Source organism: Hippichthys cyanospilos, chromosome 2 (assembly GCF_059441005.1).
Source record: "Hippichthys cyanospilos isolate Australia breed blue-spotted pipefish chromosome 2, RoL_Hcya_1.0, whole genome shotgun sequence".
Classification (NCBI taxonomy): Eukaryota; Metazoa; Chordata; class Actinopteri; order Syngnathiformes; family Syngnathidae; genus Hippichthys; species Hippichthys cyanospilos.
The window spans coordinates 28,817,532-28,878,479 of record NC_142370.1 but is presented as its reverse complement, the minus strand read 5'-3'; the positions used below and the strand labels follow the sequence as shown (position 1 = coordinate 28,878,479).

General features: G+C 40.9%; 2 protein-coding genes across 2 annotated transcripts; one reads left to right on the top strand and one right to left on the bottom strand.

Moving 5' to 3' along the window:
* Positions 1 to 1,717: 1,717 nt before the first annotated feature.
* On the top strand, positions 1,718 to 21,808 carry mical1 (microtubule associated monooxygenase, calponin and LIM domain containing 1). The gene is made up of 24 exons (XM_088408395.1): positions 1,718 to 1,884; positions 7,549 to 7,812; positions 8,980 to 9,187; positions 9,826 to 9,933; positions 10,003 to 10,098; positions 10,204 to 10,359; positions 11,431 to 11,531; positions 11,603 to 11,860; positions 12,469 to 12,584; positions 12,684 to 12,810; positions 13,474 to 13,552; positions 13,626 to 13,773; positions 13,853 to 14,043; positions 15,215 to 15,327; positions 15,563 to 15,628; positions 15,785 to 16,013; positions 16,880 to 16,941; positions 17,519 to 18,227; positions 18,447 to 18,535; positions 18,603 to 18,716; positions 19,412 to 19,505; positions 20,257 to 20,350; positions 20,640 to 20,713; positions 20,802 to 21,808. The coding sequence occupies exons 2-24, from the start codon at positions 7,555 to 7,557 to the stop codon at positions 20,993 to 20,995; spliced, it is 3,684 nt and encodes a 1,227-aa protein (XP_088264521.1). The 5' UTR covers positions 1,718 to 1,884; positions 7,549 to 7,554; the 3' UTR covers positions 20,996 to 21,808.
* Positions 21,809 to 23,410: 1,602 nt separating this feature from the next.
* On the bottom strand, positions 23,411 to 54,946 carry filip1l (filamin A interacting protein 1-like). The gene is made up of 6 exons (XM_088408923.1): positions 54,674 to 54,946; positions 43,946 to 44,201; positions 43,699 to 43,872; positions 42,189 to 42,367; positions 26,940 to 29,628; positions 23,411 to 23,991 (listed from the first exon to the last, which is right to left on the bottom strand). The coding sequence occupies exons 2-6, from the start codon at positions 44,195 to 44,197 to the stop codon at positions 23,776 to 23,778; spliced, it is 3,510 nt and encodes a 1,169-aa protein (XP_088265049.1). The 5' UTR covers positions 44,198 to 44,201; positions 54,674 to 54,946; the 3' UTR covers positions 23,411 to 23,775.
* Between the last annotated feature and the right edge of the window lie 6,002 nt (positions 54,947 to 60,948).

Genomic DNA, 60,948 nt, shown 5'->3' with positions numbered 1-60,948 from the left:
CTGGCACATTGCAGGTGATTACAATTATTATCATTTTAGGCAAAGCTCACATTTCAGAGTCAATATTTGTCTTTTTGGTCAGATAAGAAAAAGCAGGACAAGGTCGATACCCGTGCTTTTTGCTTTGTTCAAATGGAACAAGACTGAAGTGTAGAGATGTTTGCACTTAAACATGCTGACAGAAAGCTGCCACCATTCACCCATAACTAATCGATGATCAAATTTTCCTACAAGATGTTAAAAAAACAAGATTGTTCCTGTACTATTAGGGTAAATTGTTTGTTCTACAGTACTTGTGAATTTATTTTTTATCTCGAAAAATGACAAAAATATTCTTGTAATACGACTTGCTTTTTACTTAAAATATACTACAATTTTCTTCGTATGATTTTTCAATTTACAGAGAATAAAATAGCATTCTGATCACATTGTTGTTTTTCATCAAACAATATGAATTGATTCTCAAAGTTTTTCTTTTCATTAATGTACAACTTTTGTTCTTGTAGTATTTATTCTTTTAAATAGTTGTGAATTTTGCTAACTCTCAAGTAAAGTTTATAAAGTACAGTATATCGACAAAGTATTTTTGTATTTGTTCATTGACAAAACATATAATCAATTGCAGTAATAAAAAATGCCCACCAGATAGCACTGTTCCCTTGCTTTTGCATCCTCTTCGCGTTCATGATCAAAGATACATGACCAAAGAAACAAATTCCGTCATCTGTCTTGACCATTTAAATGGTACTATGTTATTGATCCAAATAATTTAGTCAGTTTCTTAGGAGTTTCATTTTATTTTTCTGACAACTTTCTACCTTCTTACATTTGAAAGCAGATATCTGAACTTTGTAGTGTTGGGCGCGCTTCTTGATCACCTGGTATCACAAGGTCGAAAACCCACAGCAACATGGACGAAAATCAGCCACGGAGTTTTAATTTAGACAAGCACGTTGTCCTTGTCTTTTTTATGCTGTTTCACAGAGGTATGGGAGCGTTTTTTTCAATACAATGCATTTATTAGTTGATTTTAAAAATATTTAGAGTGCGTGAAAAGTTTTCCCCATCCTAATTAATTCGTTATTGTACTTAACCGACAAATATTTTTTAAGTTACTGTACTTTACACGTTTTTTTTTTTACGTCGGTTGAGCTGCATTCGCAATGACATCACTTTCGTTAGACAGCAGAGGACGCTATTGTCCAAAATGAGGCTGAAATGAATTTGCTTCCTTATTCGGAACGCAAGCCGAATTTAGACTCGAAGGTGCACGTCATACACTATTGCAATTGACAGCTTTGCATTTCGTTGCCCTTTAACTTATTAAAGGTCAGCTAAATTTGATTTTTATTTCCCTTAAAAATGTTTTAACCATTACGAATCCTAGTAGCTGATTTTAAGTATACAGCGATATTTTTTGCCACCACCAAAGAGACTCCTAAAAAATATAACCAAGACTTTTAAAATCATAAAAAAAAATGGAGGGTGTCCGGGGAGTGTTTTGGTTGCGCTTCAGCATTTTAGAGGGCAAGTAGCATTGTGGGGAATATGTTTATTTATTTATCTGAGACCAAGCTATATCGTCATGATTGCCTATGAGTCGTCTACTGCTTTGTGACTTTGAGCGCAGCCCACGGCCGCGCGTTTCCCCTCAAATCCCGGAAGTGATCGGCGGCGCGCACAGGGCGCGTGGTCGCTCGAGCGAACGACGCAGGTGAGCTCGCGCATTTTCGTCACCTGTCAGCAAAGAGAAAGCAGCACAAAAAAACACCGAACAAGCAAAGCATGTCGTTGACAAGCAGGATGTAGTTGGACGCACACAGAAGCTTCTTTTTTCATCTTTCTTCCGCCCTTGCTTTCCGTAAGCGTCCACGCGAAAAGGAAGTAAGTTGACGCGCGTTTTACGAGGGTTTCGGTCTCTTCTGGATGTTCTTGTGCGTGAGCTTTTGTGTGTGTGTGGCCTAATTATGAGTGCCTTGTGGGCTCCGGCAGGGTTTCATCTCGTTTGAATGACTTCTTGTTGAGTTGTCGCTTTTAACGAGGTGATGTGCTGCTCATCGAATTCAGTCGTTGGTTCGTTTTATTATTGTTGTCAATGTTTTAGCTTGGATGTCCCATAGAGCCAGGACCTCATTTTATTTATTTTTATGTAGCCCAAGTAAAGCTATTTTGAAGCAGGAAATTGGGTTGTAACTGCTATGAATCTGTGACTGTTCTTGCTTTTAGTTGGCTTTCTTGATCTATGACACCCTTGGCACATAAATTAGTTGAATTCACTTGAAATCGTGGTATCATGGATTGTTGTTGCATGGGCCCAGAAAATGTAAAAACAGGAATGACGGGGAATGGGATTTGATCTTCGTTGACGTCTGCTAGAAAACGTTTCTAAAGCTGTGCCTCCATCTTTCTGACATCCATTTAATAGTTCAATTGAGAATGTAATGGTAAATATTATGGATGTAGTGCATTAAATATACAATTATGAATGGAAATCCTCTGAAATTTGCAAGACATGTTCATATAATTCAAATAATAATGACACACCTATGGTTCTTTATCAAAGTCGTTGGATCAACATTTCTATAGCCGTAACATCGCTGCACTTCTATGATACTAACAAAGCTAAGCATTTGCCTTTGCAACTATGGTTTTCTTTAAAACAATTACGACCATAAGAGCTTAACAACCACTGAGATGAGTCATTCAGCAAAGATAAACATCCAAAAAACTTGAATGTCATTTCATTAACTAAACACTACTGCACACCTTATTAAAGTAATACTCAATTTCTAATTTAATGATTCACTGTCATTGGTTGTTTAAATAAAACATGGCAACCTGATTGGTGTGCACTTGTGGCACAAGATTAATGAACTCAGCTTGTTTTGAGTCATGCAGGCATGTGCCATATATTGCTTTCCAAAATGTTGCCATTCATTCCTCCTGAAAGACCGTCTATCACAAATTCTTGTAGGCATCTTAAAGAAGGTCTTTTCCACAAGGGCATAGCCAGGGTAACGCAACACCTAAGTCAGGTTCTCATGAAGTGGAATAAGTAAATATATGAAATGTAAACAAATAACTTCTATGTCTAAGAATATTATATGCATGTAAAAATGACAGAAAAATTAAAAAATGTTCCACTTGTGGAAGGCTGTAGACAGACAAGGCCCGACCTCCATAGAGCCCCGCCCCTGCTCCCATGCTGCCTATTAGTCGACTGTTGGACACCATTTTTTATGCCTGTTAAGATAAACAATGGAAGTGAGTGAGTTGCAAACTTTGTATTCATTGTTAGCTTCGTTGTGGGACGTTAGCGCACGCATATGCAAGCATGTGTGCCTGTGGTCGCCAGATAACGGAAAAAGGCTCCTTGTGGGGCCACCTTACCAACAAGTTATTTTGCTATCTGCTTTGCATTTATTTCAAAAGGACAGACATTTGTTCAACGGACATGATTTAGTGGTTTTCAGCAGTAAAATGATAATACTTTGAAGGTAATTTGATAGCTGAGTTATTTTTTTTAAGTACTATTAATACATTTGAACACAGATTCTGCCTCATGCTGTGGACTGAAAATGACAATGTTCTCAGGGCCTGGATAAGAAACAGTCATAGCTCAGCTTTTGAACGTCAGTCACATGACCAAACCCAAAATACAGGTGAGCCGCGATTGTTGTTACCTAAGCCTTGAGCAGATGTGTTTGTTTTTAGTGTCACTGGCATCTCAAGTGTCAAAATCTATTTTTAAAGATATCAATTGTACGCAAATTGTAAAAATAATGTTTCTTAGCAAATTAATTGTCTCTAGTTCATTTTCTATAAAACACATTCATTCACATGTGTACCTAACACGTTCTCGTCAACCAGTGAATTTTTTTAGCTAGATAGGAGATAAATGCCCCACCTTTTTGGCGCCACTGTCTGTACTGTCTGACTTGATGGCCTCCTAACTGACTGTCGCCAGTGACAAAGTTGCTCTCAATAATTTTTGAGACTAATCGCTATGTGCTGCTCTGCCATGCTGCTGTTCATCATGTAAAGCTATATTTAGAAACATCACGTTGTGATCCTTGTATTTTTAGCACGGAAGTCAAAAAAGGATGTTTAGATATTCTTGGAGCGTTAGATTAACAAAAAAAAAAAAAAAAAAACGGTAGTGATGATTTAGAAGTATTTTTAGCATGCCTGGAAAAACCAGCCAGTGTTATAAGTCTACTTGCCTCTCTGCCTGGATATACAAACTTTTTCTCACAAGGCCATTTAGAAAAAATAATAGATCCAAGGGGCACTTAGATTTTTTTTTTTAAGCACACCCAAATCAATCATGCACTTACATATTGTTTCTGTTTCAGTGCTTTTTTTTCCAGGGATTTTCAACACATTGTTTTTGTGATAAAAACCTTGTAGCCCTCCATAAACTATCTGCCACTTTAATGAACAGCAGCTGGATTTCATTACTTCAAGTTGACTCTTTTTTTTTTTTTTTTGAAAAGGCCATATCATAAAATTTTCAACTTTCCACCTTTAAATATATGTACATATATGGTGAAATCTTATCTTTTGCATATTGGTATTTTTTTATTTCTTATTTACTAGGATATAAATGTACTTGAAACATCACAATATTAATATAAAAATAGAAGAAAAAAATCGATATGCTTTGTTTTTTTTTTTTTTTCCTGTCCACTTTCATACTATGTCGGGGGTGTGCTGTGCAATGACACCACTATGCAGCCGGTTCTAGAAAGTCAATGCTGCTTGTACAACGCACAAACACAAACTATGGAGGGCAGATACCTTCTCCCGTCCAGGTCCGTGTGACTCGATCACGTTTGCTTTTTCTGGGCTTTTTCTGAACATAACACACAATCTAATTGGAGACCAAATAGTCAATCAGTGTACTTCTGCTAGCTCTGGTTGACTAGCTTTGTGCCACATTCGTAACATATGGCAAGCTGAGCACGCAGAAGGGACAAAACTGGGCGTGCAGAGCGGCAAGTTGGGTTAGGGTTAATCTTTATCAACCCTTTATTAACATTTATTAACCGTGCATATAGATAAAATCTTTATTAGCTCGTAATAGTGGCACAAATATAATTCTATACGACACCATGACTATCCTTGCTCTCTGCGCATGTGAATTAAATAACCTAAATAAGAACAAATATTCATTCGCAACAGAAAGCAAATAGCCCGTAATCAACACAACACAAATCTTCACCAAATAAAATAAAACAAAACCAGATGACGTACAAAGCAATGTATGCAAACTACAAAATAATTCATACACACACGTTCCTCAAATACATCGTAAATGAATGAAAATACTGTCTATAATGTACCAAATAATAGTTACGATTTTGATATATATATATATATATATATATATATATATATAATATATATATATATATATATATATATATATATATATATATACACACACACACACACACCGTATAGGTTAATCGTCTGTTTCACAGAAACCGCGCCTCTCACCGGATGGCCACCTGATGACATTGTTCAAAAGCCGACTAAAGGGGAAAGCCCAAGAACCAATAAAAGTAAATAAATAGCTCCTGTAATATAACCTTGGGGTATGTAAACTAATGGCCGCAAATGTGATTTTACACCGTCACGAAACTCAAATGTAGATATAAACAGTTCTTTGTGCATTGAGAAACAAAGGTGCAGTAATGGCCTCTCTATCGGGTGCCATTTTTATTATTTGCCTAAATTGATGGTAGAACCACTTTCAGTATTCAAATGCCATGTTTGGGCTGACATGCTGCCTCAGGTAGTGCAAAGTGCATTGTGACGTGCATGTTCAATGTGCATTGTGCGATGAATCACTGGAGGCATGTGCAAAAACGGCATCAAGAACAGAAAGGGATGCAAACATTCACGCTCCAACACACACATTGTCAAATCGAAAGTAAGAAATAAACAATCGCAATAAATCACAACGGCGCCAAAGTCCTGTTCTATGATATTGTTGGATTAGGTATGCCGGATAGACTTTATGGCTATCCAAAGTCAACACGGATTCGGTTACAGTGGATTGCAACACTGCATTTTGATTGGGCAAGATTTACACCTTGTTCCCATTGGATCAAAATAAGACATAGTTGTACAGAATTCTTAATGTTGGCGTAGTTGCAAGATAGATAGATTAAAAAAAAGAAATCCATACATCAATTTTATGTGTAGCACCAGTCTTTTTGTGTACTTTTTGTTTCCAAATGCTTTTTCCCCCCCAACTAAATTGAAAAGCGGTTGACTTACCTTGGGTTACCTGACTTGTGATTTGAAAACGTTTTTCTGAAAACCGTGTAGACGTTTTTCGTCTAACGTTATTTCACGTTATTGCGATTGTAGTGCAGGTGGAGGCCAGCCTACGGTTTCTTGCCTAGCTGTTGCCTTAGTTACTTGGCAGAAATGGCACTTCCAGCAAATAACACGTACAGCAGGTTCAGAACAGACATGTCTCATTGTTTGACTCGATTATTGACTCAAAAGATTAGTTGTGATTAGTATGTGCACCTCAACTCAACCGTTGGAAAACATTCTTCAAGATCGCAATTTTTTTCATTACAACTTTTTATTCTGAAACGTGCTGCTTTTTCTTTCTTAGTGTGGCACAAATACCCATTTGCAGCATTGCAGCACTTTCTTTCTTTTGGCTTGTTTTTATGAGCAACCTTTTTCCCCTGTGCTCTTATTTTTTGTAATAAGACAAAACACTTGAGCTGTCAATGGCGCTAGTTATTGCAGGGCGAGGGCTGCATTTTACAATTATTTTAGTTTATTTTGTTTCTATTAATCAGTGAATCCGATTTTTTTTTAAACTTTTTTTTAAATTCAAAAGCAGGAAGGACTATTTAAAAAAAAATAAAAATAAAATGTTCACATTTTTGCCCAGTTTCTGGCTGACCCACAAATTAGTCGAAAATTAGTTTTCCAATGTCAAAAGACAAATTGGCAAATGTTTTAAGAAGATAAATACTCTGCTTAGAAAATTTTATTTCTTGAGGAGGATTTTGTCATTTAATTTGAATAAGCCCTCTAAATAATCCTATGATTCGAAAAAAGCCTAAAATATCCATGAAATCAGTTGATTTTTGCAGAACATTTAAACTATCCTGCTCAGTGGTTAGATTTGGAATGATTTGCAATGGCTTGCTTGTTGTATTCATTTACGAGGAAATGCCAATTGATAAACATGAAGTATGTTACGTTGACACCGAAAGCATAAAGGAGTTTATCACCTGAGGCATGACACTTAAAGATGAATGTGAAGTTCCCAAAACAACGACAAGGAGGAAGTATTTAATGCGTCAGCCAACGTACGTAATGCTTACTCACCCGGCCTATCATTACGAGCGCCTTGTGGGGGACTTCCCATCACGCAGGAGGTTGAAGACCAGATGTCGTCTACCTATAAAAGCCAAGCCAACAGAAAGCAGTTCTTTTAATCATCAAGGTCTGCAGGCAGGAAGTGGTCTACCCTAAACTCCAGCATTGTTTTTGTGCACGGCGGCCCAGGTGCCCATGGCCAACCAGGAGCCTGTCAACCCTTCGCACGCGGCCTTCGACCGCTTCGTCCAAGCGCAGGACTGCAAGGATGTCCAGCGGCACTTTGAGCAGCTCTGCCAGCTGCTGGACGTCAATCGCAAGGATTTCCGCAGCTTCTATGGCAAGCTGAAGGAGAGGCTCAACTACTGGCGGGCCAAAGCTTTGTGGACAAAGCTGGACAAGAGGGCGGCTCACCCGGACTACCAGCAGAGGAAAGCATGCACCAAAAACAAGGTATTGCTCAGAATATACAATTCAGCTTTACAAAGCATGTGTCAGAAAGGCACAATGTCAGCTTTATCCTCTCACAAACAGCGTTGCAAAAGTCCACCAGTGTTCAAAGTTCCAAACTTGGATTTATCCAAGTAAGGCAATTTAGATTGAGAGCATAACAAAAACCTGACAATGCCAGACAAAATTTTGAATTGGGGGCTGACTCTTGCAAGTCCGAATGGTGCGTTTGCAAAAAGCTTTGTAGTGATGTTTTGGGCATGAAAAGATTGCGTAAAAGAATTCATTCCTGGAATCAATCAAGTATTGATAGCAGGTAAATGTTCACATTTAAAAAAACATAATTTGGGGCTGTTTTTCATTTTAAGCAGTAGCTACGAGAGCACACACTTTGTGGTGTTTCAGAGAGACGGCACTCGGCAAGCCTACGATCACTACACTATGTTTGCAAAGTTCTCCTCTTTAGGTATCCGTAGCACAAAGATGGTGTCAAATATGTTAGCCTCCTGTTAGGTGCAATAATCTGTGTAATAGTTATCAACTACTACGAGGCCTACAGTTATTTAAAAAAAATGTACTGCGTGTTGATGTGATAGAACATATTTACATACTGTATTATATAATTTATTTTTTAATGAATTATTTTATTTTAACACCACATGTCACTAAATTTTATACCAGTCTCCCTTTAATTTCCAAATAAATCAACTCATCTTCAATTCATTTGTCATTAATTAACAAAAGTGCAATAATAAGAATTACAATTGAGTGCAAAGTGCAAAATAATACAGGTACAGTTTATTAGTAAATAAGTACTCCTTATGCATCAAAAAGCATCATGGAGAAAATCAGTATTCTAACCAAATGGAGTTAGCAAATCAACGTGTACGCTTAAGTCGCAAAACACAAGTAATGCTCTGCAAGCATGAATATAACAACTTTGAAAGAATTAGACCTTTATTAGGTGTACACCATGTCTATAGATGTATTTATATAGATATTAAATGATCTTCCCAGCCCTACATTTTATTGTTCTTTTGAATGTGTTTAGATATTCCTCAAATTTTGATAAATCTCACAGAATTTGGAAAGTTTAATCTGGAGCTCAAAATGCATTTGGATTGGCCATTGGCTTAATTGTGGGGTCTTTGCATATGTTGTTGAATGCAGTGTCTGATCCTCGGCGCCGGGCCATGCGGGCTGAGGACGGCCATCGAACTGTCGCTGCTTGGGGCTCAGGTGGTGGTGCTGGAGAAACGAGACTCCTTCTCCAGGAACAACGTTCTCCATCTGTGGCCCTTCACCATCTGTGACCTCCGTGCCCTCGGCGCCAAGATGTTCTATGGGAAATTCTGCAGCGGATCACTGGATCATATCAGTGAGTGACAGCTGACATAAGATAGCCTGGGGTTAGATTGCAGAAACTATCTTGGACAAAATGCAAGAGGAAATGAACAGCAATAATGGCCATACCTGTCAAGCTGGTACACAGGGACACCTTTTGTTACATGTTATTCTTAGAAATCTCATGAACCACAGCGATCTTGTTAAAATGTTCTGAGCTTTCTATATCTTGGGTGATTGTATTCATGTTACATTTTACACTGAGGTGTGTTCCAACCGTCCAGGACCACAACTACTTTTTCCATAAATTCCCGACTACAAAATGAACCTGATTAAAAGCCGCAATAGCTAAATTGAGCCATAAAAACTTATTTGGAAATATTTTGTTCACGCCTGATGAATAACTGTCTCTCCCCATGAGCAAAATCCCCTATAGACAACAGACAATAACTTTAAATGTCATTTTTGTTTGTTTGTTTATTTTGCTTAATTTGAATGTTATTCGACTTAAGTTCAGATAAGAGCTTGAATGAGAAAAAAATTGGGGGATGTTGAAATTAGGGGAAAAAAAAAAGTGTGAGTTGATGATGGCCTCCCGTTCTTGTCCTAAAAAAAATGGATAGCAGGCTGTCATTTGCACACCAGAGTTGAATTGTCCTTTTGACTTTCAAGGCATTCGTCAGCTGCAGTTAATTCTTCTTAAAGTGTCGCTTCTCCTTGGGGTGGAGGTTCATACCGGCGTGGAGTTCCAAGGTCTGCTTGAGCCTTCAGGAGACAAAGGTATTCCTCAGCCATCCTGTGCTAGTGTGTTCTACTGTGCGGCTCTGTAATCCCCCCCCCATTCGACAGGTTGGACGGCCAAGGTGCTACCTTATACGCATCCCGCTTCCGCCTTCCAGTTTGATGTTTTCATTTCTGCCGGCGGAGGCAGGTTCGTCCCCGAGGGTGAGACATAAGAACACGAAGGGTGCCAAGCCTGTCCGCGGTCTGACGTTCTGCCCTCATCACGATTCCCATAATGCCCCACGTTGAACCCCGCCTTCTGGCTAGGTTTCAAGCACAAGGAGCTGAGAGGCAAGCTGGCCATCGGCATCACGGCCAACTTCGTCAACAGGAACACGGCGGCCGAGGCCCAAGTGGCGGAGATCAGCGGTGTGGCCCGCATCTACAACCAGAAGTTCTTCCAGGACCTGCTGACAAAGACGGGTACGAGTCCATTTGTGAGCCGATTGCACGAGGGCTGGGTGATTTTTGGAGCAAAAAACTTGCATCAAGTTTTTAATTGATATTCAAAACATGAATAATAAACTTGATAATTAGAGTTTCCTTAACTACCAAAAATCAACTGTGAATACACTCTAATGTCCTGAAAATACATTAATTAGTAACAAGTGAAATAATAAAAGAAATACATTTAAAAAAAACACACACAATTCCTTTTGTGCAGGCCTTGGCCTCTTAGGGGTAATGTGCAGGGAGATTGGCATTGTAAGTTTAATGAAAACTTGCACTATTTGGTCCACCTTAAACTTTTACTAGCAAAGCCTAATCTCCTAACCTTTTTACCACCTTTCCTTCAAGGAGAGATGAAAAGTTGCTTCCTTCCAACAGGAAAGGACAGCACATTTTCAAAGGAAATTGGCAATTCAGATGTAAGTCTTGTCTTCTGCACTTTACCTTCAAAATAAGTTGGTGATTAACAGGACATAAGTGTCCAAAACAAATATCACGGGTTGACGCATGTTACTAGAAGGATTAAAAAGAGATATTACTTGTTGTTTTTGTAAAAGATCCCCTGAACATATTCACATGATGGTGAAAAATATTATTTTTGTTTGCTACAGTTTGCTAAGACTATATGATTGATGCGCTTTTGTTGTAGTTTTAAATGAAAAATATGTATGATTTTAATTATTTTGAAGGTCTTGGCGTGGAGCTCAAGTTTCTTATTCATCTACAATGTTTTTGTCCTGTTGCTTTAGATATTTGCTGTGAATAACTGTGGCTAATCATCCAGCATTTGTAGAATTCGGATGATACTATCAGTACTTTCAGTTCATCTTTCTGAATAGGATAGGCCATTGCCAAAGCAAAAAAACCGAATCCCGAGAGGCCCCTGGTTTCCAAAGATGTTCAAAACATTTCTGCTGGATTCTAGTCTTGGATCTCACTTCATTCACTAGGCAGTTTTAAAAAATCATGATGCCTTGTAACCTCCCGTCCATTAGATAGGCTTCACTCTTGTTTTCTTCATCGCACTCCTGTTTTCCCGTCCAGGTATCGATTTGGAGAACATCGTCTATTACAAAGACGACACCCACTACTTTGTCATGACTGCAAAAAAAAAGAGCTTGCTGAAGAAGGGCGTCATCAAGCAGGTCCGAACAGAACATAGATCACAATGAGGCAGCGAAATCGATCAACCGCGTTCTCCCAACTTGTCGTACAGGACTTGAATGAAGTGACGGATTTGCTGGCGCCAGCCAACATTGATCATGAAGCGCTGCGCCGCTACGCCCGTGACGCCGCCCGCTTCTCCACGGGGGGCCAACTGCCCGAGCTGGAGTTCGCTCAGAACCACGCCCGCCAGCCAGACGTGGCCGTCTTCGACTTCACCTGCATGCAGCGGGCAGAGAATGCCTCGCTGGTCAGGGAGCGCAGGGGCCGCAAACTGCTAATGGCTCTCGTTGGAGATTGCCTGGTGGAGGTGGGTGAGGATGCCGGCCTCTTTTCAAGCTTTCATTTCCACGATAGGCATGGGCCGATAACACGGTTGATGGTTTACTGTGATGTTAAAAACTTTCAATAATTGCGAATGCCGCTTATCACTGGTAATGAGCACTTTTTTTTTTTTTTTGTATTTTTGCTTAATCCAGCCCTTCTCAAATTGTGGGGCAGGGTGCGCAATTCTTTGGAGGCGTAGGGAAAATAGCTTTGCTTTTGCACTGTGAGTTGTAATTGCAAATCTATCGCACTAGATGGTGATGTGGTTCCCATTGTCAAACTATGCTGGGGTTAGAAACTTTATACTGCTGTCAACATTTTTACAAATCACATTGATAAAGGCGATTTCGAAAAATAATCAGTTTTTATACCTTTTTATTCAGGTTAAAATGTTAAAGATATTGGTGTTAATTTTCCAGATCAATTTACATTTATTACTGGACTGCAACTGCTTTTGTACATGAATGGCTATCTGTGTCAGTCTTTTCTTTGCCAGGAGATCATTGCAGAGTGTCAACCAAAATCAGATGTGGCAGCCCATGAAAATGCCAATCTAAGTTAGTTGCCGCTAATATTCGTTGTCCTCTGCAGCCGTTCTGGCCTCTCGGGACGGGCATCGCTCGAGGATTTCTGGCAGCTTTTGACACTGCGTGGATGGTGAGGAGTTGGGGTGCCGGGACGCCTCTTCTCAAGGTCCTCGCTGAGCGGTGAGTCCAAAGTCAAACTTGATTGCGCTTGACAGAAACAGCCTCTCACAAAGTGTCACCTCATCTGCGTTGATGTCCTTGTTTGTGTGAAATATGTAGTGAAAGTATTTACCAGGTCCTGTCCCAGACCACCCCCGACAACACATGCAAAAACTACGCCGCTTACAGCATCGACCCCAAAACGCGCTACGTCCGGGTCAACACCGCCTCCCTCCCCACCGCCCAGGTCAGACGACACATTGCATTCAGCTCATGTGTGATTTATTTATTTTGCGTCATTGGAAATGTTGCCAATACGCTCATTAAGATTATTTTAATATTTTAGCAATCTCCTGGGAAAATTCATTCCTGGATTGAAATACAACAACAGTTTAACTTTTTATTTTCAATCTAGTTACAAATTTTAGTTGTTTCAAATGTGATACATTTTAAATAGATCATAAATAAATGTTTTTGTTTTCTGAATTTGATCTATGGTGTTAGTTGAAGAACCTTTTGAGGGCTTGCTTGATGAGGGGTTTGAGCGCCAATTGGCGCATTGGGTTCCAAATTTGATATTGATGTCAGTAATTTGTACAATAAAACAACACAAGCATCCACCTATCTATCTATAAATTTGTACGATAAAACAACACAAACGTCCACCTAGCTACGTGTAAATAAAAGACTTTTAATTAAAAAAATACCAAAAGAGAAAAGAGAGCGTGTGCAGAGGTTCTTCAGAACTTGACTTCTTCCTACTTTTCAACATGTAAACCATGCACAATGATGATTTTTATTGGTGCTTTCTTTCTATCGCATTTAGTTTTTCAACTTTCAATGTCAAACTAAAAGCAGTCAAAATTAGCTGTGCCTATCTTGAATGATTACTTGTGTAATTCTTTTTCAGGTGGAGCACCTCTACATCATTGATAAGTCCAACTCAATAAATAGGAAACAGAATAACAGACAGTCTTACACACGTCAAGGTAGGCGAGCGTCGGCCGCCTACTCTCTTGGACTTGAAATCAAACACGTTCTGCAGGAGTGATTGTCTTTTAGATTCTTTCAGTGGATATGAGGAGTTGTTGAAATGGTGTCAGAAACACACGGCGGGTTACAGCCACGTGGATGTGAAAGATTTCAGCACTTCGTGGAGGTCCGGCCTGGCCCTGTGCGCTTTGATCCACCACTTCCGCCCTCAGCTCATGTGAGCCACTCGCTGCAAAGTCGAACGGGCACTGACGGAGCGGAGTGGATGGTGAGCGTTTTCTTGTCTGCTTCCGCAGTGACATGAGCTCCTTGAAAGCGTCGGCTTGTGTGCACAATCACCAAGTGGCCTTCGGCATTTTGGAGAAGGAATTTGGCATCCCGCCGGTCATGTCGGCCACTGACTTTGCCAATGGCAGCCAGATCGACCGATTGTCCTTGGTCCTCTACCTCACGCAGATCAAAAACGCCTTCACTGTGCTCACGCCAGGTAAATTATTATGGCTATGCATTTGCTTCAAAAAAACACACACACAAAATCGGTCTCAGTCTCTGTCTGGGTTTTTGAGCCTTCTACCCCTGACCAGAGGCTCTTTGTCCAGCACGTGACAATTCGAAGGATAAGCAGTTGAGAGAATGGATGGATAGAAATGGTTGGTTTATGATGTCATTTATGTAGATTTCTCTTGTGGTTAAGCCTCATTTTGTCTTGAAAAAACACTAAAAAATGCAGAGAGTGACTGTTTCCAGTAAATAAGTCATGTGAAAGCTGCTGCTTGAGCTGGGCAACATTTGTCAAGACGGCGCTTGGTGACAGCAGCAGCTCCAGCTCTTCTGTTTCTCTTATGTAAGTGGCTGGCTCACACACTTGTCCAAGGCTGAGGCGCTTGCGTCCTCCCACTGAAATGTGCGTAGTCGCTTTAAGAGTTGATTACCCACAATTCACTGAGCACAAGTGCCGTGTTCAGCTGCTGCTGCTCTTGCCAGCCCAGCATTTGCAGTGCAGCGCTTCTTCTTTGATGGGATAAGCGTCTGCACTGAACCAGGATTTTTTTTTTCCCCCTGCTACCCTGAGGATTAATTTTCACAACGCGGAGAGTGCGCATATGAATTAGTCCAGCTGCAACTGTGCCCTCCCTTGGTGGTGCTTCGCTCGGCGTGGGCCAGCCGTCGTTTGCCGGTAATTCGTCTGTGTGTGATGTGAAGCAAGAGCGCTGGGAGACCACTGTCAAGCCATGTTTGGGACAGCATGACAAGAATGGTTACAAAAGCTTTAGTGCCTTTCTTGTGTGTGGAACCGCTCATATTAGTGCTGTACTGATGAGCTTAGTGTGCAGTGCATCAAGTCAGCCAACATTTGCACATGTGTTATTGCTTTCAATGCAAATAGAATATTTTAAATTGTAGTAATGATAAAAACCTTTGCAATTTGGTGCTGTTTGTTGAAATGCAATGGTCAGGCAATCTAAAAACAGACAATCTAGCAGTACTCATAATCATATTCATTATCCTCTGTGTGAAACAGCAGATTGTGTCATCCTCCTCTGATGCTAAGAGTGTAGTGCTGCAAGCAGGCCAAATTTTGAAAGTCTTGTGAAACGGTCAAGTCACCACCACAGCACTTGCCTAACTTCTTCCTCTTCTTCTTCTTACAATTTCAGCTCCGGAGCCCAAAGGTTTCCTGACTTCACCCAAGCCTCTGACGCTCTCCCAGGCTCACTCTGCCATCTTTTTCCTCACCAAACTGAAGCATAACTCTCTGCAAAGACGCAAGGTACGCACGCCCGCCCGGTATCAGCATGAAAGTGGAAACTCAAACATGGCAGTCGGCGGCTCGCCCGTCTCCAGCCTCGACCTTCCGTCAGTTCGACGGGTTGAGCTGTGTGTGACTCATGTCTGCTCTGCAGTGAAAGCTTTCAGGGGAATGCATTTTCAGTCTTTAAAATTGTGCCATCCTGAAAGTGCGCGTGTGTTTTCATTCATCACATGACACTGCGTTTCATCCGCAGGAGAAACTGGCAGCTGAGAAGGAGCAAACAAGAGAAAACCAGAAAAGGATGGGAGAACAGGACTGTGTACGTTTTTACTCGTCATTAAGGAAACTGAAAGACAAACGGCTCTTGTCACTTCTGGACAAATGAATTGTGTTACTGTTTCCATGAGCTGAGATTTTTCTTCTCTGTTGCTGCTTAACATCCGTCTGCCTTGTGCTTACCATGTCTACCACTTAGGCTACGCCGCTGACCCCCCCTGACATCAATCCGCCTCCTGCTCTCGCTGAGCCCGAGCCGGCCTGTGCGTCGCAGGCCACCAGTGAGGCGTGCTACTTCTGCGGCGGCCGGGTCTATGTGCTGGAGCGCATCAGTGCCGAGGGCAAGTTTTTCCATCGTGGCTGCTTCACCTGCCACCGCTGCGGCGTCACGCTGCGACTCGGCGACTACACCTTCCACCAGGACACAGGTGACTTGTCCGAATACTTCATGGATCAAGTACAGATTTTGTTTGTCTCATAGTTAAAAGATACACATTTGTGGGCAAGGGTGGAGCTACATGTTGGTCAGGGGTCACACCTTCGTCACCCTTTGGCCCACCTTTTAGTTGAAGCCTGTGGTGTTACATATCAGTGTCAGAAGGGAGCAAATATATAACTCTTGTTAGCCCAAACATTGGCTGTGAGCGCCAGCAAGCAGTCAGATGGCTGAAACCCCCAAATAATCCCAGGGGATCTCATTCCTGCCACACCCGTATGGGATGTACTGTTTTTTTTGTTTGTTTTTTTAATTATAATGGGTACCATGTTTCAAACATGAAAAAAAGCTGTCCTCCACACACTTAAAATGCAGTGTAATGAATGAAAACATGCATTGTAAATATATCTGAGCACCCCAAAATCGCAAATGTTCCATAATCTGAAATTTGAAGACAGACGACTTTTTTTGCGAAATGACATCTGACCAATGTGCCAGTGCACACTAACATCCGTGATAGTATCTGGCTTGCACAATTAGATTTTATTCTTCTGTTAGCTATTGTTCATTGCTCAGTGCCCCTGCTGTTTAGTGTGGTGACTTTGGAAAAAAGCAGCTCCTTGAAAATGTGAATTCAAAAGAAATAAGTTATCTTCTTTTTTTCTATGTCTAAAGAATTTTTTAAAGTTTTGGAGGAAGTTGTCAATTTATGTATGACGGTCCTTTTGTAGTGCTCACTTGTAAAACTGCAATAACAGGCTTAGAAGTTTTCATTCAGAATTGTTTTGTTTCAGCTGCTGCCCACTGTTTCTCAGTTTCTCAAAAACAAATGTATGTGATTTTACTTTCCCCTCTTAGGAAAATTTTACTGTGAGCTTCATGGTGAGGAGCTGGAAGACATCGGAATATCGTCCTGTCAGGTGGGTGACGCTACGCTACAGATGCAAGCCTCATGATGCCTCCCTGCTACATCCGTCCTTTTCTTGTCTGCTTTTCTTCTGAGCCAATCACTTGACAGGAGTCATTCTGTTGTGCTTTTGCTTAAAGGCAAAAGTAGACCTGACATACCACAATGTTGTTCCTTTCAATCAAGCACAAATTCGTGACACATACTGGCATCAAATTCACACTCATATTTAGGTAATAATATCAGAAGGTCAAATAGATGTCATTATGATGCAGTCCAACCATAAACCTCTGAAATCAATTTTGTTTTTTGTTTTGTTTTGATCACTCACTTCCGACATGAGCACGGTATGGTGGCAGTCAACTCAAAATGATTGACAATAATCAGCAGTTGAGGTGATAGCGAGCCATTCAATTGTCACCCCAGTTGAGGTTTACTCAGAAGAACAAACCATCAAGCCCCCCAAAAAAATCCACAAGGTTCTGAAGCAGTGCTTCTCAACCTTTTTTCAATCATTTACCCTCTGTATAATCTTATCTTGGACTTGTGTGCAATGGGCCAAATCTTTTAAATGGCTTTCATCCTTGTAGGACATGAAAGGAAATGTGGAGAACGGCTTTACCAGCGAGGGTTACACACCATCCCCGTCTGATGACGAGGACGAGCACCCGCTTGACTGTCCTCCGCCAAGATCGTTGTCTTCCGTCGGACCAGCCAGCCCGAAACAAGAAGAGCCTCACAACGAAGCCAATGAGACGGACAGACAGCCCCCTACTCCAAAGCCCCGCCTCACTCGTCAGAGCGTCCCTGACCCCCCGCCCACTCCTCCACCGGTGAAGCCTCGCACGATGCACCTTTTGATCCCCTCAAGTCCGAAAACCAAGCCCCCTGAGGAAGCCGTGCTGGAGACAGCCGAGGCCACCACCGACTCACGACCCAAGCCGTCGCTGCGCAAACTGCAGTTGAGCGAGCAGGAGAAGTGCCAGCTGGTGGACCTCCTGTCTTTCGCCGCCGATTCGGACTCTGAGACTCCCGGCGGCTCCTCGTCCTGTTCCTCGTCGTCGGTGACGGTGCGGGGCGTCAGTCCTCCCAAGGCGGAGGAGGGGCCAGAGGAAGAGGGCTACTGGAGCGGCAGTACGGCCGGTCACGTTCGCCAAAAAAGGAACAGACGCTGCTTCCGCAGGAAAGAGATGCCTGCCGGGCAGCCCAGAGTGCGCTCCAAGTTTTCCCCCTGGAACCTTTCCTCACCTAGGATTGGCAGAGACGCTCGACTCAGCGTGCATCAGCCCGGGCAAGTGGGTGAGTGAAGCTAATCAGAGAGACTTTTCATATTGATGATTAGGGCTGCAGCTGTTGAGAATATTCTGCATCTGGATTATTGGTAGAGTGATCCGTTGTAAAAATGCTCTTCTGGTGTGAAGCCAAACGGGCCTAGTGAGCACTGCTGCTGTGTAAAAGATGCATTTGAAGCAGTGGACAGTCAAGCTAACTTGTTTTTGCATCTTATTCCCCCTCAAGAAACAACTTTCAGACATGTTCACAGTGCCTCAGAAGATGAGGACGAGGAGATGTTGGACCAGGATGACATGCAGTTGTCAGACGAGAAGGTAGGGAGGACACTGGAGTTGTGACACTTGGAGGTAGCGAGACACACTGACGGTGATGACGTTGCAGTTTCAGATGTTGGCGACCGACCCGGCGGTGGCTGAGAAGTTGGAATTGATGAAGATGAGGACGCTGGAGCGACGAGCTAAGATGAGCGAGTTGCAACGTCTTCGACAAGCGCAGGTGAGTGCTTGTCTTCAAACTCGACATAATTTTGATTAATAACTAATTATACTGTATTTTATGGACTATAAGTCGCTCCGGAGTATAAACTAATCCAATCAAAAAATGTGTCCTATATCCTGCGATGTGAAGCGCTTGTGATATTCTTACACCAGCAAATGGTGCTCTTGGTTTTAAAGATAAAGGCTACTACAATGTCCCCTGCTTCAAACCATGAGTGCCACCTAGTGGAGTTAAAATATATCACAAGTGGTTGCTGAGTCTTCTATTTTCCCCTCACTTGATGAAAGCTTTCTCTATATAATGGTTTAAAATGGCTTACCTTAACTAGAGTCCTGCGTCGCATTTTGAAGATTCAAACAATGGAGCTTGTGATGGAGCAGTGACTTGAAATGCAAACAATGACGTTTGTTCTGTAAGAATCTCCCATTAACTCACACCCAGTGGATATGGCCACTGGCGAACTTTCACTCTACTTCCGTTTTGGCAGAAATATTTGGTGCATTGGCGCCACCTGGTGGCCATCAGAAATCATGCTGTTCAAGACAAACTGTTCCCACTGTGATGGTGACTCTAAATAAGTTTAGAATCAGCTATAAACACAGGAAATGTGGATTTACAGTTTTGTTTTCATGTACCTTCTGCCATCTGGTGGAAGAGCTTTGATTTTAATAAATTTGTTTTGTTTTGTTCAGTCAATCCAGAGAAGACTGGAAGAGATCGAGGTGACCTTCCGGGATTTGGAGCAGAAAGGCATGGAGCTTGAGCAAAGTCTCAGAGGAGAAGCTCGTAAGAACCTGGCTGACGCCACCGTTTTTATTCAATTTAGCCATTATTGTTACATATTTTTCTATACACTTCTTGCAATTCTTGCATTTTTGGGATTTCAAACTAGTTCACAATGTGTTTATGAAATACTTTTAATTGATGTAGATGTTTTAAAGCTTTTAAGAGGCTTGAGCCATTTTTAAAAGCTGAGTTCCTGTTGCTGGTGAACGTAAAAGAAAAAAATAGTCAAAAAGAGGCACCATTTTTAACATGTTTTTAACAAGAATTTAAGTATCCAAAAAAAGAGCTAAGATTGAACCTGAGGCAGAAGCATTAGCAGCTCTTTCTGCAAAACTGGGAGCTTAGCTGCTCTCCAAATTTGGGGAGAAATGCTTGTACTTAGCATTCTAGTTTATACTTGAGCAACACCTCTGACACTCTATGAAGGTATTTGTAGCAGATGAAAATTGTAAGGCTACGGCCGGATATTGTTGTTTAAAAATGGCTTTTCAGAGTATGATGGCAAAAACCGTTTTCATGCAGTACAGGGCAAATGTCTTCATATTTTTAAAAAAAAAAATTAAGAAACGCTGTGGTGGTTGGTTGATAAGGTTTTCAGAAAATGCCCACATCTAATAATTGCTAGCGCAGTGGCTCCTGGCTTGCTGCAGTGATGAAGTCTTCATTAAAGCCAACTGATGACCCCCAACCACTTTTACAGATGTTGTCATCTTGAGTCACTCACTCATCCACTATCTTCTTTAACTTTCAGAGACCGAAAGCTCTCCCGACATGATCGAGCATTGGATCCAGCTCGTCCATGAGAAGAACGCCTTGGTCTCGGAGGAGTCCGACCTCATGGTGGCGTAAGTCTGCGCCGAGGTTCTCGGAGGTTCCTTCCCAAATTCAGATTTATTTTTTTCATCACAAGATTTGATTTGTGACGGAATCCACACCAGAAGATAATAAGTTTTGACCATTGTGTGTATGAGGTGTATTCCCATAATCTCAACCTTGTCCTACGCGCACGATAGAGATTGTGTTCCACCGCCCATCTGTGTAAAATCCATGACGTTGCCAGACCATGCTGAGTGTGTGGAGCGTTGTTCCATTTAGCAGCCTTCTTGAGTGACCTTACATTGCTTCTTGTTCCAGATCACGTCAGCTGGAGCTTGAAGACAAGCAGAGCATGCTGGAATTGGAGCTAAGAAAATTTATGGATTTGAGCGGTGCGTGTGTTTATTATCTCTTGGGATTTACTTGATTTCCGTATTTATTTATTTATTTTTAATTATTTTTTGGTCTTGCGTGTGTCAGACAAGACAGCCGAGCAGCAAGCGGAAGAGGATCGCATCCTGCAGCAGATGATCGAGGTGGTGGACATGCGCGACTCACTGGTCTGCTTCCTGGAGGATAAGAGGCAAAGAGAAGTCCAGGAGGAGCAAGAGGTCTTTTCCATCATGGAGGCCAAGCGCCATTCAAAGGCAGGAGGCCACGCCCACTGGCAGTAAAAGCAAAAAGGGGGAAAAAAGGAAGCTCTTCCGCGCACACTTGAAACCCAAACGCTGCAAAGCCAAAGAAGATTTGACACTGTGCAGCTGAATGGAGCGCCATTCGTCGCGACGATGATGATGTTGATCCACAAAACGGCGGATGACATGACCCAGCGTCAGTCAGGACACTCTGTGTGACAGATGATGTCTCACATGAGGGCTGTGAAATGGTTGACTTCTTGTTCACTCGCTGACTGAGAAAAACATGACTGCGCACATTGTTTGCCATGTCTTTGTATAGTCAATAAAAGTTGTGGGCGGGTGCAACTAAAAGGCCTTTTAGTCATTGCATCCAATTTCTTCTGGGCATTTCATCACATCGCCTTGGTGCCAAAATCTATGAGGACCGCTGTCAAGTGACCACTATCAAAACTCATTGAAATTCAAAAAAGAAGTAAGAAACAAGACAAATTCAAACATCTTGCATTGCACAAGCGGGGGTATAAAACGTGAAGTTGTTGCAAACTTTTTGGCTTTGTTTTCCAGCATGTATGATTTCTTATGTGAAGGACTTAACATATCTGTCAAAGGTAAGCAATTCTGGACTTCCTACATTCAAAATGGTAGTTCAAATCTGTTGAGTGCCCTAGCGTGTGCTTGAGGCTCAGACCAGTCCAGAGAGACTCCACAAGGGGGCGCAAACTCCCTACACAAATGAGTGATTGACGTTGCTGCTGTTAATTGTGTAGCCTTTTGCTTCCTTGCTTACTGTACAACATTGCACAATCGAAAATGCATTGTTTCATTATGGACATTATAATAAAAAAATATACGAGACTTTGTCTTTTCTTTCTACGGCAGATAAGCCAGGGGGAATTACATGGTGGCTTTTGATGTCCAAAAGTAGTTTGACTTAACAGGGATGAAATAATAATTTATATTTTCTAATATGAGGACTGACCCAAAAGGTCATTTGTGTTCCTGGTATGACTACTTCATATTTTTACTATTGTATCTTTTCGCAGTTGCTTTATGTGTGAACGACTTGTTGATCTTGTGATCAGGTGTTTCTGCTGTTGTCCTGCATTCGAGGATGCAACTATCTTTAATCTGGCTTGATGTGAGCAACTGGCGGAATTAGCCTCAATTCAATCAAGTTACGTAAGTGTGTAAACACCAAAATAACTTCTTTTTTTTCTTTTGCTTAGACGCAGGCCAGTGCAGCAGTCTCTAACGCCATCGACCTGAGACAAAGGGGGCCTTGGATCCATCAGGACGTCCACTTCCAGAATTTTCTCCTCCTGCCAGTCTCCTCACTGGTGGACAGCAAAAGTCGACATAACCGTTTTTTTTTCACCTCCTTAGACTCTGAGGAGTCAACTTTATTTAAGTAAAGTTGTAAGTCAATACGAGACCGACTCGTTTTACAAGTTATTGAACAAATACTGAGTGTCATTTATAGCTATAATACATTTTAAACTTTTATTTGTTTTCAAGAAAAGGATCCAATATCAATTCGTTTGTTGTCTTTCATCTTATCTTTCAACGGCATACTTAATTGATATATGTAAGCTTTGCAATAACAAGTCATCTGTTTTAATAATCGTATCCTTTTTTTTTTTTTTTTTTACCGATGAGCGTAGCCGTCGTAATAACACCGTACTTGAGCAAAAAACGATAGCATTGATTTGTAACGATGTTATTTAAATTAGGGCAGGTTACTAAAACTTAAATTCGTGTCCATTTGAACGTTTAGGTTTAAAGAATTTACTCAGCTATCCAAAACGCGGGGTTGGTATAGTAGCTCTTGCTGCTGGACGAATCCAAATTAGCGGTTTATTGCCTGATTTCTTGAAAACAATTAAATTCAAATATATTGATGCCTACTTTTTTGCCATTTTGAAATGTTCCATATATTTAAACACAGCATCAGTATCTTTTCATAAACATCATTTTTTCAGACAGCTGCTGTTTTAAGTGCACTAGATGGACTTTGATGTTCTACTGATGCAGCATTTTTGTTCCCTCGTAGTTATTTGAGGAGAGGATTAACCTGATGCTCCATTGGTTTGATCTATGGACTCACCAACAGAGGAAACACATGTTGCATTCTGTGCTTGCACGGTGCACCAAGCCTCAGCTCAGGTGAGCCCCCTTCTTCTCTCTTGTAAATTGCACATATCAGAAGGTGTTCTTGAGTTTTTCAAAATAATTAGGAATAAAAAACAAAATCATAAATCACCCTGCATTTAAGTGTTCATAGCCTATGCTGATTTTTTTTTTTTTTTTTTACATTTTGGTATAAGGCTGTAACGTAAAATGTGGAAAAAGAGAAGTCCTCTGACTATTAAACAAAACCACTATTTTATGATATGCCAATTCTCCTGCAGAATGTCTATGATAAATGATGGATTGAAAGATGAGACGTGTACGTTTCGGTATAAAAGTTCTTTATTGAAGCGAGCGGGTGAGGGCGGAGACTAACTTCGGAATTTAAAGTGTATCGCAGCTACATCGCATTATATGGCTAGCTTATTTACTATATTATTTATGAGCACTATAAATTATTATAAATCATAAAAAAGTTAGTCTACCGTATTTTTGAAGTGATTAAAAATAAGTACAGTACAAATATGCAGCAATATGCCCTTAATAAATACCATTCCTATTGCGCTTCACCTGGGTTGCAGTGATGTTGACTGACAAACTAAATAAAAGCAGTTACTTTTTTATCTCCCCTTGCGGTGACCTCAAGTTGCCACATTCATCTAAAATGTATCAATGAGCATAACATTAGGCTAGAGTCTGCGGTTGGCGAGGTTTGGATTGTTATTGTTGGTTCTGTGCGCTGCTGATGTGGGCACAGCCTGATCTTTGCCACTGCTTAGAGGACTGTGCAGTGATTGGTTCTTGATCTGCAGCGCCCCGTTGTTGTTTGTTCCTTTTATAGACGTGTAGCCCTTTGGTTTGGGGATTCGTGTTGGCCCTGGGCGTCGGAATGATTCTTGAGGTATCTGGAGGGAGGAGCAAATAAGAGGAGACGAAATGATCGTGAGGTTCCGTAAATTACGGGCAGCTCTACACACTACGCAGATGGTTTGGTTGAAAGACCACAAAAGCACCCACAAGGTGGAGCCAAAGTTTCTATTTCTTAAATTCCACAAAACAGCTCGCTTGCAGATGCCGTACACATTTCATGCATGGGTGCTGTTTCCCTTAGTTTGTGAATGATTAGTTAACGTATGTTTGATTCGAAACATGTCAGAAAACAAACTGGCTTTCTAATCAGATGATGTCCATGATTTTCATTTGTCTTAAAACTCTAAAGATTTAAAACCAATATCGTAACGAGAACCTGGAAACTCCCGTTCACATTTGAGAAGCTGAAAATAAAGGACGTGAATTGTAAAAACAATCCAAGTAAATTTATTTCAAAACGTTGTAACCTCTTCTTCATTATGTGTGCGCCATGCTGGCAACAACTACTGTATTGTTTAAGTCAATTGTTGAAAATGTTGGCCATTTTGAATGTTAAATAATGAAATACTTAAAGTGTGAAGATGGTCATTTGCTGATAAAAGTTAGTTTGCTCCTGAAATAATATGCTCCCCCATACACACATTTGTGAAATGATGGTTACGCTATGGCTGCTGACTGACTGCATGCACATAGTAATGCATATGATGACTATTTTTATCTGTTGAGCCTTATTCTGTGTCCTTTAATGATCTCAGTAGTTTAGTGTGACACTTATTTATCTATTTAACGGTTGTTAAGAAAAACGATAACGCAATCACACGCAAACCTTGCTTGTTGCGCGTGTTGCTTCTTAATGGTGACTTTTTCTGCTCTATTTCTAAAATCTATGTGGGACTCACTATAGTTTATGTTAACACAGCTTCTGTGACTTCGGTGATGTAGATTCTTTTATAATGACAAAACTGAAAGTTTCAAGGATGCGTGTCACTACTTAATTTGTTAGATTCTATTTTCTTCTTTGGCACATCATGGCTGCAGAGCTCAGCTTCCTCCTGTTGTTTCCATAACAACCAAACAGGAGCTTTGTTTTGGTGCGTGTACAGGAGAGCGGTCACATTCACTTGCATGTGATCTGGTATTTTTGAATAAAGCCCCCAGACTAGCATGATCATACTTTTTTCTTTTCTGCCGGTCTCTATTGTTACTGTTGTCCGCTCTAGAAATGGAAAAAGTTTAACAGCAGCTGTGCAACTTACTGTAGGGTCACACATCCAGCCAGTCCTTTATGCTATTGAATTTCAAACAAAACAGTCAATGCGAAATCAAGAAAAAAGTTGTAATTCCTTTAAATCATGGAATGTACACACACACGCGCACACACACGCACGCACGCACACACACACATTGTGTTGACTCAAGCCATGCAAATTACTATAGTATTTGGACACTGGCAAACAACATTAATTTCAATACGATTTTAATTGATCACACTTTGATTGAAATAATTTGTGGTTAATGACCGCCCAGAGGCATGGAGCCCATGAATATCAATAAATCTTGAGGTTCCTCCCTTGAGATGCTTTGCCCCTGAGTTAAAATAAGGACAGATCGCTGACTTTGGCCATTAAAGAATATCAAATGCATTCTTCAAAACGCCTTGAATTCCTTCTCACATTTACTACAAAGATATTGAAAGCAGACAATCTCAGAATAATTTCCTGTAGATTAGCAAGGTACAGTATGCCTGGTAACTTTCACATACAGGGAAGGGCTGATTAAATTTTCATTGAAATAAATAACAAAACCAATGATTATTGGCAATGAACATCCACCCATCCATTCTCTATAGCCGCTTCTCCTCACTAGGGTCACAAGCTCGCTGGTGCCTATCGCAGCTGTCTTCGGGCAGTAGGCGGGGGACACCCTGAACTGGTTGCCAGCAATTGCTTTTTGAAGGCTCATCCTTCAATATCAGGCAGAGAGTTAGCTTTCAAAATAAGACATTTTCAGTGTTATTAAAAAAGTAAAAACGCTAAGGCCTACAGTGCCACTATACAGCAACTGAAGGTTACTGCAGTGAAAAACCTCAGAGGATGAATCTCGGACTCTGGGTTCCAAATTACAAGCACTTGTCAACTGCAAGACATTCGTACAAAACTTCAAAATTACAGTATTATTCTACTTGCAGTTATGTCCAATGTCCAGTTAGGTTTGCTACCATTGCTTAAAGTTGTCAAAATTCATGAATTTGAGAAACATGTCAAATGAACGTCTATACTTTAATCAAATCTAGTTTCTTTGATTTTTAAACTCGTTGTGAAGGTGAACACAGACAAAATCATAAAAGCTTGATCACTGTTAGTTATACTCAAGGACCTAAATCAGTTGTTGTTTTGCTTTATATGTTTAGGATTTAAGAGGTTCTTTATTATACTGGGGACTTCAACTGACTTTGATAGCTCACCTGTTATGGATTTAAATATTCAATGACATAAAAAAAACATGAGTATAGACGTTATAATGGTAAAATTAATTATTTTTTAAATAGTGAGTGAATTTGCATCCCAACTATGAAAAACGCCACATGCTACAGAATTCAACTTAAAGGACTTTTTCCTTTTTTTTTTTTTTTTTACTAGACACAATCGAAACATGCCGCATTCAGTGAATAAATGAGGCGGGTGAGCATGAATGACAAACTACAACAAGTTTAATTCTCAGAAAAAAACGTGGACGTATGACAGGACATTTAATGTACACCAGTGTAAATCGCAACACAGTACATGCACTCCGTATAGTCCAAGTGAGGCAAATCAAACTGGAGCAGGCAAAGCAAAGCAACCACAATCTAAGCAAAGCAGCCCTCAGTCAAGGAGGACACACGTCAATGGATCAGGGTCAAGGTTTCGAATGTCTTGGGTGATGGGATGGAGATTGAGGGTGGAGAAGGTTGTCGTAAGGGTCAGTCATAAACATTACTTACTGTAATCTGTGACGGTCGTTGGGTTTGCGTGGCGACGGGCTTAATCACGATGCTACTAGTGACTTTGCTTTTGCCTTTGAGTGTTGCAACGCTGCCGTTCGTGACCCTCTGCTCCCGCGGTGCCGGTGAACCGACACGTTGAATGAATGGACTCCCTAAGTGAATGTGAATTTTGTTGTCCTCTGTGGTGACGATGTTTGGCCCAGAGCTGTCGGACCTCTGCACCTGCCAGCCGTTCTGACGTTCGGGAGATACGCGGAAGATGCCGCGCCCTCCGGTGACCTCCGCTGGCTCGGCTGTGGCATTGCGATCTGGGGTCCCCGTCGTGACGGAAACAATTTGGATCGGGGACGTGGCTCTGTCGGGGCTTAGTGAGTTGCAAGAGTCAGGGGTCAGGGCTCTGGCGTATGTTGCCATGGTGAAAGGAGAGAGCATCCTCTCGGGAGAGCAAGGTCTGTCAATTGTAGGGGAACCTCTGCATGTCGCGGTCGGGGACACGGCAGCGGTCTGGATGATGGTTATTCTCTGTTTGGGCGGGCCTCCGCTCGTGGGTATGATGGCCGTGCTGGTGAAGGACGGCGAGTTTTCCGCCGTAGGACTGGTGAGCTCAAGTGTCGCCGTGTTGTGTCCGCTCTCAGGAGTCACTTTAATCTGCAGCGGCTGGCCAGGATTGGGGGTCGAATGCACATCTCCAGCCTGTACACCATTCAGCTGGTGTGGGCCTTCTTTGGATTTAGCACATGGGGCTCTTCTCATGTTGTTATTGAGGTAATTGATAGTATTAACAAGGGACGGGCCGCATTTATTATAAATCTCACTGTCCCCCGATCCGCTCTCGTTCAGCTTCCCGTTAAGTATGACGTGCTCTAATGGAACCGTCACCAGGAGGTCATGAGACTCAGTCTGGACCTCTTTGGTGGCAAGGTGTAAATCTGAAAAGCGTCTGCCATTCATCCCAGGGCGCAGACTTTTGCTAAATCTTCGATATCGTTCAAGCTCCCGCGTGAGCGTCTCCATCTCCCTGGTTAGTTCTTTGTTCCTGACTTCCTGTTGGGTGAGCTTCCTTCGCAGAGTGGTGTGGTCCGTCTTCATGCGGCATATGGACTCCTCTTGTCCCATGTATTCATGGATCTTCTCTTTGAGAGCCGCGACCTCCTGTGCCAAATGGTTGGACTTTGCCTCCTCTTCCTTCAAACGTCTGAGCAAAACGTGCTCTTGGTTAGACTCGTTCTTCTCAGCCAACTGGTATGTGGAAAGTTCTTTTCTGGAAATTTCCAGCTCCTTCGTCAAAGCTTTGGCTTTCTCCTGCTCGTTTGTGAATCTCTTTTCCAGGGATTCCAACTCCTCTGCTTTTAACAGGTCACTATCTGCGACCTTAATGTCTTTGAGTTTGCGTCGGAGACACTCCACCTCCTGGGCCAATTCTTTGACTTTGTTGTCCTCCTGTTGGAAACGGCTGGCTATGGGTGCTTTGATTTTGCTCCTGAGGTAGTCCCTTTCAATAGACTCTAGTGATTGCAACCTTTTTTTCATCAAATTGATTTTCGACTCCAAACCGATGTTCTTCTCCTCCTCGTCCCTTAGTTTGGCTTTTAAGTCATCCCGCTCCCTCTTAGCGTCATACATCTTCTGCTCCAGCTCAGCCTTTGACCTCAAAGCTTTCTTGCTCTCTTCAATGAGCTTTTCTGTGACTGATGTAACCTTGTCTTGTTCCGCCTGAAATTTGCCAGCGCTGCATTGCACCTTGGTTTCCATCTGCTTGAGCTTCTCCGCCATGGCCTTCCTCTCGTCAACCAACATGACTGTCAGTGTCTTTAACTTGGTGAGGTCCTCCTTCAGAGTCAACTCTGTTTTTTCTAGTTGACCCTCAGCACACTGCAGGTCTTTCACTTGAGCTTTCAAGGATTCCAGTTCACGAGACAGAGCCTTCGACACGGTCGTTTCCCTCTCAAGATTACTTTTTAGTGAGGTGCATTCCTGTTTACTCTCACTAAATGCGTCCTCTAATTTTTCCAACTCCACGAGTCTGTGATTTAGTTTATCGACTTCAGCCTTCAGACTGTAACTTTGATTGGCTTCTTTTTCCAATTTCTTGTTGAGGTCTCTGCAATGGTCCTCCATTCGAATCAGTTCCTCATCCTTTCCCTCCATTTCGAGCACTCTTTTCCGTAGCTCTTCCAGCTCCGACATGAAGCCGGAGTTTCCGCATTCGCCTCGGCTAATTTTGTCTCTTATCTCCTGCAGCTCCTCCTCGGCTCTGCGCAGTGTCTTATTGGTATCCTCCAGTTCGTCAAGTTGCCGGCCGAGAGCGGACAACTTCTGACGTAGTTGCCGATTTTGCGCGTCTTCACTTGCCAGCTTGGCCGTCATGGCCTCTTGCTCCTGATGATGTCGGCTAATGCAGTCACGTAGCTCCGCCTCCAGCCGACACACCTTTTGCACCTCTTCCTGCAGGTTTGTGTTGGCTAAGCTCAGCTCGTCCTGAACCTGTAAAGTGGTCGTGCTCAGCTGTTGGACCTTGGCTGTCTGTTCGTTCAGCTGCTCGTTGAGACGCTGCTGTTCGTCTACCACCATCAACGCAAAGGACTTGACTTTTGTCAACTCCTCTTTAAGACTTGTGACCTTTCTATTGTTCTCTTGGTCTTTTCGTTCTTGGTAGGCTTTTTCCTGATCAATTAGCAGCTTCAGCCTGAAAAAGAGCAAGTAAATAAGTTTTCATTTAAAACTCAGACAGTGAATTTGTTTTCCCTGAAAGTTTTTTGACTATGTTTGCATTTGTATTGTCTTGGCGCGATGCCTCCGACAGTAATGCTAATATAGGTGGCGTGTAAGATTATCACATTGCAACCAACCTCTGAATTCAACAAAAGACGTCCTCCCTAATGACAGTGTTAGATTGTGAATTGATCGCAGTCAAGTAAGGCAATGATTTGCATCAACATCCTTGCAATGTGCAAATGCTTTTAGTTGGAATTTGCTATTCTGAACTTGCATTTTGAGTCTTCACCCTAAGAAAAAAAATAAATCAGTATTCTAAGGTTTGCTTGTACAGCCGACCTCCACCTCCCTAAGTTTGACAGGCTGTTTATTAAAGGAACAGAGAAAAAGTGCTCACAAACAATGATTCCTCATCATCTAATCAAACAGCTTGTAGCTTGTCTAGAGCCCCAACATTTACATAAGTAGGACCGTAAAGACAGAAGGTTTCATAATGCACCTGAAAAAGGAACACTTACAGATCACTTCATACAATATGCACTATACTACCAATAATACTCTCAAAGTTAAGCTATATACCTACAAACACAGCCTAAATATTTCATGAGTACAGTCCTGGGTTATTTGTTAGTCAAAGGAAACACTAGGCTCATTTGAAATTTCTACAGAAACGTTTGTGGTTTTACAACATACTTTTACTCAAAGTAAATCCTATTCTTGTGTAACCATCTCTAAATATCAATCATGGAAGAAAAAAAAATGCTATTTAAATGTCAAATACAGTAGATGTAGATAGATACAGTAGATCATTCCCAACTCTGGCTTATTTAGTTTCAAATGAAAATAATGCATGTTTTGGGGCTGTGGGAGGAAAACTGAGAATATTCCAAGTCCACTATGAAATTTTCCATAGAAAATCAAACCCAGATCGCCTGGAGTTGTAACCAGTGATAGATAAAGCATCCTAAATTTTATATAAATGCAACATATTCACTTTTCATTCACATTTGTATTTGTACTCTGTCTTGACATGATGTGTGATCTGATCATCCCAAGGTCAGCAAAGGGCTGCCAAAGTTTCTTGATTGTAGTTTAGGTAAAAAAAATAAATAAAAATCCTACCTGCAGCAAAACTTCCCCCGGTGTAACTGTCATGAGTTACTTTGCCGTACATTGCGCGCCTCGCTCCTTGAGTAAGACCAAACAAAAAAGGATGTGCTCCGCTCCTTGTGCCTGTCTACCATGACATCATCAACATGGCCTTATATGGACCTTAGCACTGCACACGCTCACAGGAAGGGGGTGTGCTTGTTTGCTGGCACGTGTGAGCGTACCAGAAGCGCGTGTGTTACGGCACGTCCCTTTACCTTTTAACAGTCACGGGAAGTAACAAAATACAAATAATTTGGCTCTGTACTTAAGTGATTTTGTCCATTTTACTTGATAAAATATGTGTCTGACAGATGGAACTGGGAGCATCATAGCAATAGTCCGACAAAATAGGAGAAGCTAAATATTCCCAACTCAGGCCTTTTTTTAATCATTTAATTATTTTTTTCTGTTGCTATCGTTGCTTATTTAGTCATTTTTCCTTCAGTCACTTCACAACATGAACATATTATGGCAATACACTGTTTCTGGCTATACCCGGTTTTGAAGGCATAAAAGCAAGCTCGTCTTTTTTCACCCTTCTTGGTAATTAGTGCAATGAAAGCTGATGAGACACCAATTTTGAGCCAAATTATTTTGTTTTGCCAAGTTACTGAAACTGATATTGCCTGTCATTGATTTTAAATAGTAATGTCTCCTTTTTCTCCATTCAGAATGTGTGATTTACATCAGAGTTGGATCAATACTAGTTCTTTCCCAAATATCTGTCCTTGAATGCATTGTGCATATAGGTTCCACCCGTTGGATTTCAACCAAATGTAGATGTTATGTCCTTGTGTCCTGACACTTGGTCAAAGAAGCGTATCTCAACTCATTTCAAATGATTTCCAATAAGCTACAGGGATATTTTGTTTTTGTTTTGTTTTCCCCAAAAAGGATATTCCAATATGTTGTGTGTATCCAAACAAGGCTGCTGGCAAGTCTGTAGGAAGTGAAGTCATTACATTATGTAATTTCCACACAAACAAGTTCCTAGGGACCTCCATCATTGTTTCTAAAATGGCATGCTTTAAGGGTTCAATTACTATTAACAAAATATTTTTCGTTCATTGCTCTTCTGTTGAAAAGTACCCATGTTTTGTGCCATCCTGTATTTGGCTTAATGAGTACCAAGTGGTGATGTGACATGATGGCACTGGGAAGAGAGGCTGCTTCAGAGATGGCAAATCTAGGTCCAGACAGTAAAACCCTTACCACAGTTTATCATTCGCCACAAGCTTCTACTCTATCTGTGGTCAAATGGGCTTGTTAACCTGAGTAAAGTTGAAACATCTGTGGTTAAAACCAAATTGTGGCCGGTCTTTCACATTTCTGGACATGATTTTCTCCATCCCTGCTTTACTTTGTACTTTAGTGTTCAGATAATTGAATTTGACATATCATTTACAAATAATGCTGGGATATTTTAAGTAAATGAGGTACCAAAAACACAGCCTGTTTCTACATTCACTTTACGTGAACGCTGACTGCAAAGTCAAAACGCCAGAGAGGGGTCTTGATAGTTGTGTGGTTTCACATGAACCTGCCTGCCCATGCATGTTGCACAATAAGAAAATGGACAAACGGCACGTGTTATCTAATGCATGTCATATCCTCCTGTATAATCAAACATAAATATCTCTCCTGTCATCTTGATCTTTAATTTGCCTTCCTGATTTTTTTTGTCATGTTGTTCTTATAAACTATAAAGTCTTCTTACAACAAGACCTAATTTCACCAGTACAAAGATAAAAAAAAAAATAGTTCCCAATGTACCTGTATAATGAGTGACATGTGAGGTCCTGTCATAGATTGCACAAGAGGCAGTAATCAATTCTGCTCCTTCAGACAGAAGGGTGGAACTAGGCAGACAGACTATAATTTAAACACCTAAGGCCGCTTTTCACTCTGGCTCCTCAACTGCAGAATATAGCTACTGAAATACATACGGATTTGCTCGACCATGATAATCGGTTGCAGAGCAAAGGCTTTCTAGTATCTGCTTGTGCTCAAGTGGCAGCCCAGAGTCTGAATAGAAAAGAAGTCCATATATAATGCAAATGATGTAAATGAATCGATTGGAGTTTTGCTTGTATAGGGAACACTTCATCACTAAGCCACTTAATTACATCTGCTGACGACCGACTGACGCACACTTTGCTAGTAGCGGCAAACAACAACACTATTAGCTATCATTAATCTCTAAATCAAACACCACTCAGTCTCTGCTTCAAGTTTGGCTTTGTCCCTGTAAGGCTTGTAAGTAATCATTTACAAGGTAGTAAAGTGGCAGATCTTTGCCACAAGGAACTAGATGTGAGGGCAGTCCAATTAGCCAAATTGTGATGTCCCAGTCCAGCAAAATTATAAGTAAAAAGATTAAGAGTTTGGGAAATGCGCAGTGCACAAAAAAACAAAAACAAAAACGTGTGCATCTTGTGCAGTCACGGTGACATCATTGCCCAGAGCACTTAAAAGGCATGAGGCAAGTTGCTTGCCTCTTTCAGGCCAATTGAGGGTGATGTATGACATCATCTTGTCAGCATCCAAAAAGGTGTTGTCATCACCTTTTCTTGTTTGACCGAGTCAGACGCAACATGTCAGCCATAGCAGGGTGAATACTTTAAGCCAGTGTTTTCCAACCTTTCTTGAGCCAAGGCACATATTTGTGAAAATGTCACAAAAACAGCTGTGTAAAAAAATGAAGCCTGCTCCTTATATAAATAAATAGGTACTAGATAGGATATTGTATGTCATATATGTTTGTATTTAAAATGATTTTGGTTTCAGAAAAAAAAGGTTGATATGTATAAATCGCTAAATAAAATATATTACCGTAGTTATTTATTTAAATGAGTCATTAGAAATAATCCTATTATTATTGCTCCAGAAAATGGCAACATGTTCAAACTATGCAAAAAGTTCGAATTAAAAAATACATGCAACTACAGTACATTATTATTGGAGTAGATGCAGGAATCCGTGCAGCTGTGTTGTCACAGTGAATTGACATGACTGGTCATACATCTCAGTGACTGAGCACAGCAGTTGTCTCACATCTGCAGTTGTTTGCTATTCCTCTATTCACTCTCTTCACTGTGGCTTCCTTTTACTTTATAACAACAATTTGCTCTGACATAACAGATTATTTGGGCCCAGCTAGCAAGGGAATTGTAGTTGAATTAGGCTGGGTAAACACGACCTGCAGAAGAATCTCAATTCTGATTTATTTGTGAAATTCTTTTTTTTTTTTTTTTTGTGAGGTCCTTTGTTTCTAGATAAATGCAAGCCAGTAGCATGTCTTTGAAATCTTAAAAAAAAAAAAAAAAAAAACAGCCCAAAACTCTCCTGCAATGGCATTGAGGGCATTATGATGTCACACACAGATAGCGGGCGTGCTTGACGTACTTATGGAAGTACCTGGCAATGTTGAAATGGCTGTCTTAGTGTCTAAAAGGTCAGATACAGGTTGCATATGGGCAAAAAAAAAAAATCGTAATTGTCACTTCAGATTTGCAGTGTGAGCCTAGCCTTAGAACTTCGGATGCTTCGACTTCAGTTTTAAATTGGATATCATGCATGACTTCTTCAAACATGAGCTCATGAGTTCCTTGTTTGGAAAAAGACTGTTCTTATTGAATGACCTCATATGATACTTACATTAAATTAGAGAGCGAGATAAAAGCACAGGGTTTAGCTTCCCGTCTTTGCTCTCAAACCAAACATTAGATCCCGTGCCCCTGATTAAATTTGACAGGAAATCTACTGAGATCTAAAAGGGGTATATCAACTGCATTGAATGTGTGAGTTTCTTTGAACACCAGATGACGGATCCATGTCATGATACATGTGGTCCTTTGCAGAGTCTCATAAATTGTCTGCACGCTGACATTGATACTTCCGCTTGCCTACAATGCTAGGATCCTGATCCGACTCCTGAAATCAGATATGGCCCTGAAGACAATCTATTTGAAACCTGCCCTGACCTCGACGGCATTTGGACTTAGCTACCGTGTATTTGCTTACAAAAATACAAGGAAAATTTCCAGTAAATGTACTTACAACTAATAATAATAATTTAGAGTGCGGCAACATTACAGGGTCGACTCGCTTGAAGATTAGTTAGCACGTCCGCCTCACAGCTCAGAGTCCTGACTCACTTGCAGCTCCGGCGTGGAGTTTGCATGTTCTCCCAGAGCCCGCATGGGTTCTCTCCGAGTACTCCAGCTTCCTCCAACGTTCCAAAATCATGCATGGAAGATAAATTGGACAGTCTAATTTATCCCTAGGGTACGCAAATGTTTGTTTGCCTCGATGTTTCCTGCAATTGACTGGCAACCGGTTCAGGGTGTCTCCCGTCTACTGCCCGAAGACAGCTAGAATAGGCAGAAGCAAGCCAGAGACCCTAGTGAGCGGCTAAAGGGAATGGATGGATGAATGGATGGGCAATAGTGTATTTTCCATCACTTAAAACAAGGGTCATCAACGTGGTGCCCACAGGCACCAAGGGGCCCTCAAAGATCACATGAGTAGCCTGCAGCCCTGTCCTGCAAATAGTTTACAAGAGATTGAACATTGGTGATTTCTATGAATTTCACAAACAATTATACATGTTTTACATGAAATATTATACCTTATTTACATATTTACTACAACTGTTCCTCAACATTGTGAAAACTCGGTATCTTCCCATAAATGGATAGCCCTTCGTATTACCCAGTACCAAAGAAGTAGCTCTCAGTTTCAAAAAGATTGGCAACCCCTGACTTAAAATATGGCGTAGATTGTAAACAATCCCAGTGTTTGTTTTCAGTGTACAACATTGATGATTTAAAATCAACAACAACAAAAAACAAACAAATGGGCCAGTCCTATTGCACAGCTTTTTTTTAGTGAACTCTTCATTAATAAGTGGTTCCCCTTACAGAGCCTAAAGCCTCATCATGGCTGCAAGTAGTGATGGCCGAGCGAGGCTTTGTTGGCGCCCCTACACTTTTCACGAACCCCGGTTCATTGCTCAAGGGTTCCATGACACAGAGCTTAAGAAGGATATCTAGTGGTCATAAAATGAAATGCAACAGAGACGTGTCAAAGAATCTAATTAGTTCCTATTCTGCTAGATATCTATCTAACGCGGAACGCATCCCAGTGGTTCATGGATTGTTATAGATTTGATAGTCTATACATTCCTAGGCTTTAAACAAAATCGCCTGTTGGCTTCGTCCGTCGTTTCTATAAGGTTTCTTGTCATTTGGCAGACTGCCCACCTCTTCATGATACATTATATCTGAACAAGTCAATTTTTGCCACTTTGTGACTCTACCCACTTTACTCCCTTTGCTGAGGCCAACCAAGGAAATGCCAAAATTGCAAGAGATTCGACTAGACGTCAGACTTTTACCAAGATGCAATTCATACTGTTGGCTTCGCATCGGAAAGTTTGAACTGTGATGTTATAAGATAAGATCTTGTGACAACTTTAGTTGGAAACGTGTCACTAATTGTTGACAGAATTACAAGATGAGGTCAGAAATGCCGAGGGGGCCTTCATTTGTTCTGTGTCAACAACACTTGAGAACTGATCCTCATCTGTTTGCTACAATCACCTATTTTAGTCCACGTTTGCAGGCAGCTATTTCACACCCGTGTTGAGGTTGCCTGAGTACAGTCACACTCATTGATTCTGTACATGCTACACCCGAAGTCTCAAAGGGCTTCACAGATGAAAAGAGGTCATGTGGAGACCTCTTTCGAAAAAAGAAGTCGTACAGAGACATCTTTTCAGTGTAAGGTACACAACAGCATCCCCTGTCAAAGCCCCCAGAAGGGGAAGGAAAAACTCAAAAACCCCAATTAGGGGAAAATCAGACACCTCCAGAAGGGACCACAGGTGGGAGAAGCCCTTTTCCAGGCCCACAGGTTGAAGTGGATGCTGCATGTACCAAATACAGACATACACATAAACAATATAGATTACAGAAAAAAAAATATATATATATCATTCACAAGTTTTAACATGATTATAAATATACCTCTAATTCGATATAGTATGCATTTGTTTTAGCACGTTTGCATTTTCAGATGCACTTTCATCGAGCACCGCCTCATTGCCTCTTTGTTGTCAACAACGAGGCTGCATGGATAATTTTTCCGGCGGACTTTGACCCATTATGAAAAGGAAAAGACAGCTGAACTTGTCTGTTCAAGACAAAAATACGAGAGCAGTGGCATGGCATGCGCCAGCAGTTGGGAGGAGAAGCAAAGCGAAGAGCAACCCATCAATTCTCTGATCTCGCCAAAGTTGTCAGTTGGGTAAAGAAGGCTTCAGCAAAGTATTTCTGAAGACCTCTATTTCAAACAATTTGGATGGATCTGAAGATGACTACCCATGGAAGTTATGATTATGTTTGCGCAAATGACAAGCAGGAAGGAAAGGATTCCGGAATACAAATGGAAAGAGCTATTTGGCATGTCAGTGGTAGTTTGGGCTATTTGACAAATTCGTATTCAGCTGTGTCAAAAAATAAATTAAAACTTCCAAATTGTTTAATTAATGCCACATTAGTTTCAGCATTTGCATCTAGGTGCGCCTACGTTGCCTCACACTTGTACGGTTTGCGCCCCCCTCATAAATTCAAACAATATGTTTTTCGATATACAGTGAAGAAATGCATCTAAACATAGCAATATTTTGTCACACCCTGTGTTTTAATTGGATAGCAATGATATATGTAACCACTGAAGTCAAGACTTTTACTCGCATTTTTGTAAAATTCACCCAAATTCAAGTAAAAAGTATGGGGGTGGTCATCCTATTCACAACGTCAACTTGTACATGTAGAAATATGGTAGTTGCCCATTTTTAAATTATACAACACATTATACAGTAACATAGTCTGCTTGGTCCATGTAGTGTATTTTCTGTCCTAAGTAGACAGTTGGTTAAACTTTATGAAGATCTTTATGGTGTCTAGTCTTCCAAGAAAATAGACAAGGAAAACACATGCTGTCACATGCTTTCTTTTAGGTGGCTCTCGAAGAATGATGCCACAGCAAATGTTGTGTCACTTTTATTCCAATGAGACCTCCAGAGAGACTCCATTAAGTCTGTAAAGCTTGTCTTGCCCTGCAGACAAGATTGAACTCCAAGCTATTTGGTCCTAGGGCTTTGTAAAATCTGATAAACTCCATGGCTTGTTTATTTTCAGTTACCTGATGTTATACCACACCTGCATTAGGCAGGAATCTGATGATTACAATTAGATATTTCTAAAAGGCAAACATTCGCCAGCATACAGACTTTGGAACAGTTGTCTCTGATGTTGTAATTTTGTGTCCTTCTTCTCTTAGTCACAGTCACTTGGCGTGCTGCTTCAATAATAATCATCATCATCATTATCATCAACATTCTAATCTAATTATTATAGTTTGAATTGTTTCTTACTGTACTGAGTTATGGTAACTTAGCACTGCACAGTCATTTTAGCCCATTATGATGGAAGAGGCTAATAATAATAATAAGAAGAAGAATAGATTTGATTAAAATATTTGTTCATAAATGAACTGTCACAGGACCATATTGTACCATCCTACCTCATTACTGGTGACCATCCTTTTCAACAAGTAGTCTTTTCCCATGAGAGTGGTATTTTCTTTGAGGAGGCCCAATGACGTATTTGAGATGAGGCAGAATGTCTGTGTTTGGTGTATTGGGTCAATGCGTGGTTAAATCAGGCTATTTGTGGCCAGTTCACATAGCAAATGACTGCCGGTAACGCACAATCATTAGCTCAGGAAATCACTTTTTCCCCCCATAAAAGGAAATGTTTGGTTCACAGAATATTTAGTTCCTTACAACTTCATTTTCCATCATCATCTCAGAAAATTGCTGAAGAGCAGGACTGTGTAGCATGTGCCGGGTTGAAAATATAGGTAGAGATGTCTTCAGGAATTAATCACAAACTTCTTGATGGCTGGATGGCATTTTAACTGTCTCTAAGTGCTGACAAGTCTTGCTCATGCTAGGAGCAGAACATCTGCCTGACAAATACCAACTACAAACATTATGTCATCTGTGTACAATTGAGTTACAACAACTAACAGAATTCAGTTGGCTATCAGCAGCCAGCACCTGACAGCAGCTTTAGTTAGCTGATTGTTACGGTTACGCCATTATTTTCAATAAGAGAAGCGAGCAGACTGAACCAAGGTCCGAGTTTGTCCTTGTTCAAACACAGAAATATTACAGTAGCTTTGAGAAAGAAAATGATTATTGTAGAAGAGCAGATTGCAAACGGTGAGGCCTGGTTTGGGGTAATCGGATAACAGCCCGCACATGTCGAATTAGAATGAAGCCTGTAGCCGACCAAACAAGATAACAGGGGGGTACGATAAGCGTTCACGTTTATAGTATTTCAAAAGAACTCTTCCTGAAACTCCCTGTGACTCTCCCTTTGTGTACTCGCTTAGCCGCATCACCCCTTCTCTCTCCCTCCCCCTCTCTCAGCAAGTGGCACACAGCTCTTTCACACTATGCCGCAACAAATAAATATTTTATGAATACGAATACAGGAATTGTTGTACCCTTGCCCCTGCAGTATTTGATAGATTTTCTTTTGACTGAAAACAACATCACTTGCTGAAGGCTTAAGTAACGACCAATCATTTCTCAGGTTTGGAATGTCACGCGACCCACAGGTGAGCTTTAATTGGTTGTTACCCAAGCCTTGAGAAGAGGTGATCTAAGTTTCAGCAAAAAAAGTTTTTAAAGACATTAAATTGTAAATGAAAATGACTTCAAGTAATTGTGAATGTTTTGTTCTTTTTTGTTTTCGTTTTTTTTTTTTTTGGGGGGGGGCAATAAACAGACCACACAGGCACAACACTGCTCTCAACCCTGCATTCAACTTCCCCAATTCCCACCACAGCTTCACTGTTTTATAAGGTTGAAATGAGTTTGTTTGTTTTGCGATTGTGTGTACACACATACTTGCCTGCTGTGGCATACTTGTGCAACATCGTGTGAGATTAACTTGGTAGTACACAAGGTACTACAGCCTGTACACTCAACTGTAAAAACTGTAAAGTGATGTTGGTGCACCAGATGCCCCGCAACATATAAGGAGTTACTGCAAAGTAGCAGTTGAGGCATTCACAACTCTCCTTTCAGGAACACTGATCAATTTAAACCAAAATCCCAAATTGTAAACATAAAATGCAGTGGTCTGCGTGAAAGCAGAGGGCAGATCTGGATAATAAGTACTTCAGTGATGATGAAGACATCGCCCAAGAATGTTCCCGACCTGTTGATGTCATCGGCGCTGTTACAGTTAAGCCAGCCAGATGGCTTAAAGATAAATGGCAAGCCTTGCATAGCAAATAGAGGTGGAGGGAGATCGTGCCGTGTCATGTTTTTAACTTCTGTTCACGGTCGTGAGGTTTTTGGTTTAAACCTCAGCTACAGCCTTTGGTGATATAAGGTTTGCGTGTTTTCACTGTGCTTGCGTGGGTTTTCTCAAAGAACTTTGGCTTCCTCCCACATTCTAAAAACATGACGTCGGTATTATTGAAGACTACATTTTTCATCGCTGTGAATGCGGTTGTGATTTCTTCATATTTCCCCTTGAACTGATTGGCAATCAGCCCAGCGGATACCACACTATGTCAGCTTGAATAGGTTGCAGCTCATCATTAATGCTGGTAATAATGAAGATAAGCAGTCTAGAGATCGGTTGGGTAGAGATGCCCAATGTTTGGTGTCACACGCCATGCAAGCACATTTCATAAGACGACCTACTTCACTATAGAGCTCTAAGTGCAGTCAAGGGATTGTAGTTTGTTATTCTTATGTTTTATAGCAGTTATCACTTATTTTTGCGATAATTTAATTTTACCTTTACATACATAGTTACAAAATATGTACTCTGTATCATAGTGGTGAACAATAGGGAGGTACATGATTTCTAGGCATAGTATTTTGAGTTTCTGTATGTTGACGTGCACTGTTCCTAAACATTGCAGCCCTGTTACTTTTAAGAGACATCTTTTGCCCCTCCCATTCTTTTCCCTGTTTACTGTGCAGAGTTCCCTCATTTGTCGCAGTTGTTATATTCCAAAAAAATAGTAAGTGGAGAGTGAACTCTTTTTTTGCTTTCTTACGCTCCTTTTAGTTTGTTTATTTTGTTGAAAACCAATGACTACATCAAGTTGTTCTTCTTTTCTCTCTTGTTCGACTTAAAACAAGGGAAAATATCAAGAAAAATAGCTTGGTAAATCTGCTATAGATATGGTTGTATTTTAATGGTAAAACTGGCTGAATTATTTTTTTTAATAAATAAAAGTGCTACTTGCAAGAATAAATGCAATGTAAACCTGCAGTAGAAAAATGTATGATCATAAATGAAAATCCGCAATAGGATGAATCCACAATAATCGATCAGGGATGCAGCAAACATTATCTTCGTAAAGGGTCTCCGGTCTAACACTCTGGTTGAAATTATTCAGTTTTGGGGGAGTCACTGCTGTCTCACGCAAATGCAGAGTTTGCCTTTCATTACCTGGGACCTAAAAAGAAAACTTGGGCTGTCCAGTGTTGCTAAGTTCAAACCACCCATCTCAGGTTTATTTTTCATATTTGCGACAAGCAACAAATCTTGTGACTTGATGTGTTGATGTGTGTTTGATTGAATGAACACTTCTGGAGAGCAACATTACTATGTTTGAATTTCGAAAAATCCCGATACTCTTTGGAAATAAAATGTCAAAAGTCAAATTTCCAGTAAATGAACTGTGTAGAGTTTTCATGTCCTTTATCTCAGATGATAATTTCAATTACGGGAAAGGAATAAACACTTTGTTAATCACACTCGATAAACCAAATGTTCTTTTTTTTTTTTTTTAACCAAACTAGAGGATGCAGACAACCATGAAATTGGCTTTCCGCCTTGAATAGAAGGAGAAAGGGGGCAAGTTGCCGTCTATGCCGCGTTCATCTTTGAGCTGAGGTCATGTTTTAGGAAACATCTGTTGCTGGTTAGCACGCTGTTGTCATTCTGTCTCCCACACCCCTGCTGTTCCTTCATCAGTCGGCGTGCAATGAGGTCATCACCCAATAACAGACCCTCAATCAATCAAGAGGAAGTTCTTGCCTACAGTTTTACACATCCGTTTTCACTGATTTTTCAACCGCAAGGCCCGCAGGCCAGATTCAGCCCATGATGTTATTTTATGTGGCCCACGAAATCTTGCAGCGTTATTTTTTTTATTTTATTTTACTTTACCCCAAGGGGTAGAAATCCCAGCAAATTTTCATGGGAAGGTTAATATGAAAAATGAGCAAGAACTGGGGAAGCTCTGTGGTGGCCTAAGCTCTTGTATACTGACCTCTCACGCTCCTGCTCCAGAAGGTTGGTGAACTCGTCACTCTTTTTCATGAAGTCACCATGGTTGCGCTTCTCATCTGCCATTTTGTTCAGTGCCTGCTTGTGGGCCTGCTCCACCATCAGCAGCTGCTCCAGCATGCGGCGGTACGTCTCCCTCTGCTTCTCCACCAACTTGTCCAGCTGCAAGACAGTAGCATGACATTATACACAGCAATTTTAGCAGATAATTAGCAAGAGCCAGCTGTTACCTGATCTTGTAATGTCACAGAGTATTAGTCCTTAATGTACACGAACAGAATGCTCTTAGATCTGTATTTTCCTTCATGATTTACATTATTTGTAACTTTCAATTTTGTTCGAAATTAAATGTAAACTCTTACTCTGCTAGACCTCTCCTAAACATGTTCATTAATTGTTTGCGCAAAATCAAATTACAAGAAATCGTTCATTGACAAAATGCTTGAATTTCTTCTTGTAAAGCCACCAGGGCAAGATGGTGAACTCTGGTGGCCATAATGAGGATAACTCTACAAATCGAGCCGTGAGCGTATTTACAGGTATTTCCACTTTTTGTACTTCTAATGAAGTATCTCCTATGCCTACATAATGAGATGGAAATATTGGCACTCAAAACGTCTCCCTTCCAAACTGAAGTATATAAAGGTACGTAGGTTATTTTAACTGATTATATTGCGGCCAAGTCAAAAAATAAGTGTTCTTTTAGTTATGAAAGAACTTGTTTGGTATAGTAAATGTCAGGTCATCAGAGTTTCAAAATTAAAAACCAGAACAATACAATTTCACAGAAAATCAAATAAAGAATACGTTTCCATCAAATATACAAAAATGCTTTTGTGTCTCGTCTTCAGGTTCCAATTATTACACTGACTGGCAAAAATGTAAGGTCTGACTTTATTTACCATGGATCTTATATATAGATCTTATACACAGAAGCAGGAAGTAGTTTTAGGTCCGGTATGACGCTAACATGAATGTGAAAGTAAATAGAAGGTAATTTAACAGTTACTCCTTTTTAATTGAGTCATGATTTGAATCGCTATGACATACACACAATTGCTTTCTGATTGCTTGAATGGGATCTATGTAAAAGTGGACGATCACAAAGCCGCTGCCAGACATGAGGCTCAAAATAAGTAGTAGAGTTTAGTCACTCTGGGTTAATGGAACTGTGACAATCAAGCTAATGTGTGCTAGCTAACTTGAAGCACTAGCTACACTACACCACTAAATTTGACAAAATAAAAATAAAAAATATATGTACGCACTTTTTGTAAAGTACTGCACTTTTACCCACGCATAATACAGAAGTACATTTAATATTAGAACTTTACTTTTGATGTTTAAGTCGAACTAGCGTGAGATCCTTTAAGACTTCCTCGGAAGCAATATTTTACAAGATGACTTTTATTTAGCTTCTATTTACTTTCTGTTTGGATACTTCTTCTCGCTTTACCCAAGAACTGCCTTCAGGTATACAAGATTGCTTGTACCTCCACCATGGGCCGTTCATAAATGTCTTCCTGTAAGTTGTCAGTTTTGCCCTGAATGGCATCTCGCTGCAGAGCTTGCAGGACTTTAGGTGGTGTGACAAAGCCGTATTTGGCCTCCAGAAGGGCCAAATCCATTTTCTCTGCCTTCAGCACTGTGATCACCTCATCTCTGGCCTGCGGAAGGCATAATGGAGATTATTGATTAAGCTGTTGAGAGGAAAGTGTTTTTCTGGCCGTGTCCCCTGACCTGCAGCTCTCCCTCCAGCAAGCTCAGAAGAAAGACGAGGTCATCACGTGAAAGATCCCTGGACTTCTCCTTACAGCCGCCCTTTGCAACACCGCTGCCACCATTCTTTGTGGTCTTGTGGTTCCACTGGATGGTGCCGGTGTCATCCGGCAGCTCGCGGTGGCGACTGCGGCGTTCTCGCCGCCCACAGGGTTCATCTTTCGTCAGTTTGACCTTGGTGACGTCCTCCAGGCTGCTGCTACGGGAGCGCATGTTTCTTTGTTGGAAGGAAATGAGTGTTGAGATATTAAACTTATGTAAAGTCGATGCTACATAGTAGCTTTCAAAGGTGAGTGCACCCTTCACATTTTTGTAAATATATGTGTATAACTTTTCATGGAGAAAAAAAATCAGGACATTACACGTTGCTCATATTGGTTGTCTTTTCAAGTTGTTGAAAAGACAGCTTCTAACAAATTCATCAACATTTTACTACTTTTCCAATTTCATACCAGTGTAGTCCCCCAACAACTGGCACAGACCTGGTTAGTGGATATTACCGGACCAGCATTCAAAACCCTGTCTTGCGTGTCTGAAACCAGCTAAGCACCGAACTAATTTCAATGATTATTTTTTAATAATATAATAATCTAAAATATCGACCACATTTCTACACTGACTACATCACAGGAGTATTTTTGGACTAAATTTGAAAAAAAACTGGATCATCTAAACATAACCCAATCACAAATGACTAATTTTGTACTAAATTTAGACCCCATTAGACGTGATAAAAGCTAGTTTTCAACTAAGGTTTTTGGACTAAATTTGGACCACATTATCGGAGTTAAACACAAACCAAACTATTTGGATGAATTTTGAACCTCACTAGACGCACTAAAAGACAATCAAGTGTACATATGTGGCTCTGTCTGTGTGTTCATGAGTGTTGCATCCTCTATCTTGCTGTCCAAGCCGGCCAAGTTATTATCAGCCCGACAGCAGAAGGGGAGTCATCAGTTAAGGCTAACAATGAACAAAGACTTGAAATCACAAACTACATCCAAACTTATATTGGACAGAGTAGCAAAAAGCTGCTTCCCACCTTTTATAGTCAATGACTCCTTCCATTTTTTTATTTATTTTTTTTATTATGTGACTTGATGTGTTAGGACCCCTGAGTTTGATTGGAAAAAAAGTAGCAAATGATGACTGGGATTATGAAATCCTCACCTGCTTGGCCTTTGATGTCTGCAGTGTATTCAGCATGCTCAGGCAATGACTAGCTGATTATGATGAACCCAGCTATGATAAATTGATCGGAAAAAAAAAAGAATGAACTGTAACCACACAATTTATGACATTCTTTTTAGCAGGAACCAACCACGCCACATGGATGCCAGAAGTATTGCATCACCTTTTACAAAGGATTTTAGTGCAGACCTGAAGAAGAGATTTACGTGAGCCTCAGAGGGATTAGAAAATAATCAGTAGGCGATGAATCTTCCTAATTGCCAAAGTAAGAGATTATTTCAATGTATGATTTTCAGAGAGTATTTTTTTCTCCTCAGACTTTGTAGATGAATCAAATCTGACCAGTGAGTTTGACATATGAACCAAGCAGTGCTCTTGCGGTGTGTTGATTACTGGGTCAATGCATGGCAACCTGTAATCTTCCATGAATGGCTGGCTGATTGTGTGGTACAAACTGGATGTGAAACAGTGCGACATGGTTGTGAGCTGAGGTAATTCCCTGCAGGAAGGGACGGAGTCCACATCTACTCCGTCCGAACACCGAGTCGCCAATAGAACTTGTTAGCGCAACTGAACCAAAGGTCGCAGACGTGTAAGTCAGCATGTGCAAGTATCACATATCTGCCAAAACTGTGAGAGGGATCACACATTTTTCACGTAGTTTAAATCTAAAAAGGGTCACACAGAGGACAAGGAAGATGATACAGATTGAACTTAACAAATGCGTGGTTACGTCAAAAGCAGTCAAAATATGCTTGGGGAAATACCAGACCACAGGCAGATACTCCTCCAAAATACTGCGATTTGCTGTTGTTCAATGAAGAACATGAATAGTACAGTACATCCAACTGAAACTGAATCTAATTTCAATGTGACATCACACAATTGAGCATTATTAAATATGTTCAGATAAAAATGATGATTATTGCTTGATCAGACGGACCCAATGTAGTGGTATAAATATTCAATTCAGTAATTGTGACATTTGGACTGATAATTTTTAAAAAATGGCAAAGTAGACTTGACCTAGATTATACCCTTGTCACACAGTCATAACAATATCTTCGGCCAAAAGTCACTGGAAACGGTCAGCAGTTTGGACATTTTCTTTTCCGTGACCTCTTAAGCTTCCATGGCTGGCTTGCATGTCAAAAGTAGGATGTGTCAAACCCCGGCGCCTTGGATATGCTGTACTCAGACAATCGGACTCCTAACAGTATAGACAACAGCCTACAGCGACAACTGCGTACATCAGTGAAAAAACAAAAAAATGCCTTCACTCTACTTGGCCCTTAAAGCCATTAGAGCGAAAGGTGAGGGAGCAGGTGTGCCTCAAAGACAATAAAACTCTTCCCTCACGTATGGGGGACATACGCATGCGAACGCACTCACACATTACTGAGTACATTCCTACGGTCTTACATCACACCCTGACTTGACTGAGGGCAAGTGAACCAAGATCAAATGCAAGCAAGGGAGAGAGGGGAGGAACAGATGGAGTGAGTGACCTTTGCTAAGAAGGAGCACATCCACCACTCGTCTGCCTTCTGGACACCTATTGGACTCTATATCAACCCCTCGATTGTGCTAATCGTGTACTGTTTTCTCCAAAGACATACATGGTAAATGCAGGCAATTCCTGCATTCAGCAAGTTTTCTTAGCTTCACATTCCGTGGTTTCGATAATGTTGCTTCATTGAGAAAACATGTGCTTGTAAAATACCCCGCAGGAACTTAACATCACTTTTTTTTTCAACACAAGCTAATAACCCTGTAATAACAGCACCATCAGAGTAGCATGTTTTCCCTCTGTGGTTTTAATCATGGAGCCGAAAAAAGGAGTGGAGTGTTTTCAAACAGGGCAGATAGTTGTCGTAGCAACAGGTGGCACCTAGAGTTTAGGCTTCCATGAGGTGACATAAAATCTTCAGAGAGATTTCATGCCAGCAATAGCAAGCACATGCAAAATTGTAATAAGCTGCCCCCGGCACAGGATATAGAAACTCTAAAAACAGCGGGTGTAAGGTGAGATGTTGAGGCATTTTTTGGGATGAGTGCGTGATCTTGCAGAAGTTCAAAAGGGAAAGGGGAAGACCTTCGAAAGGGTATAAAATAACAATATTTTAAAAGTGATCAGTCATTCAACTATTATGTGCATCAATTAATACTATAATGTGGATTCTGTCATTTTATGTTGACTATTTCCAACTATTCATTTTACCTCAGGAAAAAACTGAGTCCCGACAGAAATGTATGGAGTCCCAAAAATTGTGCAGTAAAAAGGACAAAATTGGGAGCAGGAATCTTTGTCTCACGGTTCAATTTCACTTTCGGGGTCTCTAACTCAATTCAGAATCCATTTTCGATTCAAAATGATTCAATTCAAGCCAACGCTATTCCTGCTTCAATCTATTGACGTGCGAAGAATCATAACACAACTTCGGTTTGCTTTGCAAGGTATAAAAAAAAGGGTAAGTGTTTGGTTATATATATATATATATATATATATATATATATATATATATATATATATATATATATATATATATATATATATATATATATATATATATATTTTTTTTTAGGTATAAAACCGCTGCCCTTCTATGGTCCTATATTTAAATGTTGGTCATGATCATAAGTGTTCGATTTGCCTTTAGTAGGTGGCCCTAAAGTGCAAATCACACAAACAAAATATTGTAATCACAAAAAACAAAAAATAACACCTTAAAATATCGAAGCACACAAGAAAAAAGTTTGCATCTTTATCAATCTTTGCAACATTGCTTTATGTTTGTGTCTATTTCTAGTTTGCAGCATTTTATGTTTGCATTTTTTTTCTTGTTTGCTTCTTTTTTCTTGTGTGCTTCTCTCTTGTAAGCTGTTTTTTGTTTTTGTTTGCGTGATTCGCACAACAGGGCCACCATACTTTAGAACAGCATCACCGCAACTGCTTGGCAGATAAGTTAACGAGTCAAAGATTTTCCTTGCCTCTCGGAGTCGATGGATAGTTATTCTCCTTTTTTTGTCTCGGAGACCAAAACTCATTGATATATGTAGCTCTGGATGTTACCAAGGAACACCTTTCCGATGATTAGCACATGAATTGTTGTATCTTCCACCATTAGCTTGTTTGAGCATTGAGCATCTCGTGTCAAAGTTCAAACCAAGTTCCAGACGTTTACCACCACAAGTGAGAGCAGATTGGTTTTCAAAGGGACCAGTTATACTGCATGCAATTAAACATCAATGACTGAACATAACACACAATAAGTGAACCTCCTTTCACCACGGGGCTGTACGTACTATGTTTAGCCCTGACGATCCCGTTTGGGCCCCAGCGCATGTTCCATTACACAATTGCATTTATTATCCCGTATCAGTTTTCTTTTCTTGGCTCAAGCTTCATGCTGCATACAGTTGCACTGTAATCAGGTCTGTTTTGGAGCAGGTGGTTATGAGGACAAGAAGCCTGCTGAGGAGTTCTGCTGGGTTGTAGTAATATCAGTGGCAGGGTCACTGGGTTTAGACAGATTGTGACGCTGCAGATTTTTACTTCTATATCAATAACTAGATAAATATGGTGTTATAAATATGGTTAATACGGTTCAATCATCATTGAGCTCAACAGTGCATATCAATGGTGCAAATTAATGGACTTTTTTGTTTTTGTTTTGTTTTTACATGGGTTTTGTTAACCAAGAATTGTTTGCAAAATTTCAGCGTTATCAAATGACAATTAGCAGGGTTTAGAAGAGATTATAGAAAAAAAACATGATGTAGAGAGACATGGTTTGCTTCATGGCCTGCATAAACTCTAGTTGCCGATTGGATCTTGTTGCCAGGCCTTTGGAGTTTGAAAGCATGGTTTTTTTTTTTTTGTTTTTTTTTTTTGCCATTAAGATGATCCTGATTATGTGCAGAAGTAATTCCCTCATTGGCAGCCTTTCCTTCTGTTGTTCAACAACACACAGATGAGGTGAAAGGCATGCGTGTGAAGGTAATTAAAGCATTGTCTGCAGATGGAAATCATGTACTCTAACCAATCAACTAGCCAACGAACAGGAGATATTATAAATTTCAGCGTGAAGTGGCCAGCCAGTCGAAAGGAGCGTGCTCCTGTCAAGCATATTTAAAGGAGTTTTTTTTTTTTTTTATGCATATTGACTAATCTAAAACATGTTATTTTGACCAATTTTGTAATTGTGGAATAAGCAATGAAATTGCCCATTTTTGCCCATCTCATTGGGCTGCCATTTTGTCATGTACTGGCTCTTGCTATTGACTGATAAGCACATCAGAGTGCCTATGGGCTCGACTCGGCTAATGACAGCCACGGCTCATCTATTTTCTTGGTTTGGTCATGTAATATTCGCAAGATGAGCCCATAGACAGTGTGATGCCATTCCGGGTGACACAAAGTGGCAGTAAAAGGCAAAACTGCAGATAAAATTGATTTTATTATTTACCGTAATTTTTCCTGATGAAGCAAATACCTATTTTTCGGACGATAAGCCGCGACTTCTTTCTCATGATTTGAGCCCTCAATTCATTATAACAGCAGCAACAATGATAATGGTCCATTCCCAACACCACCCAACAGAAGGAAACTGTGCGGGGATTAAAATATACACACCCACCTTTATGGGCTGACAATAGATTAGGCAGGGCATGGGTTTATGGGACGATCAGCAATCTGTCACCTCATCTGCCCAAGTTGCCTTCGTGTTACAACAGTGGGCATCATGAGGATTACAAGATCCTGCCATCCTTGAGATACTTGCCATGCAGTCAAAACGCCTGAACAATGAAAACAGTGAAAACATTTCCTTGTGGCAAAAGCTGCTCTCCAAGAATCAATCAATGAAAGTAAACAGAAATACACACACATTTACACGGCCTGGGATCAGACGACTCCAGAGAGAACGGTCTGTTTTTCAAACTGCTGAACAATGTGCCGCTGATCAATAATGTTGCAAAATAATACGCTGAAAAACTTCCCATCTCATCCGTGCGTTCAGCCATTTTTGAGCCGCTTATCCCCTACTAGGGTCGCTTGTTGGGGCCTATCCCAGCCTCTTGGAGCAGTGGGCAGAGAACGCCCTGGACTGCTTGCCAGCGAATCCCAGGGCACACAGAAACAAACAATCATTCCTACTCACGATCACACCTAAGGGCGATTTAGGGTGTCCAATGCACGCACCATGCATATTTTTGGAACATGGGACGAGACCAGAGTACCCGAGGAGACCTGCACGAGCATGGGGAAAACATGCAAACTACACACAGGCAGGTCGGGGCAAACTGGATTTGAACCCAAGACCTCTGAACTGTGATATGCTAACCAGTCTGCTGCCTGTTTTGCATCTTAAAAAAAATAGTCATTTTTACAACTCCTACTCATTTTCTATAGCGCTTATCCTTCCAGGTGAGCAAGATTGTAATTTCAATTTGAGGAATTTCATAGTGGCCCTCACATCCTTGGTTTTTTGTATGCAGCTCTTAGGGGGGGAAATGTTTGGAGACCTCTTTGGACACCAGGCAGACAAGACACACTGCCTGTGTGCTATGGGTGATTACCGGAAAGTTATTAGCTAGCTGATGATGTTTACCTCACTCTCACTTCAGATAATATTATACAATAAATGAAAAATTCAAAGTTAGAGGTGACTATTAAAATATAAAGTCTAAACTGCCTTGCAGTCAACTGCTCTGTAAGAGCTCTGTAGACAGCTTTGTCTTTGTCAGGGGCGTCTCCGTGGCAACATATCATGGGGCAACAATGCCAGCACAAAAAAAAAGGAGTGTTCAGGGCATGGCCGCACCGCAATGAGCGAGCGGAATATTTATGGCCCCCCATTTGTATCATTTTATCTAATCATGTTACATATGCGAGGAATTTCACAAGCAAAGTTGCATCGCTCCTGAGAATAGACTGCAGAAATAGCTGCCAAATACTGTATGTGGATCACTGTGAGGATTTTATGTGAATCTAACCAACCAGAAAGGCCACTCAGTAGAGGGAGGCAGGGTGTGTAGAGCCTTGACAATTTGCGCTGCATCATGGAAAGTCCTAGCCTGCGGTTGAAATCTGAGTTCAACCTGCCTTGTAGTTAACACAAAGCACACATGAGGGCAATGATGCAGAAGCAAATGTGAGCGTTGCACGTGATGAACTCTAGCTTCAGTAAAACGCAATTTTAAGAAAGGGTGTGTTTATTTATTTTTTAATCAGGAGAATTGCAGAGCATGTCTGTGTTGTCTTCAATTACCTTTTAAACTTGCGGCTACATTCAGCAGAAGCAATTCAGCGACTGAACAACTGTATTCACAGAAATATTCATTCTGGAAGTGTGATGATGTGATCTGCACATCTACAGTAATAGTGAGTCCTGTGCAGATTTTTGTGAAGGTGATTAAAGGGAATTTTTTCATTTCACAATTTGAAACAGTTCTCTGGTGTATTAACAAGCCTGTGCTGTTTTCCTTAGGACTACCCCAGTGATCAAGAATTACACAGAACTTGGCAGTCAAGCTAACCATCCAAAAGAATAAACGAGTAAAAAAGCAGTAAAATATTTTCAGTCTGTTGTTGTTGATCCTCTTGGGCTCAGGTGAGGCATAGGGCACAGATACTTGCTGTTTCTTCTATCTCTGTTTTCTGTTCCGATTTGTTTCCGAGATTGGGGCATTCACAGGGTAGTAGTATGGGTAGTACCCTCAAGTTTAAGTCTATCGGCACTGTAAATTTGCCTCACACAATTTAGAAAAATAATTTAAAAAATTATGACACCTGTTCGCAAAATACTACCAGTAATCTGACAAACCATTTAGAACAGTGCCATAGTAACATGAAGGTAGCAAAAAGAAAACACAAGAAAGTCAGGAGATTCATGGTGGAGTATTCCATATGTAGAAGAAATGCTGCCCCGTCTCGCAGTGGATTAACCAGGATTTGGAAACCTTGTCAGCAAGACCCCTGTCGCAATAGTGACAAGGTAAGATAATGCTAATTTTCACTCTACAATTGCTATTAATAACACTCTATAAATAGTTCTGGTCAATTTGTATCAAGAGGAAGCACACAATAATGATGTACTATAGGCTAGCTGCTCACGTTAGCCCCACCAAAACTACAGTATTTTGAAAACATCTGCCAACTCAACTTGAATTTGAATATGAGCATTGAAATTGTGATATGCACGAGCAGAAACAATGCATCAGTGCAGCAATACAGCAATGTAGCAATGCATGCTGTGAAGTAATAAAGGGATTAAAATACAAAAAAAGATGTTGTATCTTGCCTTTAAAAGTTCACAATACAATACAGATGGAATGTGTGTACTACGATTCATATATATATATATATATATATATATATATATATATATATATATATATATATATATATATATATTGATAACTTTATTGGACTTATTAGGAAGGCTAATGTTGGACAACGCAGGGGTTTTTGGTCGAGTATAAATAGTGCTCTTTTCCCTGAGCTCTGAGAGGCAGCTATTCTGTGAGTGAAACTAGATCCGGAGAGCCCTATCAAGTCCATGGGCCATGTGCTCCTCGCTCCATACTTTGATTCAGCCACCACTCTATTGCCTTGACAAATTTTACAAATGCGATTGATTTCCAGGCCATGCAATGTAATCAACGCAATGTTTGTTTTGATTAGTTTCTATGCCTGAATATGTATGCCTGACATCCAAACCCTGAATAGTCTAATTCATGTCATGACGGGAGCACCCTTTTGGCCTCAGAATATTTTCAATAGAGTTTTCAATGTTTCGAATCACTATTTATTTCAAGATTGTAGCTTGAAAAAGGTTAGAACTGAAGGCAGCCCATTTAAAATGGATTTGGTGTCAATGGCAGTGAATGATTTAACTTGCTGACTGCCAGTTCATTTAAAAAAAAAAAAAGGTCTTCAACGGCAGTGAATGAGTTGTAAAGGGTTCGTACTTGTACAATCCAGAATAAACTGGGTGCAAGTACTATCCATGCAAAATCCTTTTATGCTGTGGTTGTGACCTTTTTTGTAGACAGTAGCAGCAGCCTGAAGTGCAACATTCTGACCATATGAGCCATTAATAAATCCAACACAAAACCTCTTAACCAGTCCTTGTAATCCTCCCTTCAGGTTGATTAGCTCAAAGCACTTGAACAATCTGTGCCCCACTACCCCCAAACTGTCACTCAGCAGCAAGGTGCACTTTTCTCCACTGATTGCAGCACTTTAGGTGTTATCTCTTAAGAGCATTTCTTCCAACGGTCTTAGTCAGTCTTCGTGCAAGCCTCCCACTGGTTAAAAGTGTGTGACCTGGCCTGATGGTCTGCCCGGTAGACCAAAGAGTGTACTGAGAGTACTGTACATACTCGATAGTTTGTTATTGGGATGGGGCTTGGTGGCGGTTGACATGTTGCAAGAATCACAGGCCATAAAATAAAGCGGTTTATTGGTGTATCATGAAGGGAATTGAAAACACGGGTTGCTCCAGCATTCATATCATCTTCCCAGCTATCAGCATACATAATAGTGTTCACACTGGACTCTCGTGAAGATTAGTAGCACCAGAAGGCCCTGGCACAGTGCCTTGCTATTGGGTACACTTAATTTGATCAAACATCACTTCGAGCAGCGTACCAAATAATGCTTGCTTAATTTCAACTTTCAGCTTTCTGCAACACTTTATGTCACACGTTCTTTTTTTTTTTGTTTTGTTTTTTCCGAGAAGGCTGTCATGTCTTTGGAGATCCAAATGTATAGCATCAAATTGTTTTTACTCATCCACATTTGTGGCTGTATCTCATTCTTTCAAGAATAAAGTTAGTTTACAATTAAAAAAAAAAAAAAGGAAAATAGCAGCGGGTGGCTTGGTGGCGCAGTGAATAGCACGTCCACCTCACAGTTAGAGGGTCCTGTGTTCAAATCCAACTGGCTCTATCCTTCCTGTGTGGAGTTTGCATGTTTTCCCAGAGCCCGCGTGGGTTCTCTCCGGGCACTCCGGCTTCCCCCCACTCATTTCAAATTTCAAGTTTTACATGTCATTCTCATTGCATCAACACCCCATCAAAATGCAGACGTTTGCAAGCCCGTGGAAAAATCCAAACACCTTCGTGAAACTTTCCTGATTATAGCAAACATGTGCCAATATCAATTAGGGACAGATCTTTGATGTGCAAAGTGACCACAGGCTGCCAGTGCAATATCTCATGCCACTGTCATCAGCACTGTTTGTCAAAAATGTTGAGTTGTTTCCCTGTGCAGGTGTGAATTTGGATCTCTCTGCAATGTTTTCTCATGAACAAGGACAACATGGCCAATTAGATTTAAAAAAAAAAAAAAAAGAAAGAAGACCCAAATGTGTCTCTTATGCAGCCTATGTCTCTCACTCAAGGTAGGTACAATATTTCTCAGCAGTCAGAGCATTTCTAACAGACATGTACCCTTCAACCACTGAGCTCACGCCCCTCCGGTCTTACCTCTCGTAGCTAAGCGACCAACCGCTAGCTGTGCTGCTGTGATGCTGCAGAGCTGCTGGCCGTGCCTTCAGCCTGACACCCGGTTTGATGTGTATATCCTTACTGTTGAAGGCTCTCCGCCCGCCCAGTGTGAGAATTGCTTCTCCGCTATGTTCTCCGGTAGCCCCTTGTAGAATCCAGGTGGTCTGGACAAGGATGGCCGCTGCTGAATGTGGAGTGCACGTCTAAGGCTAAGTCTGTGTGTGCACGATGCTGTCTGGGCAGAGATGTGTGTGTGTAGGTGCGTGTGTGTGTGTGCATGTACATGTGAGAGAGGGAGAGGAGGACCTGTCATGCAGATATCAGCCGGTTAAATTTAAACCAGTCTGCCTTCTGACACCTTTAGCCCTGGCTGCCCCCTACAGACCCATGCACGCACGCAAACACTCACGCGCACACACACACATGCACGCACGCACACATATACACACACACACACAACTATGACACTACCACTTGGCTCCTGACAGAGGAGAGAGAGGACCTGATGCATGGAGGGACATACAGTATTAAAGGCACCTGGGTTTTTTGGGGGGGTTGAGATGTAAAGGAGCTTTAAACTAAACCAAAACTGTAGATTTTAATGTGATCACTGTGCCATAATGATCACAATTGTGTCAATCGTACAGCATGTATGTCAAAACCAGCCCACTCTAAGCGTCAGTCTGGCCAGATGAGTGTAAAAGAAACAAAATTACTCAAGTGTCCCTGCAGCTATTCAATAAAACTCTTGAATCTGGAATGTTGGGGGGTCTGTTTTGATTTGAAGATGTCTTACTATGCACAAGTAGAAAATAACTGTAAAAAAAAAAAATAGTCCTTTATTTTTCACAGGTTTTCATTATCAAGCATATTTTTGAGTTCCAAATCCGTTCAAGATCCAGTTCCTCTGCACAAGAATGTTCAGCTTTTGCACCAGGTTCTGGGATGATGATGATGCCGATGAAGGGGGAGGTGAGATGTAGCAAGAGTAGGCGGATGAAAGACACGATCCAGAATTTGTAAAGACTCTGTAGATGGTAGGGCTGTCCTGGTTGACATGCGTCTGTGGAATCCTATGGACATAGGGTATTGGCAGACTGGGATGGTGGTCAACCTTTTCAAGAAGGGGAACTGAAGGGTGTGTTCCAAATACTGAGGGATCACACGCCTCAGTCTCCCTCGTTAGGTCTATTCAGGGTGCTGAAAAGAACCCGTCTCGTGGTCATATTTCAGAATCAGGAGGAGCATTTTGATTTTCGTACTGGCCAGCAGCCAGTAAGACAGCTCTACACTCTCGGAAGGGTTCTCAAGGGTCCATGGAAGTTTGGTCAACTAGCCTATATGTGTGTTGTAGACTTGGAGAAGGTTTTCAACCGTGTCCCTCAGGGACTTCTGTGTGGGGATGAATATTGGATACCAAGCCCCTTGATAAGGCTATTTAGGCCCTCTATCACGGCTGTCAGTGTTTGGACCACTTGTGTTCATTACCTTTATGCACAGAAGCTCTAGGCATATCAATGGTGTTGAGGGGCTCCGGTTTGCTTCTCTGCTTTTTGCAGATCACATGGTGCTGTAGACTTCTTTAAGCTGTCATTTTCAACTCCCAAAGGAGTTTGCTGCTGAGTATGAATTGGTTGGGATGATTATTAGTATGTGAAGTGAGACCACAATTCTCTGCTGGAACAGTGTGGATTACCTTCTCTGGGTTGGGAACGAGATCCTGCCCCAAGTGTAGGAGTTTAGATCATGGGGTGTTGGATGGAGCAGGAGATTGATGCAGTGTCTTTATAGTGGTGAAGGAGGGGCTGAGCCCAAAGGAAGCTCTTTACCCATCCATCTATAATCCTACCCTCGCCTCACCTAAGTCGTGGGTCGTAACTGAAAGAATAAGATCCACATTAAGATAAGACAGCTGAGGGGGCACGAACATGTGGTTAGTATACCTTCTGAAGGATCTGGGCATCTCTACGGAGGAGCTGGACCAAGTGGCTATGAAGAGGGAGGTCTAAAATTGCTGCCTTCACAACTTTACCCTACATAAGCGGTAGGTAATAGATGGATGGATGGATCTAATCTCTGGACTCCATTTCCTCACAGGGTCAGTGGCCCTTAAGAACCAAGCCCACCTCCTAATAGGCACCAACTATTTGGCAGCCAATATCAGTTAGATTTCAATATCAATCAAAAAACATCTCAGACGTCCCAAACTCCTGTGGAGTCAAAGGTCTGAACACGTTTTCGTTCCTTTATGAAATTCCCAGTCAATGAAGCACATGTTTGCAACGAAAGGAGTGATGGTCTTTGAAGAACACTAACAAACTTTTAGCTGTGTGTCTGTGTGTCTGCCTGCCTGTGTGTGTGTGCATGCTTGTGTGTGTGTGCGTGTTTGTTCAATAACTTCACCATAAGAATAGAACTTTTGCATGATTGAGATCCTACTGCATGTTGAGCAAAGGCCCTAATACTGTAGTTTGTCACCCAACCAGGTTTTACACAGCAGTAGCAGGAGCACAACAGCGCATGAATCTTTTCTCTCTTCCTCTCTCCTGCGGCATCATGGGAGCAGAGAGTTTAAAAACAGAAGTATTTATGACTCAGTGCTCGGCTTTCAAGTTCCTGGAGTGCCACAAAACATGCGAGACTGGCAGTGTGACACCAGCAGGTTAAAGATAGGGGATTTCCGTTCCGCTATCTAGCTGCCTGAGTGGTACAGTGAGTGTTTAGTCTGCCAGAACCAAAATCTAACATGCACATTTCATTTAGTATACTCTCAGACAAGTAAGAGACAAACAGAATCAACGTTTTTAAGTATCTAAGAATGATCAAACTTACAAAAAAAGGCTCATTTATCGTCACGGCGTTAAGGACATCTTCAAAGATTGAGAAAAAGCGCAATCAGAGAAGTTACAAAATTGAGACGTAAAGTCATCACTGTTTGGGGGCTTATTTCATCGCTGGAATTCATTGCACATAGCATTTGAGTTTTCATAGCCATATACGATTGCAAAAGTAACTGTACAGAACGAATCTAATATTCTTTAGACCGGCCCGAGGCCATTTCAATACAATATGGCAGTGAGCTGACAGCAGACAAATTCTGTAGATACATAGCCTGGCATGAGGTAGGACAGATTTCCTCAATCTGTCATTGGAGCAGTGTAATGACAGAAACGTGTCACTGAAGCTGCTTGGAGATGATGGTAAACACTCAATGTGCAGTATTCCTGGAGTTGACACCGTCAAACCGTCTTCAATAGGGCCAGGGGTGAGAAATGTCTTGCATTTCTGGATCCTTTATCATTTACGCTCCCATGTTCACATTTTATATTGTATATAGTGTACATACGTGTGGTCTGAAAACACATTTCTCATAGTGGACAACGAATCCTTGCGTATCATTTTATGAAGATGCCAAATAGCTATATGGCGTTTATGTAGCAGGCGTATGACAGGAAGTAACTCGACACAATGTATATTGAGCATAAGATGAGTTCTCATCGTTTGGGATCCTACGATCTCATACAATGAGCCCATCTCATCTTATATGATGAGATCTTATGAGATTAGAATGCCGTACGATTTCTTACCCCTGCACGACATGAGATTATTTTCTTTTAGCTGTGTTTGAAACGGAGTACACAGGATAGTGTGTTTCCCGTTAATGCTCTGTGCTGCATGCCAAATTCAAAATAAACCTCACCATACCAAATAATATCATGACTCACCAGCCTTTATTTTGAAGTGGTACCCTGAAGCATGTCTTAATAACAACTAACTTGACTCACGATATTTTGCTCCCGGAGTGAATCATTACTCCCGATTTGAACAAAAGGCTATTCTGAAACCATGTTCAATCGCCTATTCAAGGTACTAAAAATTGACCCAATATTGATACAATGACAATGTATTGTACGTGGTCTACTGCTGCTGTTTTTTGAATACACAGTAGTATAAATTGGTCATTAACCTGCAGCCTCAAATGAAAGGAGACTGGAAACAATGCATAATACCTGGAGAAATGAGTGGAAATGGGATCTGATTGGTCAACACAAAGGAAGCAGGTTTATGATGACAGGTGGTTTCACTGAAACAATGACACTGATGAGACACTGACACAAGGGGAACAGAAACATGAACAAAAGACCAAACAACACAGAATGTGCAAAAGACAAATGAAAACCCACCAAAAACCCAGAACAGAAAACCCAGATACTAACCAAAACACACAAAAAAAAAAACACCACAGAACATAACATTTTTTTCCTTATTTTATGCTTACACTTCCACATTAGATTGTGTTCACATTTGAATGCTTATTTTTGTCAATTTTCTTGGAGTTGTCTCAATAAAAAGAATACACTGAAAATGGAAAAATTCTACTATGCATTATTTTGCAGTACACGTTTTACAAAAATCGTATCTTCTCAGTTTCTCGTGGACTCAAACTCCTGAGACATCTTGTCATGTGGGATTTGTGTCCAGTCTCATTCTGAGTGAAGGACAAATCTTTCTTTCTTTCTTTCGTCCTTTCTTCCTTCCTTTTTTCTTTCTTTCTTTACTTAGTAAAAGTCACTGTTAGGTGAGAGTGCGCCACCAAATTGCACAACTTTATTGCCCCCTGATGGCCAACAGGAAATAATGCGCTCCATTGTGTAACCATCAGAATGGGGTCACTTTTCATCTGAAAGTGAGAGCTATTTCTTTTGTACTGTCTAATACGAAGGCCACGTAGTTCGTGCGAAGATACCGATGATGTTAATGATATCTCAGAATAATTAAGGAACAGCTGTAGTAAATATGTATATCATGTGAAATGCAGTATGTTATGTACATAAGAAAATAAATATAATTGTAAGATTCCAAGAAAATCACATTGTTCTATCATATGTGAGCTATTTGCAGAACAGGCCTGTGGGCTACTCATTTGATCCTCATGGGCTACCTGGTGCCCGCGGGCACCACATTGGTGATCCCTGAGTTACAGGGACAGGAGTAAAGGCATAGGAAGACATTTATTTAGCAGGACTTCTAAACCCATTACTTGATGGAACTTCTCTCATGGCCGACAAGAATTTAAAGACGCTGAAAGGGAGACTACCTGCAGACAACTGCTGAGGATGCTACCTCTGACCAAAAGTGAAGAAAATCTGACTTAATTGCTTCGTTTACAGTCCAAGTGATGACTTCCATGACAGGGGAAAGCATCCTGATCCAAACATAATTTCAAAAGATAACAATTAAGTTCAACACTTCAGACATAAAATGGGATTTGTGGATGCTTCTGATGTTAGCTTTATTGAACAAACACATGCATTGTAAAGTGTACCTCCAAAGCTCAGAGAAAAAATATACTGTACCGTAATTTCTGGACTATAAGGTGCACCGGTATATATGCCGCAGCAGCAAAAATTGAGCAAAAAAAGCAGCTTTTGCCACGGATAAGCCGCACTGGACTATAAGCCGCAGGTACAGTATATTGTGGTAATATGAAACTTTTAGATATTCTTTATATCTATTTTTTTTAATTGTGTACCAACTGCAACATCCTCTCTTTAACAGGCTGAACATGCCTGCACATTTAGTCTCAACATTATATTTATAGAAAATGGATGGATATTACCAACAGAATACTGCAGAGTGAAATAGCAGTTCAAACTCGAAATCAGTACTTTGATAGTTTTCTGTCTTCTATTATTTAATTGATAGATTATTTAAGTAAACATTGCACAAACTGCAAATAAATAATATATACAATCATACATTTTTTAAATACACTCATATACTGTATACCGTATATCAAATTTGCACTTCACAAACTTTTATACAAGATCTTTTAAAATAGTTTTAATAATATATTTTAAAACTCTTTTTGAGCACAGCCATTGATTCACATCTTTTTCAGTTCTTTTTCATGGTTGTCCCATAAACTCAACACACATTTGCTTGACCGGTGGGAAAAACCAGCAGATAAGCCGCAGGGCTCATATCATGATGAAAAAGTCGCGGCTTATAGTCCAAAAAATACGGTATATGCTTCATCAGGAAAAATGGCTTCCAAGTGTATTTTGGTTACACGGGCTTTGTTAGAGCAAGTTTAAATAAAATGTATTTAAACTTTCTGTCGGAGATGCCAAAATTGCTCCTTCTTAGCTCCTGTAGGCAAAGCAGTGACGTAGAGTTGTTGATAGGCAAACCTGGATGATATTAATGGTCAGGCAGGACTAGTTCACACAAGATACCAGTCTATGAATTCT

Excerpts from the sequence above, each read along its gene's own strand:
- filip1l (XM_088408923.1), bottom strand. The coding sequence starts at position 44,197 with ATGCGCTCCCGTAGCAGCAGCCTGGAGGACGTCACCAAGGTCAAACTG. Across the intron at positions 43,873-43,945 it reads TGCTGGAGGGAGAGCTGCAG|GCCAGAGATGAGGTGATCAC; the intron begins GTCAGGGGACAC and ends TGCCTTCCGCAG. Across the intron at positions 23,992-26,939 it reads AACGACCGTCACAGATTACA|ATACCTCAAGAATCATTCCG; the intron begins GTAAGTAATGTT and ends TCCTCCCTCCAG.
- mical1 (XM_088408395.1), top strand. The coding sequence starts at position 7,555 with ATGGCCAACCAGGAGCCTGTCAACCCTTCGCACGCGGCCTTCGACCGC. Across the intron at positions 7,813-8,979 it reads AAGCATGCACCAAAAACAAG|TGTCTGATCCTCGGCGCCGG; the intron begins GTATTGCTCAGA and ends TGTTGAATGCAG. Across the intron at positions 12,811-13,473 it reads CCTCCCTCCCCACCGCCCAG|GTGGAGCACCTCTACATCAT; the intron begins GTCAGACGACAC and ends ATTCTTTTTCAG.